Below are 72,089 nucleotides of genomic sequence, written 5' to 3'. Positions count from 1 at the left end.
CTGTTAAACATTTCCACGAGACCATTGGTTCGTGGGTGGTATGCGGATGAAAACGTATAGGTGACACCACATTCCTTCCGCATGGCCTGCATATACTTTGACATAAAGTTGCTGCCCCTATCAGGCACAACTTCCTTAGGGAAGCCAACCCTAGTAAATATGCCAAGTAAAGCTTTTGCAACTGACTTGGCAGTCACAGTCTTCAATGGGATGGCCTCAGGATACCCGGTGGCATGGTCAACCAGCACCAGGATAAACCTATTGCCTGAGGATGTTTGGGGGTCAAGGGGACCAACAATGTCAATCCCTACCCTCTCAAATGGTACCCCCACAACTGGGAGTGGTACCAATGGAGCTTGGATTGTTGTGCCACTTTTTCCCAATAACTGGCAAATGGCACAACTCCTGCAGTGACATTCTACTTGCACCCACATCTTGGGCCAGTATAAGTGCATGGATAACCTTTGCCTGGTTCACTTCATGCCAAGGTGACCAGCAAGGGGGACTTCATGCGCCAACTGCAAGAGGATGGGTCTCACAGCAAGGGGAACCACTGACCTCTTATGTCCTCCTTCTATAGACTCTATGGGTTCACTGTAGAGGAGCCCACCTTCCCAATAAATCCTCTGCTTCCCAGGAGGTTCACCCTCAAGCTGGGAGCAGGCCTATCTCCTTAGGCCTTCCAGAGATGGGCACTCGCATTGGCCCTTACTGAACTCAACCCTGTCAGGACCACCTTCCACTAGCAAGCTTTGTAGTTCAGGATGGTCATGGTGATTAAGGATTTCAGGCAACACCTCTTCCTCATCAGTTTCAGGTGTTTGACCAACTACCTCCACCTCAGTGGTAGGTGAGTTAGGCGGAATATTTTCTTTCCCTTTCTTGTCTTTCTTGACTCTTTTAGCCTTGGGTTTCCCCTTTGGCTTGGGCTTGGCATTGGACTTGGGCAGTGCAGCCCTGGTTTGTGACTTCCCTTGTGCAGGGTCTCTCTGCTGTGTCTCCCACAAGCCCTAAAGCTCTGAGATCATTCCCCAGCAAGATCTTTCATTGGACATCTCTCTGAATGCTCACTGGAATCCTGACCACTGTACCATTTATAGTAACATTTACATGCATAACTGGGAACCTGAGAGGTGGGCCATCAGTCAAATTAGTGGGTAACAGAGGAGTTCTGGCAACTTACGCTGGATCTACCAAGGTAGAATCCACTACAGTTCTGCTGTACCCACCATTCCTAAGGGCAGGAGTGTCAAATCCATTAATCAACACACTGTCTTTAAAATAGTGCTTGGTATTATCAGGGATCCTAGCATACGCCCCTGAGACTTTAGGCTCCCAGGAACCCAGGGAAACTAAAACTACCTCAGAATCTATCCCACTGGGGAAGGAGTCTGAGGAGAAGGATGCCCCTGTAATGTCCTCTTCCTCATAGAAGAAAAAGGCCAGATTAGCAAGGTGGACCCCCCAGGGGTTGACCTTACATCTGGGGTCCCCTTTCACATGGTCACTTGCTCCCCAAGCCACACAAGATCCACTGGGTCATGGGACATAGGGAGGTTTTCTGTAACCAGAGTTCTGTTTAGGAGGATAACCTCACTACCCTGTGTGTTCGCTTGTGACTTACCCTTACATTTCTTTTTTTGGCTCTTTTGGAAGGAGGTTTTATCAGACCCACCACCCTCCTTATCTTTGGACTTTTCCCCTTCTTCCTGCTTACCAGGATGAGTCTTGTCCTAATTGGACACTCTATGTGACACCCACAAATCTGCTGCTATGGCCAGTTTCTTAGGATCTAACTCCTTTGAATCTGCCAAATGCTGCTTAAGCTCAGGGGAACAAGATGCAAAAATATGTTCAAGCATGACAAGACATATCATACCCTCAAAGGTTGAGACCTTATAGGCGTCAACTCAGCCAGTCAAGTTCTTCAAAGAATCAGTCACATATGACACCCAAGTACTACCTTTTTTCTTTTCGTACTCTCTAAACCTCAAGAATTGGGTAGGAGTCTTCCTAAACTTTAAGATGAGAGTTTGCTTCAGTTTTGCAAAATATACTCTTTCAGCTTTAGAAATCTCCATAATAGCACTGCAGCCAGTCTGCTGAGCATCCATGCAATCATATCAGCATTGACAACCGCTTTAACCTCACATGCATACTCAAATGCATTCAGCCAGTCCATAATGTCATTCTTCTCCTCATACACACTGAGCAGATCTTTAGGAAACATTGAATGGGAGGAGCACCCAGACCAATGTCCAGATCCCTTGGACCCATTTGAAACTTGAAGCTTGGCCAGTTCCAACTGGTGTTCCCTGTCCTTTCGTTTTTCTGCCTGCTCTATCTTCAGCTTAGCCATGTGAAATCCACTCTCATCTGTGGTGATGGCAACTCTTGCTAATCTATGATCCTCTGGACCATTTCACCCTTTGTGCCTTGAGCAGATAAGCTTCTCTCAGCACACATCTTTCTCAGTGTTTCTGATCTAGAAGCATTTAAGGTTATAGAGGTACTTGTTTCCATTATATTAGATAGGTCTATGGCTTTTACAGATATTACTCTAAGGTCACTATGTGTCCTGGTTAGGTGTAATCTGAAATGCCTTCACTACTGTGAAACACTGGATACCTTCAGTCCTATCCCACTGCTGTACACCAATTTGTTAAGATGGATATCTGAACCCTGACTTGGTGGGCAGAGGTTCAGAAGGCCAGCCTAGTTTCTTGGAACAGGGTAACCTTCTGGACAAGCCAGACCAATCAAGGTAGCATTGGCGGCGGTCAAGACCAGGACTAATGAGGGGTGAGGGTGACTGAAAGACCTCAATGAGCACACAGAGTAAATGCCACTTGCAAATCACTCCCAATCAAGTGTATATATATAAAAAATACAAATACATGTATTCAAGGCCTTTGAAGTTCAACACACAGCAGTAATCACAGTAATACTGATAAACCAACACAATCCTATCGAAATACATATATACAAGACCAAGGGGCCTAAAGGGTTAAATCCACGAAATGGGTCCACAACCTAAAAAGGGGAGGAAGCAGGTAGTGCAAAGAGTCTTTAGGCAATTCTGCAGTAATAACATTCCTAACTGAAAGGCAGTCCAATCCCTAAGAAGAGGGGAGCCTATTGCTCAAATGTACTTGCAGTGCTGGCATACGCAGTAGTGCAGATGGGCGGAAACAGGGTCTCTTGTAGGGTCTGTAGCAGCTCAGGAAGGTAGGTGAGGTGATGCAGAATAAGTTCGCACTATTCGAGGAGGGTCTCCCCAGAAGGGCAGAGCAGGTTCCAAGAGTTGGGAATAATTTGGTAGCTCGGGCTATCTGAAGAAAGGAGAGGGACCCTCAGGGGCCACTCATGCGTAAATACAGATGGATGCGATACAAGATGGCAGATGAAAGATAACCGGCCAGAAGGGGAAGTGGAGAGAGACGAACAGGAAGGCAACCACAAGGACGCTGAAGTGCCTACGGAAAGCAAAGGATAGTAGGCAGCGAGAACTCAGCGCAAGTGTGATTAAAAGCTGCAGGACCGCAGCAGTTGGTCCGGCCCTGAGCACAGCATCAAAGAAGCCCGGGAAAGACACCAGCGTGAGGCTGCTAGCTGATATAGAAGACCAGGCAGTCCTGCGGCAGACTGCAGATGGCTGCAGAGGAGAGGGTGAGCCCGTGAAGGAGCGCGCACAGCCGGACCAAGTTGAGCAAGGGAAGGTAGACTGCGACGGTGAGCGGTGGTCGTTTGGCCCTCCCTGCTCCTCCTGCGGCGGGTGAGAGGAACGGCAGCTGTGGAGATTGAGACGTGATGCGCAGGAGGGGCAAGCCATCTGCGCTTGCACACCAAAACATTCCGTGGTTCGGCAGAGCAAGAGTCAGCGGGATAGCTGTTGTATGATCCCATGCAGCCTCCTGATGAGGAGGAGCCCCACCACTAGAACGAGAGAGGGACAGGCGGCGAGACGAATGGAGAGGAACACTGGCAGCGTACCGTGAAAATAAGCAGGCATGCCATTGTGAGTACAAACCCTCCCCAACTAACACCAGGGGGACAAAGGTGCTACAAAACGAGGCGTTCAGCCTCACAGGAGAGGTTATCTGTCCTTCGACATAATCCTCACCTGGACGAGGGCGAGTGGCAAGAGCCCCTGGGAGGGACACAGTGCTCTGTCAAACTCTGACATATAAAAGTGCGATGTGGGTGGCCACAACCCGCTGCCAATCTACACCGGCAGGGAAGCGTGGTGTGTCAAGAATTTGACATATCTGGCCTGCACCGGGGAAGCATTACTAAGAAGCACTGGGCCTCGGGCCTGTCCATAGGTCCAAGGTATGCATCAGAGAGCTGGACATTAGGCCAATCCACAAGCATGAATGCCGCGCGAAACATCCCACGGCAAGGGTGACAGGGCCGAACACAGCCTGCCTGTAGAGCGGCGAAGCACCGTAACCTGGAAACTGCGCCACTGGGGCACCGCGCAGCAAAGGTGGCCACGATAGCGCTAGGGGGGGTGTGGACACCTGAGTGGCCCAGAGAAGTGGAGGATCCCCGAGACAGAGAGAAGACATCATAGTCAAGTGAGGGTAAGCCGCAAGAGCCCCCAGGGAAGACGCAGAGCACTGTAGAACTCTTAGACATAAGATTCTTGAACAATTCTATCCTTGCTGGAGTCATCTACACATAAAGAACATCAACCTGCTGTGTTATAAGGGCCTGGAGAACACAGTTCAACTTTGGGGAGAATCCGGTGTGAGGAGGCCAAGTTCTCCTGCTTATGAACTCCTTCAGAGTCATCGCCCGGCGCGGGCCGCTGTAGGGAACCGAGAAGCAGCCACTACACTGCAAGGCCGGGAGGCCTGCTGAGTGACAGGTAGGGGGCGGAGCTATGCTTTGCCCAGGCCCGAAGCGGAGGCGCCCCCGATCCACCCAGCCTGGTGATCATCGGACCTTCTACATACTGGCTGAGAGGAGAGGGCGGTCAGTGCTACATACAGGACAGCGTGCCTGAATATTCCACCCTAGAATACCTCGGCCTGGGCGACAGAAACACACCTTGCCCATAACCAAGGAGAGGCATTATTTTTGGTGGAATTGATCCCAATACGTGCTGTACAGTTGGCCCTGCAATAGCCCGACATGCTCAGTGAAGGGGTACATGATAATATCCCACTTATCTCACAGACGTGGGAGGAAACAGTCCATTCTTCCTGCACTCTGGGGGAAACTCAAACTGTACGGTTACACACTGCAACACTGCCCATTATAACTGCTGGGAGCGATGGATCATACCCACAGCGCCACCCTGATGCCATGATTCCACCTCACTTCAAAGCGATCAGATATCTGACGGGATAAGTGGACTACCTGGAACTGTTTTGGTGAGCGATTGCTAACACCCCCAAGTTGATTACGCTCTGTGACCTAGCCTAATATCCGTCCAAGTGAAGGGGGACCCCATACTGCTCACATGTGACTGCATTGTCCCTAACACTGGATTCGAAACCCGAGACGCAACTTTGCCCGAATGCTGCCCCTGAAGAGGGGGACGAAACAAAAGCAGTGTAAGAAGTAGAAGCACAAGGAACATGACCCCTCTTGTTCTGACACCCAAGAGTGTAACTCCTCGGATCCCGAGTGGCACTGACTGCCCCCAGCAGAAACAATTCAGATGCCAGTGGCTAAAGCGAGATCCGGAAATTCGGAAATGAGAACACTGGCTAAAACCCAAGTAGGCCAACTGGAAAAGTGCTGGAGACAGGGACGACGAACGGACAGCGAATCACCTCCTCCCACCCTGGAACGACCTAACCACGCAGTGACATCACCACTTAACACCATGGCGTCAAACAAGGAGGAACTCCTAAATTGTTTCAAAGGGATGGAAGCCAGACTCACAAATACATTTCACAATCAGTTGGAACAGATGAAGGAGGAACTGAAATCCTCCCTCCTGGAGGTAAGCAGAGGAACGGTGGACCTGGGAGGCTGAATAGATATCGTCGAAAATGGTCTGTCAAATGTAGCAGAAGAAACTAACCAGAACAGCGTCCTTCTAGACCAGCTAGCTTACGCACAACCAACCTGGAACTACAGGCCGAAGACACTGAGAACCTCTCAAGAAGGTCTAACATCAGGGTCAAAGGCCTGGCCGAAACGATCCATGATAAAGACCACGAAGACACTATGCAACAATGTTTCAGCAGCATGCTCCCGGACATGCAGCCAGATCAAATTGGGTTTGTCCGAATACACAGAGTTGGCCCGAAACGGAACGACCCCGGGGCAAGGCCTAGAGATGTCCTGATAGCAGTAACATCCTACTGCCTGAAAGAAGACATCCTGAGAGCAGCAAGGCCCTACAATTATCTCACAATCAACAGCTCTCGCATTCAATTATAGCCACACCTAGCTTTGGTCACCCTCCGCAAGAGAAGAACGATGCAGCCAATTACAAAAGCACTCCAAGCAAAGAAGATACAGTAAAGGTGGACACATCCGTTTGACCTATCCTTTACATGGGAGGGCAAGCAGCAGAAAATTAACACCTGTGAGGAGGGCCGTTCAATCCTACAGCTGGAGGAAGGCCAAGGCAAGCCAGATCACCGACCACGACCCAACCCTCCAAGCACAGCGAGTAAACGGAAAAAAGGCGAAAGTCAAGGAAAGCAGAAACGTCCAAGGCTCTGCAACAGAGCCAGGAATAACTGACGCTGGAAGACCAGCAGGAGAAGCAACCAACAAGAGTTAATAACCTTAGAACAATGGTTGCGGACTACAATACACTGACTTGTACGGAATCTACATGGAGGAAGAAGAAAAACACATCTAGGATGCTGCATCAGGTCACGGTTAGACCCTGGCAGATCAAAGACTTGGGACAAGGTAAGGCCCAACACCCAGTGAGGAGAGACAGGAAGATTCCCTCAAATCTGGGCCACATGTATCCTCAGATAGAGGGTGGGCGGTGGGGAGGGGGCCTAAGGGGGACAGGTGGAGGATAGGGTAAGGGTGAAGGAACCAAGAGTCACAGCAACAGAACCGGCTAGAGGCCCAAGGGACAGAAGTGAAAGGCGAGGGAGACACCCGAAAGCCCAACTCTCAGCCCAGAATAGCGCAACTTCCTCTACACAGAAATGGCTGAGTCAAAGATAATATCTCTAAATGTACAGGGCCTGAACTCACCAATAAAACTTTGGGTGGTTCTGGACAGGCTGAAAGCAATGCGGACGGCCATAGGGCTCCTACAGGAGATGCACCTCCTCACTAAAGACAAGAAGAGAATGCCAATCGAGCCTTTCCACAGCAATCTTTCACCTCAAGTGGTGGGAAGAAAAGAGGGGTAGCCATACTAATTGGGAGGGCTCTAGACGTCACAAAATTACAACTCTGTAGAAACAAAGGGCGACAGTACTTGGGGCTCAAGGGGTTGATAAAGGGGACAAATGTACACAATCCTGGCCATCTATGCTCCTAATAGTCGCCAAGATGTGTTCATAACGTATCTACTGGGCAAATTGGGCAGCTGGTGTGAGGGCCAACTAATTATAGGTGGGGATTTTAACTGTGTCATGGACCCATTGTTGGATAGAACACCCCTCCCCCCCGCCAACAACTGACCAGAAAAATAGACAGGCACTGGGTTGCTTCTTCAGAGAACTAGGGGTTATTGAAACTTGGTGATTCTTCCAAGGGAATAACAGAGAGTACACCCACTATTCAGCCGTCCACCTTGGATACTCTAGAATAGACATGATCTTAGTATCCGCAACATTAGTCCTGCAAATAACGGAGGTAGAAATAGGAGTGGAATGTCACTGAGATCACGCGCCAGTGTTGGTGGGTATAGACTGGGGGGTGGAAGGGAGGTGGAAGGGAGGTTAAATGAAATCCTCCTGAAGGATTTAGCACTAAGAGCTCATATGGAGGCTACCATCAACAACTACTTTAAAGAAAATGACAATGGGGAAACAGGCTGGGGGGTAATATGGGATGCGGGAAAGGTGGTGATCAGAGGAGAATTTATGTCACAGGTAGCGGAATACTACAGGGAAAGAGCATTGGTGACAAACCAGCTGGAAAAGGAGGTGAAAGATGCCTAAGCCCAACACAAAGCCCATTGATTGAGACAATCCCTAAGAGCCCTTCGAAAAATCAGAGCCCAACTGGAGAACCATATGGCGGACCGGATTGCCCAGTAACTGATACAAACAAAGCAATCCTATTACATCCATGGGGGCAAGGCAAATCGTTTCCTGGCTGCGAAATTGCGAAAACGAAAATCTCAGAACTATATTGCACAACTAATCGATATCCACGGAAAACCCCACACGGCGGAGCTCGACAAAAAAGAAATAATGAAGCGTTTTCATGAGGAACTCCTAAGTAGCGAGAAACTTGACCCGGAACAGCAACTCTCCTACATCAGCACGCTTCCTCTGCCCCAGATCGCGGAACAAGACAGAACGAGTCTTGGGAGCCTGTTCTCGGCACAAGAGGTCAGTGATGCCATTTCAGCACTAACAGCAAATAGGACACCAGGCCCAGATGGCCTTGGCAACGGTTATTACAAGACGTTCCGCACACAATTACTCAGCCCGTTGACAAGGCTATATAATTCAATCAGAGAAGTGGGGAAGGTCACGCTCAATATGGGGAGGTCTATAACCATCCTGCCCTTGAAGCCAGGAAAATATCCCCAAATTGTGCAAGCTATCGTAATATAGCGTTGCTGAACACCGACGCAAAGATCTATGCGAAAATCTCAGCTAAGCGCCTGATGAACATCCTCCCGAACATAATACACAACGACCAAGCTGGGTTCATCACCAACCGGCACACACATGATAACGTATGGAGGGCAGTAGACGTCATAGACGCGGGGCGACGAACACAACAGACGTTTGCAGTGGTTGCCCTGGATGCCACCCGAGCATTTGATACCATGGACTGGTGCTATCTGAAACAGATCTTGGAGCGCTTCGGCTGTGGCCCAGAATTCACCAGGATGGTCCTTGCTAATTACCAACATCCATCAACAAGTTTCAGGATCAACAGACAAAGTACAGAATTCGTGAAGATTGGAAGGGGCATGCGACAAGGGTGTCCACTCTCCCCCCTGATCTTCGCAATGGCGATGTAACCATGCGCAATGCAATTCCAACAAGATGTTAGCATCAAGGGATTGACGATCGGTCAGCAGACCCACAAAATAGCTCTGTACACTGACAACTTCATGCTCTTCATGGGAGAACCTGAAAATACGATGCCCAGAGCAATGGCCCTTCAGCCAGGTCTCGGGATTCTCCATAAACTTCTCCAAATCGAAAGCTATGAACATCAGGGCAAGGAGGGAAGTGACAGAGACGTTGGAGAGGACACTCCTGATGAGCTGGGTGGGGGAAACAATGGAATACTTAGGGATCCACCTTACTAGAGAACCATGAGTCAAACATAACCCTGCTGTGGAAACAGTTACAGCAAGACATGCTCAGATGGGAATCTCAGGAGCTGTCATGGTTCGCCCGCATCACAGCTGTCAGAATGACTATCCTCCCTCATCTTCTGTACGTAATAGGTTCAATACCGGTGCCTATGCCGCCAGCCAAGATCCGAGAGTTGCAAAACGCGATATTTAAATTTATATAGCAAGGTAAGAAGCCCAGAATTCAGAAATGAGTCCTAATGCGCCCCCGCTCCTGGGCAGCCTGGGAGTTCCAGAAATGGACAGACATATCTTCGTAGCACAGCTAGCACCAATGTTGAGATGGGCAAAACCTGAGAATCACAAGGGATGGTGTAGAATTGTACAATCAGCCTCCTCAACTCCCCTAATAACCCTATTGAGCCTGAAAGAAGAAAACTGAGAGAGAGCGGGGGTGCACTTTTGGAAACAATGAAATGGTCACTGTAAAGCTGGGACAAAGCCCGGAAAAAGAAACGCATCCCTAGCGGATTGGGCCCATACACGCCATTGATGCACAACCCCGATTTCACACCGGGTCTCCGACGAAAGTTTTGGGCGGGATGGTCGGGTGGTGAGACCCTGTGCTTGAGAGACATGTACAAAGACGGTTCTCCATTTCTCTACACAGACTGCCAACAGAAATTCAACATAGGAAAACATGAGCGCTATAGATATGCACAAATAAGACACTGGATAACCCAGCCAATGGCGAAGAGGGCGGGCACAAGATCGCCGTCAGGCCTAGAACTGACCCTGCAGGAGGGCCACACAGCAAAGGGGGTCACCAGACTCTACAGACTGCTCTCCAACGAACAATCGACTGACAGACTCCCATACAAAGTGAACTGGGAAAGAGACATGCAAGAGTCGCTAACGGAGGAGGAATGGAACCAAATATGAACACGTGCACACGGCACCTCCAGATGCACTACGATTAAGGAATCGGCTTACAAACTATGCTTTAGATGGTATATGTCCCCGAACCGCATTCATAAAATCACAAAGTCATACTCACCAAACTGCTGGAGGAACTGCGGTGAGAGGGGAGACCTATTCCACCTGTGGTGTACTTGCCCTAAACCTGTGGCTTACTAGAAGGAAATATTAGGCCACATAAAAGACATTTCTGAAGTTGAATTGCTTATGTCCCCAAAAACAATTCTCTTAGGCGTTCCCATAGAAGGAAAATATGCAATGTCAAGAGTGACCCTGCTACCCTCATCACTCACCTGTTATCAGCGGCAAGAATGACCCTTGCACAAAACTGGAAAATCGAAGCGGGCCCGACTTCAGCATGGTGGTGGATCAAGGTTTGGGGATTAATGGCCCTGGAGAACATATGTGCACTAGGTACTGGAAAATATCTAAAAATTCTTATCAGTCTGGAACCCTTTCCATGAACTGGTACGGGATAGAGAAGCCCAATTCTTCAAACCTCGCCTTCTCCGGAACACACATGTCATCGGAGGCCAACCAGACGTAAAGAATCTGGGACTCAACCGTCATGGAAAGAACTTATATCTGTATCTGTATTGCAAAGTAGTGGTTAAAGCTGGGGGGGTTGGAGGGGGTGGGATGTTAAGGGGGAGGGGTGGTCGGATGATCAAGGGGGATGGGGGGTGGGCCGGAAGGGGAGAGGGAAAACTGTGAAAACCCTCGAAGGCAAAGGAAGTAATCGAACTGAGTGGTACGAACACAAGAAAGATACAGACCTTATTCAATAACTGATTGAAAGTGTTATGTCGTATTTACCTGTATGCCTTCGATCCAAAAATGAAGTTGGTTTAAAAAAAAACAGATGGATGCACTAGGGGCCACCGGTAAGGGTTGCAAGTACTCACTGACCCCTGGTGCACTCTGGACCAAACTTCGGTAGTCGAGTCCAATTCAACTGCAGGTTCAAATGCGTCCATTTCTGTGGCTCTGCGGCTTTCAGCGATGAACTTACATCGTGGATTCCCAAACGGGACAGTGGTGATTTCTCTGCTCCTGGTGGATGGATCAGGCCAGTTTCACTGTAGCAGGCTTCAGGGGCAAGAGGGGCACAGCAGCAGCACACCTGCAAAGTTCGTCAACACAGCTGGGCGACACGGTAACCGCATTCACTCCGGATCCGAATCTCTCCTTTTACTTCAGACCTGGGAATGCTAAGTGTAAGAAATCTGGTGTGAGAGTGCCGTGAACAAAGAGCTGGCGTTGTACCAAGTTTCAAGGGTCGCCTCCAAACGGCGGCGGTATCAGGGTGAAGGTCCTGCGCAAGCCGGTCAGTCCACTTCTTGGCCCAGGGACACTCCCAAGAAGGCTTACTTGCAGGGTTTGATGAAGGTGCCAAGAATAGTTGGTCCCACTATTCCAATGGGTCGAACCATCTTCGCAGACCTTCTAGTTCGATAAGATGAAGAGGGGTCCAGCGGGACGAAAGTGGGCTCAGGGTGCCAAACCTTCCAGCAGGTCATCAGCGATTCCTCAACTCAGCTTGTTAGTTTCAGAATACTTGGATCCTATCCTTCATTCAGTGAGAACTCAAGAGATCGACATCTTTGGTGCCTTCTCTTACCCAGAATCTCCTTCGTGCCAAAATGAAAAGGACGCAATGGGAGATCTGCTCACATACAGCCACACCATACGTGGACCAATCATGGACCATAGTGGTCCCAGGCATTCACAGCACACCAGACTCTCTGCCACCCTGGATGTGTATTGGACCCAGCCGGTCCAGCACACATCCTGGAAAGACACACACAAGGCATGCAGAAGGCAGCGAAAGCTTGGCCTTTTGTGTGAGAATGCATGCTCAAATAAGGACTGACCCGGGTCAGCTCGACCTGGGGAAGGTGAAGGGGCAAGATGGCCAAAGGACAGGACGAAGAACGTTGTGGCATGGCCATTTTGGAGCCACGCCATCAATTCGTGCCACATGAGGTAAACACAGTTTACCTTGCAGGAAAGGGTTAAAATTACATGAAAAGATAAGCTGCCACCAGCCCTGGCCAAGGCACATCTGCACTTCTCCTAAAAAATCCTTCAGGAGTGTCTAGGCCCTTTGGAAATGACAAGAATTCTGACCATGCATGGCTTATTCACATCCTCAGTTTGAGCCTACCCCTCTGTTGTGCCCGCGAAAGCTATTCTTTCCCCAATAGTAACCATCATTTTTGCAATACTCAAGATGCTCTTGACACTGCATCAAAGCATCATCTGACACGTGCAAAACACCACCAAGATCGGAACCAATATTTTCACCAGTGCCCCAAGCCAGGATAGCGCCCATGAGAACAAAGTGTCGAACCAATCTTCAGATTGCACATCTGTTTTGTGTTCCATTCCAGTCTTCAGCTTATGCAAGACCCCTATATTATGTGCCAGAGATCCGTTCTCCACATCATTTGGGGGTATGTACGTAGAAATTCACAACCCGATCTTCTTGCACACGTCCCTTGCATCGCAGTCAGAAGGTTCAACACATATCTGTGTTAGAGGGTCATCAACAGGATCGCTCTTGTTCACTATTGATGACATTAAGACCTTGTTCAGTATCATTCGCCAACTGGATCACCTCCTAACGGACAACCTGCAGCCACTTGGCATTCACAGCCACCTGAATTCCTGTAGTAATGAGGGACGCGAGAACACTTCTGTTTTAGTGTACAATCGATATTTGTCTGGAATTGCTTTAAGCAGCTTGGATGATTCTTCCGACAAGTAGTTCAACCTCTTCCTTCTCAGCTTCAGAGATCGCTTTTTCTTCACTTGGTGGGGTTGGATGGACAGTAGAAGAAATTTCAGGTCCTCTCATTCAGATGCTATTGTCAAGTGTACTTCCGGCACCCCAAGATAGCTGGGTGCAGGGTTGTCAATGCACAGGTGCCTCTCCAGAAGGGTGGTAGATGCAGAAATGCTTCTTGACCACATACCTAGTACATGTCCATCAATGCTGCTGTTCCTTTGTGAAATCTGGAATGAACCATGTATTATTGCTCTTATTCGTCCCCTGAATGTACTTTTACTGGTGTTTCACATGCTTCAATCCATGTTAGTTTTGATATTTGTGCAGGCCATATCTTTAAACAGTTCTTGTTAATTAATATTCCACATGACTTCTTCTCCAAACCCTGCCAACACCCCTCTCGCACAGCTCACCACTGCCATCTCCCATCGGTTCGATAGGAACAACACTCCATCCAATTTCAGCATAGGCCAGGGCTTTCATTGTGAGAAACTGCTATCCTTTGCATACTTCCATACTTCTCTTCGTCCTTGTCCATTAGTACAACTTGTACTCTGTGTCCCTGGAACAGACTTCGAACCCGACATAGCGCTAAGTGAACTAAAAACTGAGCCTCCAAGGGCGATATCTCTTGAGGTACTAACATTTTGGCTGCTCCCGACGCATTGGGGGATGAGGGAGCAGACATCACAACTCCCGTTATACCTCTTTTTTTCCTACTGACTTCATATAACTACATTATTAAACTCTGGGCGGTGCACATAGGTCATTGTATCAACCACAACTCCTTTGTACTGGTTGTACTCCTTTTCTTCCTCCAAACCCCCTTCTCCCTGGTGTTTTCAAATCCAATACTAACGCATCTTGTACCTTCATTTGCTTAATGTTTACAACTGTGGTTAAATATTCATCATTTGGTGTTGAAACCTCAAGAAATGTGTAACAAAATGTAACATATGTACATTCCTTTGAGCTACTGATGCTACATTCCACCCCCTTTATTCGGCCTACCTATATAACAGTACTTAATATATGTATATATAAACAAACCAAAGGCAAGTCCGCACATAAGTGGATACAGTATAGCATTGCAGTTATACACTGAACACATATTTTTAACATTGATCCACGCTTTAGGCATTTGAATAAACATGATAAATAAAAAGCACAAAAATGGTTTTCAACAAAAAATCGAGAAAAACTAAAAAGCAAATACTACTAATACACTTCAATGCTACTTAAAATGTTCAGAACCAAAACTTGTCAAACACCAATAGTAATTTAGAAACACTCTTTCGAAATGCTTGTAGGGGGGGCTCTGTTTGTGGTGCCTTACAAACATCAGACAAATGCACCCATTAGCACAGTTCTTTCACCTTAACAGCAAGAGTGGCATATACTACAATTTACGGACCATTATAACGAGATTCACTCCGCCTATGCCCAAACTCTTTTATGTACACTGTATCATTAGGGAACAGTTGCAATGACGGTGAGCTTGCAGAAGCCGGTGCACCACTGTTGTTGACGTCCTCCGACCGCTATGGAGCAATCTGTTGAGAAACAGATTTTTCCCTGTGGAACTATCTCCGCAATTCCCCACATCTACATTCCACCACGGTTCGTCACTGGGTCACTGAGGGCTTTGCCACTTTATGGGATGCATTCACCTTGGGGACTTTCACTGAATGGCCAGACCTACCTGAATACTTATGAGGACGGCCTTCCTGCTGGCTTCAATATGTAGGGTTCTGCCAGTCTCTCAAGAGCAGATGGCCTGTATTGCCCTCGATTCCCCCTGACGATTCCCTGCAAGCCGAGATCATGATGGGTAGTGCCTCCAGGGGGAGGGTCTCCGGACTGGACAGCCTCCTCCAGGGCAGAACGATCCACTTGTGTGAGGGGCTCAGGGAGACATGTAGTAGGGACCTAGGCTTCGAAATGACAGATCAACGTTGGGAGTCTATGTGTGCCCGCACCCAAGAAGTCTCCTTCAAATCTAGATTTAAATTAATCCCATTTAAAATACTCCACAGATACCACTATACCCCAGTCAGGCTACACCGCATGTCAGTGGACCATCCCTCCGAATGCTCCAGGTGTAGAGCGGCCAATGCAGATTACATACATATGCTATGGTCCTGCCCGAATCCTTCCCCATTCTGTAGGGAGGTATGCGCAACCACATCTCAAATACTCAAGTGCACAATCACACCATCCCCGTAGGCATGCCTCTTTCATGAGTTTCTCCGTATGGGTCGCGATCTCAGGGAACTGGCCGGATTGTGCATGTTGCTTGCGACCCGCTGTATTCTGCTGCTCTACTTGCGCCCTAGGGCTCACACTTTCAACCAATGGCTCCAGGCTGTCACTTGGGCTTCCGATACTTAGGAGCACTGGACATGCTTGCAGCTGGCTCTAAGCAGACCTAGAATCATCTGGACCCCCTTCCGTTCATACTTCCTTTCCTCTCCCAGTGAGGACGAGGATGATTTTGATGACCCCTCGTTCCCTGCACATAACCTCACTTAAACTGTTTGTCTGCTCCTTAAATGTCATCCGTTGTAGGGCTCATATGTTTTGTATGCATGGTCCTGCGAGACCACAATACAGGACTATGTACTTTGTTGTAAAATGCTGATTGCCCAAGTGTTGCTCGTTGTTCTTTGTTGTATTGTCAAGCAAACTAAATAAAGGTTTTTTTAAAAAAAGAATCAGCCTGCATCACTTCCTGAGAGCTTAAGCCTTGATTGCTCGGCCACGTTTACCAAATAGAGAATCTTGGCTGGGGTGCTCTGTGCTTCTACTCTGCCATATAGAGAGCAGGAGTACAGATACCCCCCATCCAGTCTTCACACTGGTGGCATCTGTGAGATGCTTATGGTTTTAAGAATCAGTGTGTAATCGTGCCACTTACAAAACATCCACACTTTGTGAATTTGAGGTTTAGGTGTGTACTAGATAACTACATTACATGCAATGGACTCTATTGGCAATGGCAAATTGACTAGGATGAGCTTGCAGGCTCTCCAGAGTGCTCCTGAAGCCAAGGAGCTAGACTTTGACTTTGGTTTGGGACTGAGCTGATAGCTGCCCTGGTGGACTACCAGACTGATTGTGAAACTCTTGATGAAGGGGGATGCAACCATTGAGGACCCTGCCCCTGGGGTTGTTATTGAATCTGTTTCTGGGAGTGCCACCATTCTTGCTACCTCTATTCCGAAACCCAGCAATGTTTCTTCAGGGAGTGCCTTGGAACTTAAATTGTTAAGGATGAAATTGGCCTTTGAATATAAAAAGATGGAAACAGAGGCTGAACCTAAGAAAGAGGAGTTGGCACAACAAGTGATACTCAAGAATAGGGATCTTGAACTCAAAGACAAGGAAACTGAATGTCAGAGAATCCAGCTAGAGACTTCAGCCAAACCAGTTGAGAGTGGCAGGTCCCCTGCCACCAAGTTTATGAAAGATTTGGTTGGTGTGTATGTGGAGGGTTCTGATATTCTCCAGTGGATTGAAGTGTTTGAAATGGCTTGTGGAATCCATGATGTTGATAAAAGAGAATTGGCTAAGTGTTTGTTAAGCAGAGTGCCCCAGACTGGTTATGACTGTATTCTGAAATTGAGTGTGGAAGAAAGGGGTCAGAGTGCATGAAATCTGCTTTGATTGCCATGTTTGACAAGACACCTACCCAGTACCTTAAAAGGCTCAGGGAATATAAGAAAAGAGAGAATGTGTCTTGGATTGACTGGGGGAGTGCTGCACATATGAACATGATGGGGTGGGAGGGTTACAAGGTGAAAACCTTTGTTGAATTGTCACACCTTTATTTTTTTTTAGCATTTTCTGAAGCCTGTTCACCAGAGCTGCATCATTATGTTGCTGACCAGAACATTTTAGACCCCTTTGCTGGCCAGGCTGGCTGACAAGTGGTTCTCTCACTGGGTGTCCCCTAAAGCACCCAGTCGGAAGGACACGGACAAAGAAAAGGAGGCCTCTCAGAAGTCTGAGGAGTCCCAAAGGCAGTCACAGTTGACTAAACCAAAACCTTCCTCTCCTAAGACCCAAAAATCTAGTGGGGATAAGTCCTATGTGGGTGGGAGTAAGAAAGAGAAGTGGTCCTCCTGCTGATTGGCCAAGAGACAATCAGAAACAAGCCACACACACTCGTCCCAAACGCCCTTTGCCCTGCTTGCTACACCACTTCGGAAGTAGTGAAACACCATAACCCAGCCTGGGACAATGGATGACTGTGGAGCAGCCCATCACTAGCTGGACCAGGGGACACAACCGACTGCGCAGTCTGGAATCTCCTATCTGCCCTTCAGTCATACCAAGAATTCCAACTCCTCCACCTACTACAGTTACTCCCAGAGAGATACGGCAGGTCACCCTGTGGCGTGGGATATCACACAAGACTTCTGACAACCGCTAAGAACTATACTATAACCACACCGGCCATGGCATAGGTAAGCCAGCCGACCCAGATGTAGCATCAATCAAGCTCTGCAGACACTCTGCATCTAACGATATGACTAGAAAACAATGAACACGAGAGGCAAGAGGTCTAGCAGCCAATGAACGGAGGTCCCAGGCATAAATGTATCCACTGGGTGCAGCACTTGATTCACCAAAGATCTACCGAGCACGGTCAACACCTCAGACGCACTAACTAATCACCCAGGAGACACTGTGGTCTTGAAATCCAGCTGCTGCGCATGAAACACATTACTGGCACACTGTAGGCTGCCTAGAGGAGCCCACACAAAAAAGAAAAGTGGGACCATGGCTAAATTCACAACAGCAGCTCCTTAAAGGCTCACAGGTGGAGGAAAAGGCGCAACTGGCCCGGAAGAACCACAAGCATCGACGGCAACGGCGCCCATGGACTTGCTAGGGGTCTTCAACTCTATGCAACAAGGCTTTGCAGCCATTAATGACAAACACGATGGAATCATTACTAGCATTACATCAATCCGCAATCAACTAGAAAAAGCCACGAAGCTGATAACGGAGGCGGAGACAAGAATCAGCACAACCAAAGACACCCGCGAGACTCTACAGACCACTGTCACCAACATGGCTAAAGATCTGGGCACGGTCAAACTTAAAGTGAGGACTTAGAAGCCAGGTTGCGCCGCAATAACCTACGAAGTGTGGCCATCCGCGAAGACACACTGAAGGGCCCGATGGGACACACAGTGGAAGAGCTACTAAAGGAGCTGCTGGGAGACCCAGGCTGGTCAGCAATGTACGTGGTTGAGCGCGCACACAGATCACTTGCCCCACGCCCGAAGCAGGGCGCATACCGCCGACCAATCATTGCACCGCTTATGAATGAAAGGAGATGGAGTCAAAAGCTACCCTTGTCATTAACGCTCTGGTAGTTTTATTTTTATGAGCAGTGGAGCTTAGATAACATGTATCAGTTAGCTCTTACAAAGAGCACAAGGGAATTGGATTGTTTACAAGCAAAAAACAATACAATATATTTATACACATATTTTTTTTAAAAAAACAAGGACATATGCCATCCTGGGCACAAGGAATATGCATTGCATACAATTCTCAATTGATTATGCATATATTATGCAAACATTTTCAATGTTTGCGTATTGCCTCACTACCAGCAATACATGAAATAACAGTCACTTCAGATTTACTAACCCACCTATATGCATAATCAATTGAGAATTGTATGCAATGCATATTCCTTGGGCCTAACATAGCATATGTCCCTGTTTTAAAAAAAAATGTATGTGTATAAATAAATTGCATTGTTTTTTGCTTGTAAACAATCCAACTCCCTTGTGTTCTTTGTAAGAGCTAACTGATACATGTTATTTTAGCTCCCTTGTGTTCTTTGTAAGAGCTAACTGATACATGTTATCTTAGCTCCACTGCTCATAAAAGAAAACTACCAGAGCGTTAATGACAAGGGTAGCTTTTGACTCCATCTCTTTTCGACAATTTTGCTTCAACCCTCTGGAGTCAGGCCCCCTTCAAAAAAGAGGGTCCTTGCCCTTATCTCACACACGGCTTATGAACTACAGGGACAGGGACCTGGCATTGAGGGCTGCTAGAGATAAACAGGAACTAAAGAAAGGATCCAGCGTAATACGTATATTCCCTGACTACACCATGGCAGTACTACAGAAGCGGAGGACATTTACGGGAGTGAAAAAGATGCTGAGAGAACGGGAGGTACCCTACGCCCTGCTCTACTTGGCCAGATGCAATTTAACAACAAGGCATAATGCTTTACATTCCCAGAAGAGGCAATCACTTTTGTTGAAACCAATATACTGTTGCCTGACAAACAAGCACCCAGATGCAGGGAAGGAAATGAGTGAGGCCTAACACACTTGGCCACGGATAAAACTACATTGAGTGTTGTCCCCCGACACAGTTTCCCACTCGATGTAGGAACAGACGAACACTGGACAACGTCACCTGCATCGAAAAAATTGTAAAGGACAACTAGAATGAAATACACCGGCGGAATTCATTATGTGTACCGGTAACGTAACAATTGGCTGGAAGCGAGGGTAGACACGATATAGACTTGTCGCCTGGACTCTGGCCACCACTGAGGCGACCACCCCCCGATGTGAGTGCATCATTTAGCGAAAGGGGTTAGGGTGGGGGGAAGTGGGGGAAATGTTGGAATAACTATAGTTGTTCAGGGAACTATGGGGGGATTTTGATAAAGGAATTTCGCGTATAACAGAGAAATGTGGAGGCCAGATAAATGGTGGCTGACGGAAAAGCAGCCGAGATAAAACTACTGAGCTGGAATGTCGGAGGGTTGGGCATGCCTGTGAAGATGAGGAAAATAATGGCATACGCGAATAGGCAAGGGGCGCAAATCCTATACCTACAAGAAACGCACCTACTAGAGCAGCACGCAAAATAATGTGCGCCGGGATGGGGAGAAAACTGCTATTATACATCTTACTCCACCAGAACTCACAGAGTCATGATATTAATGCAAAAAACGTTACCATTTACCCATTATAGCTCAGAGAGCGACCCGAACGGCAGATATGTGGTGGTACACGGCAGGCTGGGGGGTGTGGAAATACTTCTGCTAAACATATACAGCCCCAACGTAGATGACCCAGAATATTATCAGATCTTTCAGAACTCTATCTAGGGCCTCACGTATAATACAAATGCATATTGCGGATCTGGGACTGATGGACGCCTGGCGCATGCTACATCGACACATAGAGCATACACATACTACTCCACAGTGCACGATATACACTTAAGAATAGACTACTGGCTGGCCTCTCAGAAGGTGCTAGGATGGGCCACCAATGCCACAATACTACCCAGGACCCTGTCAGACCACTCACCAATAACACTGACCCTGGGAATCCCGTAAAGTACCCCACAGAAAGCCCCTTGGCGTTTTAAAGCGTCCACCCTGGCTGACCCAGTATTTCACACCAGCATGACCAAACATGTGAGTGAATTCTTTGAGAATAATGATGGGTCGATGTCCAAACAGGTAACATTGTGGCAGTCATTTAAGGTTTATATCAGGGGTTAGCTATGGCCACAGAATTTGGTGTACTCCAGGACATACTTAGTGAGCTTAAGACAGAGGAGAACACAATAACCAACCTGCAGATGCAATACACAATCACGGCCACCCCACGGATAGCAGCGGATATTAAAACACACTTAGACAAATTCCGGGAGGCAGCGGACCAGGAAATACGCTACTTTGACAGGCCAGTGGCTGCAAGGAGGTATGGAGAGCAAGAAAGGCCCAGGAAATAATTAGCACATATGGTTCGGGTTGAGAGAGGGAACACAAATATCCCGTGTATATCCATAGAGGATGGGACGATAGTTACTAAACAAGATGAGATCAGTGAAGTATTTTTTAAGTTCTACGCCAAGCTGTACTCCCCACAAAGTAACGCCTCGAATGATGAAATTGATAAATACCTTAAAAAGATACCTACCACTCTATTGTCTGAAGAAGCCCGCAATGCCCTTGACACTCCCATTGACGTAGATGAGATAAAAGCAGCCATGAAGGCCATACCTGGAGGGAAAGCACCAGGCTCGGATAGGTTGGGAGCAGAATTTTACAAGGAGCTTGTTGAGATACTCGCCCCGTCTCCATTCAATTTGGTCTGAAGCATTACAGACTGGTGAGCTAGCACACATCACCCGCAAAGTGGTCATAACACTGCTCCACAAGCCCGGAAACCACCTGAAGAATGTGGCTCGGATCGCCCTCTATTGCTCATAAATACAGACTCGAAAATATTCGCGAAAATACTTGTCACCCGATTGAATCCCTTAATGCCCCACTTAGTACATGAGGACCAGGCCGGGTTTGTACTGGGCAGATCCACAGCATCTAACATTAGGCAGTGTTACAATATAATGTCTAATATCCAGAAGGAAGCCAAAGGGGTGGCAGTTGCTCTAGATATTCAAAAGGCGTTTGATACTGTGTACTGGCCCTTTCTATTTAGAGTTCTGCACAATTACGCATTTGGCCCAAACTTCATCAAATGGGTTCAAATACTCTACAGTCATCCATATGCTACGGTGTGCATTAACGGGATATTATCACAGGTCCTGGAACTGGCAGGAGGTACGAGACAGGGCTGCCCCCTGTCCCCATTGCTGTTTGCTTCAGTTATAGAACCGTTAGCAGACCTACTGAGAGCACGGCACAGTTGTGCTGGGATTAAGATAGTGGGCATAACAGAGCTGATAACCCTTTATGCAGGCAATATCATGTTATACGTCCGGGACCCCGAGAGATGCCTCCAGAGAGTACTAGGTGCAGTTCACACGTTCAGTGATCAGTGATCGCGCCTTGAAACACTTGTGTATAGGCGCGTTACAAATACCATATCATATCATATCATATCATTTCTCTGGACTACGGCTTAACACAGCCAAGTCTGAGATATTCCCACTGACAGCGACAACCGTGAAGCCCGCAGAGTTGTTTGGACTCCAGTGGGCACCTAACAGAGTTAAATACCTAGGGGTGGAAATTGTGAACACAGCACAACAGGCACGTAAACCTCAATTATGGGGAACTAATAGAAGCTCTTTGCGCTAAACTGACTCGCTGGAATCTCTAATGGGCCGACTGGCACTGGTCAAAATGATAATACTCCCTAAACTGTTCTACCTTTTTAGCACTGTACCAGTGTGGCCAAGAAGAGCCAATCTCACAAAGATACAAGGGGCGTGCTCATCATTCGTATGGAAGGGACAGGTACGAGCCAGATGGAAACGCCTAACCATGCCTTTCGAGAAAGGGGGACTGATGGCCCCCGACTTTGATTTGTATTTCCTGTCAGCTCAGGCTTACTATGCTATATACTGGATGGAGGGAGCCCCCGCTTCACCACATGCAGCACTCAAGACAAAGGGGGGGATCCGGCCTGACTGAGTATCTACGTGCACAAACAGCACCAGATGGCTTGATCATTCGCATTGAGCCTCGGATCTTCCTTGACCAACTTCAATTCCGTAGAGATTGGAGTTTCATAGCCAATACATATACCAGGGATTAGTTGATCTTGATCATTAACACAGCCAAAACAGTGTGAATTAAGCTTATGGCAGATATTGAACTAAAGATTGATCAACTTAAGTCCACCGCAATCTTTGACACTGTCATCAAGGAGTTCAAAGAAATTAACCTGAATAAAAAAATACAAAAACTTAAAAAAAGATATTACATCATTTACGCATGAACAGACATATCCGTACATTGTGGACAGCTACTATGAAGAGGCCGCCCCCAAGGAACCACAACAACCATCCAATCAAGGAAGAAGGTGGAGGCAATCAAGACAAAACCAAAGGCGCAACACACCAGCAGCATGGAGCTTCTCCAGCGGCAGCTCTGATGAGGATACAAGACCAGGTACATCAGGGGCATACGAACGGAACAACTTGTGCAACCGGGACCGATCAGGTGATAGACGGGTCCAATTTGAAGACCAATTTAACCAAAGAGGACAAAATGCAACAAGGAAGCCTTTTTTATACAGAGGTGGCAGAGGGAGAGGCCGAGGGAGGGGACAAAATCAAGACTCCCCCAGGATCACGAGAAGCAGGGGGAAAGGACTTCTCTAGCAACAAAATTACTAGTGATTAACTTGTCTACACACCCATTGACGACACCCGAGATAGAGGTACTACAAAAGGGGCTTAGTTTTGTGCCTACTGCACATTACGATGCCTTCCAGACAAGGATTGACCTCGCTAAACTTATGAGGAAAATTTGTTTACGTCAGTTTTTTGGTGAACATGATCCCGGACAAGAGGAGACGAGGCAAAAGGACACAAAAGGATTACATCTTAAATCCACCTTCTATCCTCAAAATATCACTGCAGAATCCATCACCTTTGAAAAGGCTATTGCAAAAAAATTGGAACTCATTGAGAAGGATGCAAAACTCACATTTCAGAACATCTCCAAAGCGGAACGTACCGCACTTCAAAATCTAAGTAACAATAACGAGATTACGATAAAGCAAGCAGACAAGGGAGGATCCAAATTCGTGATGAAAACTCATGACTACGACCTAATGGTGACCTCTCTGCTCAGCAACAGAACACACTACCAGATCCTTCTGGGCGACCCAACAGGAACCCTAAGGACACTGATCACGGGAATAGTTGAAGAAGCAGCCAGTGAAGGCCATATTAGTGCCAAGGAAGCAGCATTCATCTGCCCCAAATTTCCGGAGATACCCGCATTCTATGCTCTCCCCAAAGTGCATAAGGGAATACTACCTCCTTCCAGATGACCCATTGTGGCCATAATCCAATCCATTCTCGAGCCACTCTCAGAGTTTGTAGACTTCTTTCTAAAAACAGAAATCCCAAAGATGCGGTCTTATCTCAAGGGCACTACCAGCATTTTGAATATGGTCATTAGACATAGAGTCTCTATACACTAACATCCCTCAGACGGAGACCCTTCAAATTGTGGAGAAAGTTATGCTGGATTTAAATCCCCCACTGGACATGCCGTTACAGTTCATTTTACAGCTAGCAGAGATGGCCCTCACTAGAAACATTTTTCTATACAAGGACACCTTTTTTCAACAATGCTCTGGGACAGCCATGGGGGCCACATTTGCCCCTTCGTTGGTGAATCTCTACGTATCCGAATTTGAGGAAAGACATATCTATCCGGTGTCCAATCCCTTTCTGGCGCAGGTCACCTAGGTGGACCCGCTATATAGATGAAATTTTTGTCATCTTCACTGGTGACTCAACTGCCTTTGGGAATTTATGACCTGGCACAACTCCAGGAACAGGTATTTGAAATTTACCCACAACATCACCAAAGAAGTCATGCAGTTCCTGGATGTTGAGATAAGAGCAGACGCTGGTAGACTGAGCACCACAGTGTTCCGAAAACCGACAGACCTCAATTTGCTCCTAGAATATTCTAGTTTTCATCCCAAGAGCCTCCACGATAATCTGCCATTTGGTCAATTCTTACATTATCATAGAAATTGCTCGACTCTACAAGAATACGACACACAGTCACAAATTCTTAAAGAACGCCTCACAGAGAGGGGATAGCCTAAGAAATGTAATAGACAAGCAAGAAAACGGGCTAGAAATATCCCCCGCGATGTAACCCTACAACAAAAGGCACGACCAGAAGGACCCCAGACAATCACTGCAGTATTTGGCTACTCTAGCAAAACTAACATCATTAAAAAAGAAATTCTCAAACTTTGGCCGATTCTCACTACAGGCCCTGTGAATCTGCCCACTCCCAGGTTCGCTATAAAGAAGAGAAAAAATCTTCGTGACACTCTGGTACATTCTTATCAAACAACAGACATTGATATGCAACAAACCACATTGTGGGATACCACACCGCCAATGGAACATTCACCCTATGACCAATGTAATGTGTGCAATCGCACCACATGAACACAAACACTAGAACTGTGCTTAACTACCCTGTGGAGACAGAATTGCCTCCCCAATTGTAACACCTCCAGTGTAATTTATCTAATTAAATGCCCCTGCAGCCTCATGTATGTAGGGATGACAAGCAGGCCCACCAGAAAGCGAATACAGTAACACATGTCCTGCATCGGGACAAAACGTGAAAATGCACCTCTGGTAGCACATTTCCTACACAAGGGACATAATGCACAAGAGCTCCAATGGAACATCATAGAAAGAATGAAATGCCCCAGAAGAGGGGGTGATATTGAGAGCATACTACTCAAATGGGAACAGAACTGGATATTCCGTCTCAGGACAGATAAGAAGGGTCTAAATGAGTCCAACCCCTGGCAGGCTCTGGCAGAAATAATCTAAGCAGGCACTTGGCCCTCTGCTGCACACCTTCACACCTTATATTAAGGCCCAGAGTTGCCTCTCCAGTGCATCACGCCTCCCCTTCTATTCTTGTATAGTCTACAACGACATATAGGGCATGAGACCTCCCCTGTTTGTTATCAGTAGACAGAGATTCCAGAAGATAACACATACTTTACCCCTTTTGGCTGAGGTTCAACCAAGCACACCCACTAATAACAGAATATCAAACAAAGGTCCAGAGCCCCTGTGACAAATAATGCCACATTTTATATACAAGCTCTCATCGTTTTTTACTAATAACAGGTAGAGAATTAGTTTAATATCCCCATTCCACTGCTCCCACTGCGCTGGAACTCGGGGCCGACACCAGTACCTTCAAAAACGACATCTAAGCAAGGGGCAGTGTGCATAATGCATAATGTACTATGTGCCCGCCTGGCCTGGCCTTCTCTCATATGTTTCCATTCAGACTACATTGTGATCGCCGTCTTTGCAGGGTGTTGCCCGCCGTTCCATTGCGCTTCAATTCGAGGCCGACATAAGTTGTTTAGTCAATGACATCTAACTTTGGGGCAGTATGTATGATGAGCCTGACTTGCCTGGCCTTCATTCACAATCTGCACATATATGGCTTAGTGACCGCCGTCATTTCCGGAGGTTACGCGGTGCCGCGTACATGTGTCGCATGACCAGTTCATGTGACTTCTCCTTCCCAGCCTACTTAAAGCACAGTCACTGCTCTGGCATCAAATGACCAGGCCACCCCGATAGTCCTTGCCGAGTGGCTTATTTCGAGCATCGCTAAAGAAACAAGTAAGTAAAAAGCCTCCATTTGGCCTCATCGCTTACGAATCATGGTCCACTCTCTAGACACTTATGCACAACGATTGATATAACTTAATTATGATACTCTCTGAACATGGACTAACCTTTAGGTGCTACCTCTTTCCCTATTTGTATGAAACTTATTGTGTAACCTTTGTAACCACTTTGCTTCAAATTATGCACCCAGAAGCCTTCAGGGCAAGGTGCGCAATACAAATAAACAAATACGTCAATGATGTAGACAGCGCGGTAAAAAACGTTCTGCACATAACATCGCCAGTTCACGCAATGATAACAGGGGATCCTCTTTGGGCACTCAGGCACAGCCCTACAGGCACGGCATACCCGAGCGTCCAATATAAGGCGCTGGATTAATGTGCACAACATTTTCTCGCATTATGCCAGTACACCCAGTATGATGTAGACAATGTGTCAATTACAGCATCTAGTGATTTCTCCCTTTTCTCCACAGCAGTAAATAACTGTTGTATCCTGTACGTACAACAAACAGAAGCATTTTCCTTCCCACTATCACTCGGACCCTGGGGCCTGGCCTGGAACAATGGAAGGTCAGTGCCCCTGAACTTTTATAGTGTCTGCTGGACAATGCACTACAATAAGTGGCTGTCCAGCCAGGCACTTTTTCGAATAACTTCATACTAATATTTGAATACACGTATTGTGTGTACTATGTCTCATTGAAAAAAACGTATTCAAAAGAAATGCATGAAATAAATTTCAATTTCTTCAACAATTAGCTTGGAGCTGCAGCAGAGTAGTGACCCTGGACTATTTTTTCGGGTTCACTCTCGAGCTTTCCAGTCCTTGGCAACCAAAGTGGGGTAAAGTATATCTCACCGTTTTGTTCTGGACACTGAACTATTGTGTACACTAGAAATCCTTGAAGACTGTCCTGGAGAAAGTGGTCAAATCCACAGTGGTTGTTACATCGTTGAGGTCTAACCAAACCTACCATCACTTGAACAACCTTTTTATCCTTCCCATGCTTTGTCCTATACCAAATCACTAAGGACATCTGGCGTGGATGTGTTTTTCTTGTCTTCAATTTCTTGTCTCTCCCAAACAGGTTTTGCCACTCTCTTTGGCATCTCTTCCCTGGTTGGGTGTTTAGACCTTTGTTTTTGTCTTTTAACCTAAGTTACCCTACGATAACTCAACTAGTGTATGGGATATTACACTACTATGTACCCAAAATAGACTGCTGAAATTATGCCATAGGTGTTTCTTTTTTAAAACACTTTTTTTCGTGTATATATATATATACATGGATATGAGTGGCGATGGATAAGCAGGGTTGAAACAATCTACAAGATTGTAAATGTTTATTCAAAAATAATTTCTCTTTACCTTCTTTTCCTGTCCCTATTAGATAAGCGGCACATCAGCGCACTCTAGTATAAGATCGGGACTAGGCAAATACAGCAAGAAAATCAATCTATCCTTCTGTCTTCTGAACACAACCCTGCCCTCCATGAGCCACTCATTGTCTGTGAAACCACTCCTGTGCTGCAGAAAATGAATACACAGTTGCGTTCTGCCCTCCTTTTGTGTTACAACTGTTACCAGTTAGGGCATTACACTGTATACTGTCGATTCAGTGCCCCTTAGCCTGTGAGTGCCTCATTCACAGACTAGCAGAAAAGAAAGCTGGTAGCTATAACCAAACATACCCTCCTTGGGTCACGTGCAAAGCGTGGGCGAGACTCAACTAAACAACACCGTGATGTATGATCCGTGTATGTCTGTGTGGGATGTACCCTTTTTACCACCAACGAAAGAAACAGCCCTGGCAGTGCATTGGCGGGACAGGGGCGTTTACCACTTCAGGGACTTATTTCAAGATCATAATTTCGTGAGCTGGGAATATATCAAGGTGATTGTGGGGGATACCCCACTACAGAAACTCCATTCAGCAATAGCAGAGGTGTAGGAGGGCTTCCCCGAGGAACCCCCTACTCATCCATCCCTGGGGTATATACTCACACATAACGGAACAAGGAAGTCGGCCTCAACACTCATTAAAATCACTTTAGCCACCAGGGAAATTAGGGCACCTGATGTTAAAAAGGCATGGGAGGAGGACCTGGGGGAGTCCCTCACAGACACGCACTGAGCACAAGTATGCAAGCTATCAAAGCAAATATCCTGTAATGCAAGATACCGCCTTATGCACTACAAAATAATAAACAGAGTGCATCTCACCCCAGCCCGTCTCAAAAGCATATATAACACAGCAACAGGGAAATGCCCGAGATGTGATAGTGAGGAGGCAGGAATATTGCACATGTTATGGGCATGCCGGAAGTTGGGCGGGTATTGGCTTGAGGTGTGCACAGCTCTGGAAGAAATGATAGATCAATTAGTAGACTGGAGCTCTGGGATATGTTTGTTAGGATTTGTGAATAAAATGAATCCAATTAAGTGTAAATTGTTAAACATTGGCCTACTCCTAGCTAAGCGGGCGATACTTCTGCACTGTAGTAGAGACCCACCTGGGAAGGATGAATGGTTGGAAGCTATGACCTGGGCTAACGACAATGAAGAGGTGCACTCCTGCCTGCTACCAATGACAAGCAGACCAAGAGATAGTTTCAGCCGATACTTATTTATGAAGGATACACGCGAGAACGACAATGTAGAAGCGTCATAAAGTATGGAAGCTAAATGAGAAATACACACCTCTTTGTACAACTGTACCATTAAGTACTGTGACTGTATGCAACATAATGTGTAATATCTGTGCAAGTTAAATAAAAAAATCTTTGACAAAAAAGATACCCCCCAAAAAAAAGGAGGCTCCAAGTGGCTCCAGTACTGTAGCTCGCATTCCTGGTAGTTGTTGGGACTGTGGGGCGCTAGACCACAAGAAGGGTGACCCCAAGTGTAAAGGTAAGGCACTTGGAGTCCAGGCTGTCAACCTGACCTACCCTTACTTCATGCCTGAGGTGGAGGCCACTGTCCTCCCCTCCTCTACAGAAATCATATTTGGTGCTTCTGCAGAGATTTCCCTAGTGTCCCTTGGGGTCTGGGACCGGTACGCAGAAGTACTGGCTACAATCCCACAGAACACCTGTAGATTTTGGAGAAGTGTCCTCCTGAATAACCTTCTACTGGTTTGAGTGATTCTGGGGCAAGTATGACAGTGGTGGACAGGACCCTGCTCATGCCAGAGGACTATGTAGGCGCATCCCTGAGAACTGCCAGGTTAGCTGGTGGGCCTCCCAAATTATCTCCTGTTGCCCTAGTCACCATCACGATTGCGGACAAGACAGCAAAGCTTCCTGTCCTGGTTCAGGACAATCTACCTGCTAACATTTTGTTAGGGAATGATCTAGTGGAGTTGGGATTGATCTCTGATGGGCTAGACCTGACTGCTGCTGCAGTCACTAGGTCACAAGTCGCACCGGGTCTGACTGAGAGTCAGGTACCCAATCCGAAGGGGAAACCCAAGGCAAGACAGAAGAGCAAGAAGGCCACCTCTATGAAGGGGGCTCCTTCTCTTCCTGCTACTTCAGCAGCACCCACTGGGATTCAGGCTCCGGACAGGCTGGGTCCAGTGGTAACCCGAGACTCAACTCCTGAGGGAGAAGATCCAGAAGACCCTGGGGCGTGGCCAAGCAGCCATGGAGTAGGCTGCACTATCCGTGAGCTCGGTGATCCGACGAGGTGATCCGAAGGAAAAACGCACGCTTTAGCAGAACATTTTAACCTCAGAGCACATGGATAGGTGTGGGAACGGATCAGGCACAGTCTGAGTGCATCGGAGGACTGCTGAAAATACTGTAGCAGAAGACGCGCTACTTTGTATCGGGAGCCGGCGCAGCGAAATGGTAAACAACAAGATGGCGGCGGCAGTGAACAAAGGAATGCTCGGCGAGCAAGTGCCACGGCCCGCAATGATAGGGATGGGCAGCCCAACGGCGGCGTGAGGACTGCAACTTGCGGTGCCCTGAAGTGAGCAAAGTCGCGTGCGGCCCAGTGACGGATGCCCAGCACTCGAGTCCCGGCGAAAGTGGAAGACCTCGCCCGGGACGAGCAGAGGAGCTTTCTCCCCCCTGCAGTGAGGCCCGGGAGGCATGGGAGAGAACGGGCACGCGACATGGTAGCGGCGGAGAATGACCGGTCCCGCACTGCGAGCCTGACATCTGAGTGAGCGTGTGAATGCCTGGAGTGCACGGCATAACGGGCTGCCGGAAAGCAATGGATATTTTGTGATTTTTAAAGTTGGTAGTAGGCAGGCGGACGAACAATTCACAGTAGCAGCTTCCCTGCACGACTAAACTGCTCAGTGAAACACGGGCCGGTAGGCTGCACCACTGGGACACTGCTGGTGTGGAGCGCCACGGGAAACTTGGGGGTTTAAATGAGCATACGCGGAGCACGGAAGAACATACCACGGTGAACTGAGGTAATGCAGTAGGCTCCGGAGGGGTCTAGGGCCTGCAGTGTGAGGATATAGGCACTTGTGCGGCCTGGCATCCTGGCACCAGGTGCGAAGCTACTGTTGTAGGGGATGCTGTGAGTGTTCGCTGGCCCCAGAAGATAAGCCATTGCAACAGTGACAGTGGTGTCCAGAGAAAAGATACGGGAGCATTGAACCAAAGCTGGGCATAATAGCTGTGAATGGTGTGCGGTCTCTTGGACGCAGTGGCACGTCGGATACGTGGGAGGACACAGCCCACTCAGAATTTGGAGCTCAGCATACAGAGGCTGCCTATACCGGGGGAGGCGCACCGGGGGCGAGCTTACATAGGAAAGCAAGATTACGCACTGGAGGCCAGTCAACCCGGGTGCATAACGAAAGCTGCAAGATGTCGGGGCGAGGGGCTGGGGGTAAAACCAAGATTAAGCAATCCACGATGGAAGCATTCGCCAAAACACAGCAATCTCCGGCGGTCATAGCGGCTAAAGAAGCAGAGGCACCAGGGGAGAGCGCTGCAGCTACTGACAAACATCCGATATTAGCGGCTATAACGGAGCTGCAAGACTCATGGGGGACAGCGATGTCGGACCTGCGCACTTCCCTGGAGGCCAAAATAGACGCAGTGGGCATAGAGGTTACCCTGCTGAGGCAAGACGTCAGGGGGCTGGCGGAGAGAACAAGCAGCTTGGAGAGTGCCGTGAAAATCAACACGGACACTAGCACTAGCAACGTACAAGAGATCCACGTGCTCAAACAACAGGTAGCCAATCTGGAGACTCGGGCGGAGGAGGCTGAAGGGAGAGCGAGGAGGAACAACATTTGTGTGGTGGGCCTGCCGGAAGGAGAGGAAGGACGGGACCCGACGGACTACATCGAGAATCTGCTCTTACAAGAAATAGGGGCTGCAGAACTCTCGCAGGGGTTTGCGGTGGAACGTGCGCACAGAGCCCTCATGAGGAAGCCACAACCGGGGGCTCCCCCCCGGCCTATAATAGCGAAAATACTGAATTATAAGGATCGTGAGAAGATTTTGGAATACTTCCGCAAAGGAGGAACCATTGAGAGGGCGTCGTGCGCCATCACGGCATATCCAGACTACACAATGCTGGTCCAAAGGCAGCGATTCAGCTATGTGGCGATCAAAAGAAGGCTGCGTGCGGCGGGGATCAAATATATGCTGCTATATCCTGCGAAACTGAAAGTGATACATAAGAGCAAGATGTTTTTTTTCCACACGCCCGAAGAAGCGACGACCTGGCTAGACCTGCAGGGTTGTCCGGAGCAGGAGGCGGATCAAGCGCAAGAGTAACACGATAAGTGGCTGGGGACATTACATGTAGCGTGACAGGATGTGCAATGGGTATCCAGTAGAACTGTGGGGGATGGCTATGGCTAAGGGGTAGTACTGGGTACGGGTGGCACTGGAAGCAGATCCCATGGACTTGGGCGCACGCAAGGACTTGAATATAGTAAAGTGCATATATAAGTGGTAATTGTACAGTTAAGTGTGTAGAGTTTATAGCAATCAGGAGCGACAGGATGCGGGCACCCTATCCCCCATATTAGTATTAGTACTAGTAGGCTAGCCAGTAGGGCGGCCTCACCCCGCGGAGCATCGAGTACAGGCGTCTGCCAGAAAAGTGCTAGATGCGGGGGAGCCTGAGATCCAGTGATGGAGCTGGGCAACAGTTGAGGAAAGGGATATGGGGGTTAGGTGGGAGAATGGGGGGAGGGTGGTGTGGGGAGTTGGGTGTGGTTGGGTGGGATAATGGGAAGGGAGGGGTGTTTGGGGTGTGTGTAGTTAAGGGAAGTTTGAATTGGGATACGAGCCTAAATATACGAGACCGGGTACGAGTAGTGGATTGCGCGGGTGGGATGGGGGCGGAAAGCATAACAAGCCATGGGGGACCTTAAAATAATTACGTGGAATGTTAGGGGTCTAAACAGTTATTTGAAGAGAAATAAGGTCATGTTATACTTGCGGAGACAAAAGATAGATATTGCGCTGTTGCAAGAGACCCATTTGACGAAAGAGAGACTGGGAATGATTAAGAGGAAATGGAAAGGAGTGGTGGTGGGTTCAACATACTCAGCTTATGCTAGAGGGGTTCTTATCTGGGTGGCCCCGCATGTCCCCTTTCATGTGTTACAGGAAACTGCTGAGGCGGACGGGAGAATGGTCATACTCAGGGGCATGGTAGAGACCAGAGAGATAAGTGTAATTAATACATACGCTCCCAATCAGAATACGGCAATGTATTTCAGAACCCTGAGTGTTCACCTTGGTATGTGCATGGGAAGTGCGGTACTCTGGGGGGGGGACTTTAACTGTGTATTAGATCCAAGGGTGGATAGATCAGATCAGAAATGGGAAAAACCTGCCCCGGCGGCACGGGTGTTACAAGCGTTGCTCAATGATTTTGACTTGACTGATGTATGGAGAATGAAGCACCCCCAAGAACGACAGTATTCTCACTATTCGGCCCCGCAACAGCTGTCCACTAGACTAGATCATGTCTTTGCTACGTCAGGCTTAATAACGGAGATGGCGCGGGTGGAATATAAAGCGAGAGTCTTGTCGGACCACTCGCCCTTGGTTGTTAGCTGGCAATATCGCCCTCCAAGGGCAAGGATCCCGACGTGGCGGCTCCGAGCGGAGGCGCTCAAAGATCCTGTGTTTAAAGAAAAGGTGAGGGAGGAGATCATAAATTACTTTGAAGAGAACACGGGCAGTGTAGATTCGGCGTGCACGTTATGGGAGGCCTTTAAAGTGGTGTTGAGAGGCGTGGCCATGGTGAAGTCCCGAAGCCTGCAGGGAGGTGTCCTGGCTGATTTACAAGAGGTTGAGAGGGATTTGGAGAAAGCGCAAAAGGAGGGTGGTGATACTGGTTCGAATGCGGAGCGAGTCCTTCAACTTCAGCAGACGTGTGGAGAGTATTGGGATAGGTTGTGTAAACTGAACTATAAGAAATACAAAGAGCGGCAGCACGCGGGTGGGGATAAAACAGGACGGCTCCTGGCATGGCTATATAAGAGCGAAACCCCCAGACCCACCATCAGGGCAATAACGAGGGAGGACGGGAGTGTAGCGGATACCCAGGAGGGAGTCAATCAGGAATTCGCCACGTATTACGGGAAACTGTATGGGGATGTTGAGGAGGATATTCAAGAGAGAATAAAGGAAACGCTTGAAGACATAGGTCTGCCCAGGATAAGTGCTGAAGAGAGGGAAGAGCTGGATGCTCCAATCACTTTGGAGGAGCTAGAAGCGGTGGTGAGACAATTGCCAACTAGTAAAACCCCAGGGGCGGATGGGTTTCCGAGTGAGTTTTATAAAGCATACATGGCGGAGGTGCTCCCTCCGATGCTGAATATGCTAAATGAAGCGTTTGAGGTGGGACAGCTGTCAGAGTCGCTAAGGGAAGCAGTCATAATACCGCTCCCTAAACCGAATAAGCCTGGGAACAGCTGTGGCTCCTATAGACCGCTATCAATGCTGAATCAAGACAGCAAGATACTAACGGCTGTTTTGGCGGGTAGACTGCGAAGAGTCATAGACAAACTCATACACCCGGATCAGACGGGTTATGTTCCCAACAGGAACATAACTCACAATCACAGGCGATTACATCGAGTCGTTGAATGGGCGGGGGATAAGGAGGGTGACATGGCGGTAGTGTCCCTGGATGCGGTAAAGGCCTTTGATTCCGTCAAGTGGCCATGGCTATTGTCGGCTTTGACGGAATATGGGATGGGGCCCGGATATGTAAGATGGGCAAAGATGTTATATAGTGAGCCGCTCGCCAGAGTTAAGACAGGATGAGTTATTTCAGAGAGATGGAGGCTGGGCACAGGCACCAGACAGGGATGCCCATGGTCCCCTATGTTATACATATTGGCATTGGGGCCTTTGGCCATATACCTTAGACAGCAGTATGACACCATAGGCATCGAGGAGGGTGGGGAGCGACACTTGATCTCTCTATATGCAGACGATATGTTGTTGTATCTGAAGTATCCAGAGGAGAATCTCCAGCATATCCTGGAGGTTATGGATCGGTATGCGGGGTTGTCTGGGATAGCTGTGAATCCTCAGAAGTCTGTAATTTTCCCGTTGGGTAACTATAGGGGACTCCCCGTAGACCAGCTGCCGGTGTTGCAAGTTCCTTGGACTGTTGCTACCTTTCGGTACCTTGGGATAGATGTGTATCATACGACTGAACAAGAACATAGACACAACACGGAGATAGCTGTGGGGAAAATTGAGAAAAGTATGCAATTTTGGGGGAAGCTACCGCTAGCCATGATGGGGCGTAGTGCAATGCTTAAGATGGTGGTTTTGCCTAGGCTCCTGCATTTTTTTGGAAACATTCCACACCTCATACCTGGGAAGTTTTTTGCCAAGCTTAATAGTATATGCAGGGACTTTTTATGGCAAGGAACCAGGTGCAGGATGGCATTGTGGAAATTGCAAAACGTTTATGAAAAAGGGGGGATACGGCTCCCCAACTATGAGGCCTATTATATAGCGAGCCAACTGCAGTACGTGGCTAAATGGCTATCGGATGAAAGTACCCCCGAATCCAGATTGTTTAGTGCAGACTGTGCCCCATTTTACTTAAAGGAAATGATCTGGTTATCCGAAACAGACATGAAGGGGCGCCCCAAAATGATGTTGCTTGGGTGGAGGATCTGGCGCCGCGCGTGCAGGATGATGGAAATCCCGGCTCCGTGCTCCCCGCAGATACCGCTGGTGGCGCTGGCGAAAAGAGATGAGCAACTGCGGAGGAGGATTAGAACCCACTGGGAATCAGCGGGGTTGGCAACGGTGGGAGATGTTTGGCGGGAGGGAGCCATCATAAGTTGGGAACAGTTGGGCGAGGAAACAGGTCTAAACGTAGGTCAATATATTACATATCATAGATTAGTGTGGGAAATTAAGAGGGCTTGGCCCGAAACTATACTCGAAGCAGAGCCGGATGGTACCGTGGACACTATATATGATATAACAGAGGGAGGGCACGAGATTTCAAGATTGTACGAAATGTTGATGCTTAAGATTGGTAAAGAACCAGTACAACTTCGATTAGATTGGGAAACTGAAGTGGGGGCCCCGATGGAAGATAGGATGTGGGAGCGGGCTTTGTGGTATCATCAGACGGTGTCGAGAAATGCTAGGTTGAAACAAATACAATTATATATCACGCATAGGGCGTACATGATGCCCCTGAGGATATCAAGGTTTAAAAATGCAGGCAGACAAGCATGTCCCAAGTGCAATGAAGAGCAGGCAGACATGATACACATGTTTTGGTCCTGCCCTGTGGTTCGGCGCTTCTGGGGCGAGATAGCGGCGAAAATGGCGGATAAAGGAGTTACACTGGTGGTAGAGTCAGCATGGGCCTGCTTATTGGGGGGGTTCCCTAGATCGCAAAAACTGAAGCACGTTAACAAACTGAAGGACTTGGCATACGTGCTGGCTAAGAGGAGGATTGCCATGGGGTGTAAGGCTTGTCATAAACCGCAGGTGGAGATATGGTGGAAGGAATTGCAAAAGTGGGCGGAAGCAGAGACTGTGGTATGGCAGGAGTCCAGTATGATGGGAAGGGGAGAAGAGGTGGGAACCCTGTTGGCTTGGAAATCATTGATATCGGAATTGTTTGGAACGAAGCCAAATTTGGCGGATTCCAATGGAGAATGTACCACACAGCGCAGCGCAAACACAGAGTAAACAGACTTGATGGGCTTGTAGGGGGGGTGGGTTTGGGGATTGGAGATCAAATTGCATACTGTACACATTCAAACTGTATTAAGGTATATTCTATTGTATATTTGGTCTGTATTGTTTGTTGGTTGAAATAATAAAAATGTTTTTAAAAAAAAAGATCCAGAAGACCCTCCTGCAGGAGAGGTGCTCAACCCAGAGGATCACACCGACTTTCAATGCCTGCTTGCTGAAGGGGGGCCCACTAGGGGAGACTTCTGCAAGGGATAGAGAGAGTTCCACTCTCTCGAGGGTCTGAGGAAACAGGCCCTGTCCCAGGCACAAGGTGAAGTGCCTAGGTCTTTCAAGATTTATTGGGAGGGTGAGCTCCTTTGTAGTGAGCCCACTAAGCCTCAACCTGGTGCCCTCAAGAGTTTGGTGGTACTCCAGGTTTACATGCCCTTCCTACTGCAGTTGGCGCATGAGGTGCTCTTAGCTGGTCATCTTGGGACCAAGAAGACTAAGCAGAGGCTCTCTGCACATTTCTACTGGCCCCAGATGGGAGTAGAAGTGGAGCCCCACTGCAGAACCTGTCCAACTTTTCAGTTGTCTGGCAAGACTGGAGGCAGTGTCATTTCCCCACTGCAGCCATTGCCAGTGGTTGGCATCCCATTTGAGAGGGTTGGCATCGACATTGTCGGTCCCCTTGACCCTCCCACTTCAGGTGGACATTGGTTCATCCTGGTCCTGGTTGATCATATCACCAGGACCCTGAGGCTATACCCCTTCGGACTGTTACAGCCAAGTGGTTGCTAGGGCTCTCCTGGGCATTTTTACCAGAGTTGGATTCCCTAGAGAGGTTGCCTCTGACAGAGGATCCAACTTCATGTTGAGTTACATGAAAGCAATGTGGAAAGAGTGCAGAGTAACCTACAAGTTCTCCACCTCCTAGCATCCCCAGACCAATGGTCTGGTTGAGAGATTTAATATAACTCTCAAGGGCATGCTGGGTGTTTTGGAAGAGCCCCTAAGGAGGAAATGGGATCTCCTCCTGCTATGCCTGATGTTCGCTTACAGAGAAGTACCTCAAGAGGGTGTTGGTTTCAGTCCCTTTGAGCTGCTCTTTGGACATCCCGTGAGGGGGGCCCTTGCCTTAATCAGAGAAGGTTTGGAAGCCACCCCTCCAGGTCCTGCCAAGCAAGTGGGGGACTATGTGTTAGCCTCAGACAGAGGATTACACAGATGATTGGCAAGGCGACAACTGTACTGGCATGACCTTAAAGCATCACAAGTGGATTGGACTCCAGGACAGGAGATCCTTGTGATGGAGCCTACCAAGTCTCGAGCTTTGGCTGATAAGTGGACTGGACCCTTCAGGATAATCTCCAAGATGGGCGAAGTCAATTATCTGGTTGACATGGGAGTCCCTGGGGTACCCCCTCAGGTATTCCACTGCAATTGGCTCAAGCCTCTCCATAGGCGAGCAGAAGTCTCATGTCTCTTGCTAGCATCAGAGCAAGAAGAGGATGCAAGTGAATCCCTTCCTGATTTGCTGCATAGGAACCCTCAGGATGGCTCAGTGGAGGGAGTGCATCTCTCTCCAGATTTGACACCAGAGCAGCAGAGGGCCTGCAGGGCTTTGCTCTGGAAGTATGCCCCTCTGTTCTCACTGACGCCAGGCCTCAGCCCATGGTGTAGGCACGAAATTGACACTGGTGACAGTGTGCCTGTCAAAAGCAGGTGCTGCCAAATGTCAGACACGGTTAAGAACCACATCCAGGCTGAGGTCGCCAAGATGTTGGATTTGGGTGTTATTGAACCCTCAACCAGTCCCTGTTCCAGTCCAGTGGTCCTTGCCCCCAAAGGCAAGTTCCCAGGCAGGTAGCAAGGATTGGTGCCCAGGGCTGATGAGCTTGTGGACACCATAGGTGCTGTCAAATTCGTGAGCACCTTTGACTTTACCTCAGGCTATTGGCAAATAGCTCTGACGGACCATGCCAAGGAAAATACTGCATTCTCAACACCTGAGGGGCTATACCAGTTTAGATTCATGCCTTTTGGGTTGAAAAATGCACCTGCCACCTTCCTAAAATCAGTCAACCATGCTGGAGGCCTTTTGTGTGGCCTACCTAGATGACATTGCTGTCTACAGTTCCACCTGGGAAGAGCATTTGACTCATTTGGATAAGGTGTTCCAGGCCTTAAAAAGGGCTAACCTCACTATCAAGGCCACCAAGTGCCAGATAGCCCAGGGGAAAGTCACCTATCTTGGTCACGAGGTAGGAGGGGGTTGAATCCAACCTCTCCCCAGTAAGGTACAGGATGTACATGACTGGGAGTCTCCCACTACTCAAACCCAGGTGAGAGCCTTTTTGGGCCTCACTGGGTATTACCGCAACTTCATGGCAGACTATGGAACCATAGCTGCCCCTCTGACAGCTCTGACTTCGCCCAAACAACCGAGGAAGGTTAATTGTACAGAAGACTGTCAGAGGGCCTTCACTGGCTTGAAGGAAAGTCTGTGTAGGGCTCCTGTGTTGTGTGCGCCTGATTACAGCAAACACTTTATCCTTCAGACTGATGCCTGCAACACCGGAATTGGATCTGTCTTGTCCCAGTTAGATGACAAAGTGAGAGAACATCCTTTCATATTCATCAGTAGGCAACTCAAGGCAGAGAACTTAAGCATAGTTTGAAGCTTTAGGCATTTTAGGCCCTACCTTACAGGGTCTACCTTCAAGGGCCAAACAGACCACAAGCCCTTAAAATGGCTTATGGCTTATGCAGATGAAGGGTGAAAACCTAAAACTGCTCAGGTGGTCCATTAGCTTGCAAGGGCTAGACCTCACCATTGAGCATAGGCCAGGGAGGAGTCATGATTATGTGGATGGCCTTTCCAGAAGGTATGTTGACCGTCTGGATGAGGGTGTCAATCTCGTAGGAGATTAGAACTCCCTAACCTCAGTCTGGGTGAGGGGGGCGACTGTGATGCTGGAAATGCATTGGAGGGACAGTGCCTCCATGTCCTTGTCCTGTACTCCTTTTATCATGTGTGTTCTGTGTTATTTTCTGCACAGGAGTCCATGTGGGACTCCCGGCAGGGCAGCTATTCCTATTTTTGGTTTGGTGAACAGACCCCTGGGATACCCTTATGGAACCCGTGGGTGGGGGTACAACCCTGTAACCCTAGTGTATGTGTTTCAGCCCCTGTGTGTGGCCCACAGAGCAGGGTATGGGCTGGTGGCAGCTCCATGCTGAATTTGACAGGTGGAAGTCTCAATCGGAAGACTTTAAAGATACTAAAGCATTGCTGCTAATTCACAAAGGTCTTAGAGAGGCATCAGCTTCACCTCACTGATGATCCCCAACAAGGGTGAAACACGTGTATGGGGTTGCTGGTGGTACTCTCGTTCAGGTTGGAATTGCCATTGCATTTCGGTGCTGGACTGCCCCTGGGCAGGACAAAGACTGATATGCAAATGGGTATTTCCCATCTGTGAAAGGCACAGTGGGTAAAAGCAGTGGCTGCGAACTCTCAAGTGGTTAATAACCACTGAACAGGTTATCAGGCCTTGTTCTGTCGAGAGAGGGGCGCCCGCTACCTTTGCAAACTAAATTTCAAGGAACCTGGGATTGGTAACCCTAGGTCTCCTGGGGGCAACCAGACGTGGTCTCCCTCTCACTGTGCTTAGAGAGGCATCAGCTTCACCTCACTGATGATCCCCAACAAGGGTGAAACACGTGTATGGGGTTGCTGGTGGTACTCTCGTTCAGGTTGGAATTGCCATTGCATTTCGGTGCTGGACTGCCCCTGGGCAGGACAAAGACTGATATGCAAATGGGTATTTCCCATCTGTGAAAGGCACAGTGGGTAAAAGCAGTGGCTGCGAACTCTCAAGTGGTTAATAACCACTGAACAGGTTATCAGGCCTTGTTCTGTCGAGAGAGGGGCGCCCGCTACCTTTGCAAACTATGCTTCATGTCTAACGCTGCTATATCATGGTGTGTCTAAAAACGTCAGCAACATGACTTCTTGGCGTCTAGTCAAGCTGTCCATGCAAGTGTATTTGATCATGGCCTGTGGCTCTTCATCCACTCATGGATAGATTTGAATGTCCCTTGGTCGGTATGGCTGGCTGAGGGGATACCTCTCGACGTACTTGTCAATCATGAATCCATTAGGAATTCGGCTGAAATAGAATGGGTTATTGCAGTGTTTTCTGGCCTTCTTCCTTGTTATGAATTTAGTAGAGGTGGGGAGTGGTGGCAGGCTTCCCCATCCCTCTTCAGGTCCCCCGTCTGGTTGACCTGTCAACCACATCCTTATACAACAGTCCTTTTGCTCTTGGCTGCCATAACTTCATTATTCCTCTGAGGTGCCCATAGTAGTTTGTGTATTCATCAAATGACCAGTTCATATAACAACATACTCCTTCGGGGTTGCACAAAACCCACTTTCCTTCATAGTACTTTGCATCGAATGGGTTGTCCAGCTTCATTGCTCCAAGTGGGAATAGTTCAAATCGTGCAATTCTTTCTCTTATTTTGTTTCTTTCTGCCACAATCTCGTCTTTTGCTCCTCCTAAATTTACATCCATCAGGACCTGCATTCCGATGGCTTCCTCCGACGTTTTCTTGCACTTTGCCATGCATATTTTGATCCCACACAGTGATGTTTCTGCCTTGCTGCCAGCATTAGTGCTCCCATTATCACTTTTAGACCATCTGACAATCATGATGGCATCCATGACCATATGTACGCTATTCAGCTTTGGTCCTTTCAAGGCCCCTTTGCTTCTTCTTCCATTTTGGCATGCATCTGCACCAACTGCGCCACTGCATCTGTTAGTGTTCTGTTATCGTCATCATTGTCAGGAATGTGCAACAGGAACTCCCAATATTTGCGCAAACTCCTCCTTCCATAGCTGTGAGTAGATCCAGAATGTATCTATTCTGGAGCGCCACCAACCTTATTGCTCGGAGCTCTTCCTTTATTGCGTTGAACCGATTCACTGTGGAATTAATAGTCACCTTCAGCTCCCAGCGGGTGATCTGTAACCACTTTGCATTCGTGTACATCTGTGCAGATGGTATTATTGATGCAAAGGACATTTGTGTTCTGCTGGACAGCCTGTGTTGTGCTGGAATTTGACCAAGTGCTGTCTCGGATGCTTCTGAGAAGTCATTTTCTCCTCTCTTTACTCTGCTCAATCCAGCTGGCTTCTCTGCCTTGGCTGTTGGTACCACTTCGATCGATCTCTTCCTTCTTTTGTTATTGACCATCTTCGGGCAGTCATCAAACTTCACATCCTTCTTTGGCATGACCAACGAAGGCATATTGGTGCGTTGTCCTTCTTCGGGCAGTCATCAAGCTTCACATCCTTCTTTGGCATGACCAACAAAGGCATATTGGTGTGTACCAACGAACATACTCCTCCCCAGGCTGGTGGCAGCTTCTCGTCTGCCTTTGATCCGGAAGCCAAGTAATGATCTATCAGTACTACAGTTCCTGCCTTCATAGCTGGGTGCTCTTCAATGCTCCTGCATCCAACATTCTCACCTTTCAACTTCACCATTATTCTGGTAGCACAGTGCTGGTGTCGTCAGAGGTATTATGAACATCGGTCCAGCTTCATTCTGCACCCATGTCAGTAACTTGGCGCTTGCATTCCATTCCTTGAGGCACTTATCATTTTTTTTTCTTGTACCTTGTTGACTGGTGAATGTGCTAGCGTCAGTGCTTTGCTCCCTTCCACTTCATCCTTCCATCCATCTTCTGTGTACACTTGGCCATACACTAGTATCTGTGGTCTTTCCCAGCAACCTGGCTCTCCTCCTGTCTCCTTCACTCTTGTCCCTGGACATGGTAGTTCCTCCGGGGTGATAGTCTTTGTCTCTCCTTTGTCAGGCCCATCAGTTATGTACTGTATAGCTTCATCTAGCTGCCAATAATTGTTCATCATGTCTAATGTCTTTATGTAGTTATCTTCATACGGGAACGTTGCTTTAGACATTCATCTCAACATTGCAGTCTTCCCCTGAAACCTTCCTCGAGTTGTCACCATCGAAAGGTACATTAAGCATTGTGCTCTTGCTGCTGGTATTTCAGTTGCTATGAACGTCCTGGAGGCACTCATGGCATAGGGGATTAAGGAGCAGAGATAACAGCTCTCCCCGCCGGTTTCCTTACCTACTTTGGTCATGTGCATGTACCACATGTTATTAGACACTCGAGCAGTGTCAGTGAGATACATGTCAACCCCTCTCATGTCTGTGTGAACACTGCGCTTACCTCTTCTTACCTTATCAGCAGTGTTCTCCTGTCCACCTGACGTCGTCGGTCCACCTGCTTAGGTTGGGGGAATGTTAGTAGAGGTTACAGAGGTAGTACTTGCAAGGCAGGTAATTTTCCAAAATACAGATATAATAACACTGCTAGGAATAAGTAAGACCTACAGAATGATCACATTGTTTAATATTTCATTCATTTTCACCTATGCTGCTTGATCGTTGCAGCTTGAACGTATAGTTGCCCACATGAAATGCGCGAAGAAATGCATTTAGTATTGTAAATAGTGCTTAAGCCCTGCAGACCAGGTAATCACTTATTGCGAATGCAAACACTTCTTCCCACATTTTCCTTACTGATGGGTCTCTCATTGTGGAGAGGACAGGGGGATTGCCATGCTCAAGCTGTGGGTATGTTTGGGACAAATACTCTATAAAGGCAAGATAGTACACCCTGGGGGATCAGGCTCAGAATCTGCTTGGTCTCCTCACAGTATGGACAAATTGGTTTGAGAAAGTATCTGGGTGATGGGCAGAGGGCAACATGGACAATCATCAACATTTACATCGGCTTTCACGTTGGTTATATGCGGAAAAGAAAAATAACAAACAGAGAGTGTGCCATAATCTATGTCCACAAGGAGTCTGGTCTCTACTTCTGCTGCTCGCGAGCGCATGATCATTGGATGCCCTCCTCCTGGTCATGTAAGTTCAGAGCGCACCTGTAGCTCTCCTAGGTGCTGAAAGTTCTCCCTGTCGGTCAAGGTGACCTTGTTGCCAGGCGAGGCCGCTGCTTTGTAGTGCTTGACGTCAGCCAAGTGGTTCCAGACCTGCCTCTCCTCTAGTTTGACGACACGGTCGGCCACCTTCTCAATTACATGAGGACCCATAAACTGGGGCGCATTCCAGCGTCGGACGAAATTTCTCAGGAGGACTATGTCCCCCACACTCAAGGGGTTTTAAAATCCAGATGCTTGTGGTGTGCTGTCGGAGTTGCTTTCTTCATTGTCTTCTGGACCTCCCCTGTGTCGTTGTATCTGGCGAGAGATAAAAGAAGCGCCAGACACCAAAGAAGTAATATAGTCATGCATCTCTTGCCCTAACACATCTGCGCTATTCTCACAATCTTTCAGTGTTCTAGTGGGAGGAGCTAGGGGGATATGCATGCACCGCCCCGTCACCCCCTCATGGGCCGTTGAATGGTGGTTGGACCCAGGCTTATTGTGCAATGCAAATAAGGTGAGAGGTAAACAGTGAAGCCAATTCTTCTTTGTACTTTGCTGTGTTTTAGCTATGCACTCCTTCAGGAGGCCATTCAGGGATTCACACACTTGATTTGCTTGAAGGTGGTACGCACAGGCGAACTTGTGTGAATTCCCAACAATGCTGTGATGTGCTGGAACATTTCAATGGCGAAGTGATGGCCATTGTCAGACCACAGGACCTCACACGCCCCATCTTGGGAACACTTCCCTGACCAGGAACTTAGCTGCTCTAAGGGTGTCAGCATGCGAACAGGGGCCTGCCTTAATTCACCTGGAGAATGGGCATACAACCACTATCAAGTAGCGGTATCCTTGGCAAACCGGGATCATGTGTACATAATCCACATGTAAATGCTCGAATGGGCCTACTGGCCTAGGTATGGCTCCTCTCACAACTCTCAGGGTATGCCCTGCTGTAAACTGCTGGCAAATCAAAAAATTGCTCACAAATTCAGCCACGTGTTCTGCCAAATTAGGACAGAACCATGTTTCTCCAATGCGTGTAGCAATGACCTCCTTCCCTATGTGTGTTGGATAATGCAATTGTGCCTGTACTGCACTCCCCCCTTTCCACCTCCCCTTTGCACTTTTCCCCTCCCCTCTACCCTTGCACTTGCACAATCTGAATGACACCTGGCCTAGTAGGATCGTTGTCTGTCTCCCCTTGTTCCCCCCGCCTCGTCGCGCCTTGAAACACTTCTGTATAGGCGCGTTACAAATGCCATATCATATCATATTATATCAATGTGGTGTTCAATAATGCTTGTGGCATCACCACCTTCCCTGTGTTATCCTGCTGCCATAGGGCATCTATCGGGGACATTGTGCATCCTCTCCTTGCCCACAATTCCTTTTCTTTCTTGGGTGCAGCTCCCTGCAACACCATGATCTGTGCTTCTGGTAGTATGTTGTATACTTCCGTAAGTACCATATTCCTGGTGCACTCTCGTGCATTTGAAGCTCCTCCTAGTTCCAATGGCTCCCCAAAATATGCTGCACATTTTGTCTCAAAGTTTGCTGTTTCGTTCCCCCTTGAGATGGGATCCTCCCCTTTCATGTGTGCTTGGCACTTCACTATTGATAGCTGTCTTGGATAAGCAATTACTACAATCAATCTGCCCAATAAAATTGCATGCTGTACTGGAGTCCTGTCCGCCCTTCTGAACCCTCTCATGAGCCATCGTGACAGTCCAGGGTGTACTGTGGTCATCACATAGGCGTAGTCGGAGTAGATTGTCACTTCCTTCTCTATGCTGTGTTCCAGTGCTAGTATTAGGGCCACTAGTTCTGCTGCTTCTGCTTGTGCTGAGTAATGGGATGGTAGTCACGCACTGGTTACTACTTCACTTGTCCCATCTTCCTTCAGTCTTGCTACTGCAGTTCCTGTATGCCTGATCCCCATCTGTCCAATCAATTATTGAAGACCCCTCAATGTAGAGCATGTCTCACCCCTCAAGCACATCCTCCTCTACTTTGTGAGTGTCACTAAAAATCTCTATGTTTGCTCTACAGTTGTGTGCATAGTCTCCTACCTGTAGGACATCTGCTAGAAATACTGCTGGGTTAACAATTCTGCATCTCGTTATCTTCAATCCTACATTGGTTAGTATCACCTCGCACCCTGATGCTTTATGTGGTCAATGTGCTCTTTGGCTTCTGCAGTATTGCTCCATGTAAAGAGTGGTGGTGCACCTTATTGTTTCTGCTGCTGACTTCTCCAGTGCAAATGCAGCAGCGGCCAAAGCTTGTTCGCACTGATAGTGTCCTCTCATTACTGGGTCGAGTTTCCCACTGTAGTAAGCTATTGGCTTGTGTCCCTGCCTTCATCACCACACCGTCAGTTTGAGAAAGCAGGAAGGACTACTTTTTGTAGTCTGGGATCCTGAGCACGGGTGCTGTGCTTATCACTTCCTTCAGTTCCTCAAATTCCCCAGTAATCTCAGTGGTCCATGTCAGTGTCTTGTTTCCTTTCTGTGCTTTCTTCAGAGCACTCAGTAGATGCCTTGTATATGTGCTGTAGTCAAAGACCCATGCTCTACAGTAGTTGCATAACCCTAAGAACTGTTGCATTTCCCTCACTGTTGTGAGATAAGGTGTTTTGCATATTGTCTCTGCTCTCTCTGGGGTGATCTGTCAGCCATTTTGGGATATTGTCTGTCCAATGTATAGCACCTCCTTCTCTCCTTCTGGCAGTACTGTAACTTGTCTTTGTCCACCTTGTATTCCCTGTCAGCTAACACAGTCAGCATGTGCACTGAGTCCTTCCTACACTGGTCTTCTGTCATGCTACAAATCAAAATGTCATCTACGTACTGTAAAACTGTGCTCTCCATCTGTATGTGGCTCAAGTTCATCTGTATCACTCTGTTAAAGATAGATGGTGACAAGCAGTACCCTTATGGGAGACGAGTATGTTTCCACTTCTGGTTTCTATACATAAAGCTGGTCAAATCTTGTGAGGCTGGGTGTAGTGGTACTGAGAGGAATGCCTTCTTCAAATCAATGAACGTGAAGCAGACAGCTTCCGCTGGAATGTGGCACAAAATTGTTGCTGGATTTGCAAATAAAGGATATTCTGCTTCTACAATATGGTTAGGTCTTAAATCCTGTATGAAACACCATGACCCCCCACTTTGCCTTCCTCACAGGATACACCACAGTGTTGCATGGGGACTCTGATGGTACAAGGATGCCTCTCTCAATCAGGGCTGTTATTGTCTCATAAATGCCCTCATCTGCTTCTTTAGTTAGGGGATACTGTTTCACTCTTGGTAAAATTGCTCCTGGCTTCAGCCTGACCTTCATTCCCCCTATGCCCTTTATGTGACCCACGTCAAAGGGACTTGTGGTCCTTAGGGTGCTGGGTACCTTCACCATGTCTTCCTCCCTGAATGGTGGTGGCGCCTCCAACGTCATTGCCATCCTCTGTGGCACTTCCCTGTTTTGTATTTGTAACCAGTAGGTCACACTCATCTCAAACACCATCTCTTTGTCTATTACTGTGGTCAACCTCCACCCCTCTGGCACTGTGATCACTGCTCTCCATGCTTGTCCTGTGTCATCCATCCTGTGCACTGCAATCCAATCCTCTCTCGCACCCACTGTCTCAATTTCTATTGGCACTATGGTTCCCTCTTCCTCGTCCATTGGTAGCTCAGGCCTGAATAGGTATTTGTTTGGAACTCACCACATCTTCCCTAAAATTCCAGGAAGCCATGCAATGGCAATGTCCGTTCCATACTGGAACATTTCTGCATCCACTGGCACCCCCCTCTATACCTTGCATCCATAATAGGCTTGGACAATCTGTCTTACATTGAGCAAGTGTATTCCTGGTGTGGAGCACACTCTTCCCTTGTCTATGAATGAGATGGTGATGTTCAGTCTGCTCATAATGTCTCATCCAAGTATGTTTACAGGTGTCTGTCGAGAGTAAAGTAAAGGCAGTGATAGATCATGATCTCCTATAGAAAGTGAGATGATGTTGGTCATTATGACTCTGGCGCTAAGTGTTTAACGGCGCCGTAAAAGGCCACAGCGCCGTTAAACACTTAGCGGCTGATTACGAGGTCCCTTCGCGGCACCCGCCCTTAACGGCTGGTACAGACCAGCCGTTAAAGTAGGGTGCCGCAAAGGGACCTTGGTGCTAAGTACGGTACCGCAATTAGCAGTACCGTACTGAGCGCCTTCCCCTTTCCCATTGAGCCCTATGGGGCAAAAATGGGAATGGGGAAGGGCCATGACGGCATGGGGAATTACCGCCCCGCCAACCTCGGAATGGGGTGGTAATTCCCCATTCCGCCATGGCGGAGTTGGTAAGTTACCGGCATGGACCATGGTGCTATTAGCACCATGGTCCAACGCCTGGGTCGTAATGAGGCCCGTTGTCTGTGAAAAGAACCCCTTCCTGAGCCCCATAGAATCCTTGAGTGTTCAAGGTATTGCCTGACAATGTAAATGCTCCTTCCCTAATGCAGGACCTAGTCACCCCTGTGTCAATAAGAAAGGAAAACATTTTGTTACCTCTGGCCACCCATATGTGAGGTTCCGCCGCAGGGTTGGGTGTGATCGACAGGATGGGACACATAAAGTATGTCTGTGTGCTGTCCTATTGAGGCTATAGGGACATCCCATTCCCTGTAAAGGGATTGTTCCCTACCATGGTAACTCCTCCCTATTGTCTGAGGGGTACTGTCGCCATTGAGTCCACATGTGCTGCTGCATCATTGCTCTGAATGTGTGCTAACTGCTGTATGTTCCCACAAATCTGTGGTGCTTATAAATATTGCAGTACTGGTGCTGGCATCTGTGGTGCCTGCATTTGTGTTTGTGGTGCTTGTACTTGTGCTGGTGGCATCTGTTGATGTGTGCCCTGCATCTTTCCTTGCTGTTGTTGGTACTGTGCGTAGTAATCATCCTGGTCCCCTTGATAGGGCTGCTGGCCTTGCGCTCCCCAATTCTGCTGCATCCCCCTGTACCTATACACTCTCAAAATGTTTCCTAACTGGTCACATGTCCAACACTGTGGTGGTTCCTTCCCTTGCCATTGAAAACCCCCAAAGAATCCCATGGGCCCTGATGCATCTGTTGCCCATTTCCCTGAAACCCTCCTGGAAAGCCCCCTTGGTTGTGATGCATCTGTGGTCTGAATCCACACCCTCTCTGTTGCCCCCTCCTTCCTCGGAACCCTTGCTGTGGACCACTCCGCCCCATGAAACCGTCCCCCCCATGGGTGGTGCAAACTGCTGTGGTTGTTGCTGCTGCTGCGGCTGTGGGGTGGGTCTGGTTAATACCACCCTCTCCATTGTGTACTTGAATAGTTTATTCTGTACTAGTTTTGCTTCATCTATCTTCCTGTCCTCTGCCTTTTTCTTAATCTTATCCTACCATAGTCTACAATGGGGCACTATCGTGAGTTGTATTTCTGGCCACCCCCTTGCTTTGATTCTTACCAATTTCCTTAAACTTTTCTGGATGGGCTCTGGCAGCCCCTGTACTAGTATGTGATAGAATATTGCTACTGTTTTGTCCCATGGCTCTCAGGTTTCAAGGTGCCAACGCTCTTGAATCTCCTGGATGTACTGCAAGGGATCTTCATTTCCCCTAATTTTCCAAGACGTAATCGCCCCGGTGTCTGATGTGTCTGTGTATTGTGTCCTCAGTGCTTGCCATACTGCTGCCCAGGTGATCCATCATGTGCTGTGTTTTGTGTCATCACTCCTGGGAACCCTGCCCTTTTCCATACATCATCAGCTGCATCCCCCAAGATTGACACTAATAGTCCTGTTACGTCTCCCAAAGCTAACCTATGTGCCGCTGTCATTTTCTCCATCTCATAAATCCACCTTCGAGCCCCTGCACTCAACGATGGTAGCCTGCACTTCACATTCTCCTTGTCTGTGTGCTTCCATGGTATATACTGAGGTCGTTCTCCTCGCTCTTGTAAGGGCATTTGTGTAAACCCTGCCTCCTCCTCATGCCTTCTTCTAGTCAGTCTGACTTGTCAGTCCCCTCTCTCGCTCTCAATGCCTGCGCATACATCTATCGGTTCTAGTATGGGTACCCTGGTACTGTCGTCATATCTCCTTGTTAACCGGCCCTTGAGCAAGCCATTGCTGTCTCCCCTTTCCTTTGTCCTGGGAGGTCGGTAAGCCTATCAATGTATGTAGTGGCGGCATGTAGGGTGCACAAGTCATTCGCCCGCCATGCCTGCTCCCCTGAGCTGCCCACTCATTCTCCCTGTGTGTGTGTCCTAAACTCCCATGACACCCGCTTGTCTTCTCACACCCCCTTGGATTGGGATCGATATTGCTCCCCCCTCTCATCCCTGTCTTCAGTATCAGACCCTGTGTCCATGTTACTACAAAAATCATCTGCAAAACTCAGCCTCCTTGATGTCAAGTCTGTGTTAGGTTTCATGCTGAGGTCAATGTCCCTCAAGTCCTACCTGTTTCCTCCCCCCCCAGACCACTAGGCCGACTCTGTCTCTCTCTGCTGTGCTCCTACCCCGTGAGTTTGTGCTATCTGGTTCTGTTCATCTGTCCTCCTCAAGTATACCGTTCCCCTTGACCTCTGCCCATTGTGTCCTTACTGCCTTTATTGCCCTCTCGTCTGCCTCTTGGTATGCACGTTCCCGTGCCAATCTATAAACCTGCAACTTGCTCTGTTCCATCTCCACCAACTTGCGTTTTCCCGCTCTGCTACTTCCCTTCGCCTCTCGATCTCTTCCACTTCCTGTGTCTTTCTAACACGCTGCTCTTGCTCTGCTCTCTTCCTTTCCTTGAGGTCTCTTTCGATCCTCTCCTCTCATTCCCTTTTCATGTGCTCCTCCTCCTACTTCCTTCCTTCCCTATCCTCCCTCTCCAGCTTCTCTTCTCTCCTCCTCTCCTTGTCTTCTCTCTCTAGTTTCTCCTCTCATTCCTTCTCTCTCCTATCCTCTTTGTCCATTATCTCTGCCCAGTCTGATGTTTCGCTGCTTCACTTCAGACTCTCCATTGCCTTAGTCAACCATTCTGCCTCGCCATCTGTTTTCCCTTCCAGCTTCAAGAGTGTCTGTCCTCCTATCCACTCGTTCGTAGCTATGCTCCTGAGCCCCTCCTTTCCGCCCTTCTGTGCCTCGCTGCTTGTCTCTTGCTCGATAGCTTGCTGCTCTGCGACTACTGGCCTCTCCTCCTTGGTGTATGGTGGTGACTTATATGTCGGATTTTAGTACCCCTCTGCGCCCCTTAATTCTCGCATTGGGTACATCACTTGCTCATCGTTTGTGTCAGTGGATGCTACACTTGGAGGGACATGGGAAGGAGCGGAGGGTTGAGCCCCTGGCTCCTTCACCGCCTGCTGGCTCAGCATCCACTGATGCCTTGCTGCATCCTCCTCACCCTCCTGAAACATGCGCCACAGCTCAAATATGGCTATGCATTTTGTTAACTTCTAACCCTGTATGTGTGTCAGTAGTGATTGCTTCACGTCTTTGGTGAAACTTCCACAAGGTGGCCATTGTTTAGTTAACTTTCCATCGGTGCCTTTGGACCATTCTATACTGTATTTTTAAATCAATTCCCTGTAAGGCGGGAGTGTCTTACACATGTGCTGAAGGGGCGTGTGTCCCCCGCATTTCCCCTGATACATCTTTTCATGCCTTTACCTGACCTCAAGTCGAGGGTTTCGATAGTCCGCTGTTCTGGGAAAAAGGTACAATATAATGGCAATACATTTCAATGTCTGCAAGCTTCTCTTGCTCCACAACTTATCAGGCATGCTCCACACACTGCCCCTCCTTCACAATCACCGTCTCCTCAGGCACACCCACAATTGTGCGCATGTGCCTTCTGCGAACTGCCACTTGTTCACTTCATCTGCCAATCCCAATTTTCCAATACTAGCTCCTCACCGTCTTATGCTCTCCATGTCCTATGTGCAAACCTACGGGTGACATCACCAATCTATTGACCAAGGTAGTGCAGAAAAATTAAATACTGCGTGCACACTGTAATAGCCCGTTACTCCCAAAACTTCACAAAAACCCCACAGCTCTCTTCCCGCCTCCAGGCAGAGTATACCAATATTCTCTTGTGATCAAACTGTACCGGCTGTGTCGCCTAGCGTGCAAAACGTCTCACTCCAGGAGACTTAATCAGTCGTCTCACCTTCCCCAATCTAAGCCAGCTCCCTTGCTAACCCTTACAGGGATACTGTCATCTATGACCCGAGCTAAAACACCTAACCCACAGGAAAACCACTTATTTACATATCTTCTGTCATCCGTGCCCTCGATTCAATAGTCTAGGTTATTCACAAGAACCGTTTACCTCTAAAACCGAATGTGCCTTAAACATAGAAGAAGGACTTCTGCCTCCGCTCCTGTCCCTACTAACTTTGACAATACTAGACAATACTTTGACAATACTCGGCGATACTAAACAATACTCCACAATACTCAATACCCTCCCTCACACTCACAGTTGCTGTTAGACTGGGTCAATACTTACACTCTGTGGTCTGTTGGCACTGCTCGGCTGCCGACTCCCCCAGAAGGTGCTCACTTCCCCATCCTGGTCTGCCTAGACTCCTCGCTGTCTTCGGTCAGGATGATTTGCAACTGGCTCCTGACGGGCTTTCCACTGGCACGCATTTTCCCATCTTCTCGAAATATGTGAGGGTCCTGCGGCCTCTCAGGTTTGGCGGCGGAGAAGACAACCTGGTGCCGGGCTGGCACAGCCAACCATCCACTCTGCTACCTACTTGTTGGGGACGAACCCCCAGGTATGCCAGAGGGACACTGGAAATTCGTGGACTTGGAGGGCCCAACACACTCTGCCAGGATATACGGAGGACTCAGTCAACGGAAAGCTAAAACTGCGGTTTATTACAGACAAAACCAACAGGAATCAGCGCAGGAACAGAGAATATTCATGCATATCTTGCTCCCCCTCAGCTCGCAGGCTGGTTTTACTCCCCAATGGTGTCAGCACCTCGTCATAACTTGGGCCCATCTCCAGAAAACCTATTGGGACTAATTATTGGGTATTGAGTATTCAATCACCTATATAGGACATTATATACATTGTTGTAGTGTTGTGGACTTACCATTGTGTCTTGCCTGTTGCTACCCAACCCAAGGGTACTAACTTGTGATTGGCTAGAGCTGACATCATCAGGCCTGGGACCCGACATGGTTCTCAGATCCCTGTGTACCTTTTCAAGGCGATGACAACGAATTATGTGTCTGTATTGTAACTTGTGTGTACCATCTTTGCCTTATGAGAGTGCTCCCCTGACCGGCACAACACTTGTTGCATAATGTTGCATTCATGTTGCGGTCTGTGTCTGGCAGCCTGGGACCGGATCTCCTTTCCCACCGTTGATCGCGGTCTATTGTCTGCTTCAGAGACCACGGATTTGAGCTGTGCAGCTCTGGATTATGAGGATTTATTTTTATTTTCTGCAGCTGGTCCCTTTGACGTCTGGAGATTGGAATGTCACCCGTATCTCTTGACTTCGGCTGCAGGTCCTGTCTCACACGTCTTGCTCACTGTCCAGCCTGAATCGGCTCAGCTCGTCTCTTGCACAGAGGCCTGAGGCCTGCTGTGATTTTCCTAAACCTTATAATGCAGTTTCTACAGTGTCCATGCTGTACTTCATTTCTATAGTCACACTTGGCTCTGTCAGGTCCTTTAGGTGCTCCTGCAGTTCCATGGGGTTACTCGCGTTTAAGCATCTGCAAGCTTTGCTAAGGATCTCTTGTGCCTTGCAGTTTCTGCGTTGCTGCCTTGGCTAATGGCAAAAAGAATACAAGTAATGACAATATGTATATGTATCTGTCCTCTAACTATAGAACTGTACGCTCATGTTCTTCATATATTCGAGTGTGTGTTTGTGTCTCAAAGTGCCCTACTGTAGAAGGCTACCAGGGTAGCTCAGCAGGTTCAGTGACTGTTGCTAAGATGTTAAATATTTAAAACTGGCTGCAAATCGTATACATTTTTGCAAGTCCTTATAAAGAAACAAGTGCTATAAAATGTGTTCTGCCAAGTGATGGGTTGTGCATGTAGCTTGCTTATATTCAGGGTGAGGGTGGGGGAATTTCCGCCCCCACAGTGAAAATCAAAAGTTGGCACCCATGAACCCACAGTGTAATTTCCTAATAACTGCTGTCAGCATAACAGAAACATTTATTTGTGATTAAGCAGTTTGACAAGCATATAACCGCTTTAGAAATATATTTTGTGAAAAAACACAAAGGAAGGGACACAAAAATCACATGGTATGTATGTGGCTGTCTGGTAAAATAAATTAACACATTGTAAAGAAAACTAGTGAAGTAAGTTTAAGAAGCATGTTTACGTTTGGAAATGTCTTTTGTTTTTTTCTAGACAAGTGTAAGTGGCACATTTGGAAAACAACAGTGTGCCCACCATGTAGGTAGCCTGCTTTTTAATAGTGATGGCCCCCACCCCAGTGATATTCATGACCCATTGATTCCAGTGGTGTCCCTTTCAAGCCAGAATAATGAAAACGGGCCAAGCAAACAAAGACTGCAAACGTGTGAACTCCGGCTGAGCGAAGAAGCAGCTTTAAGGCTCCTGGAAACAGTTCTATGCCAGAGGGGGAGGCAGACCATCAATCAGGGTGGACAAAGCAGCCAATGGGGGGAGGTGGCAAATGCGCCCTTTCATGGATGCCTATGGCAGCAATGTTCTCAGGCTAGAAAGACTTTCCTAATGAAGTGTGGCCCACTTTGTTTTCCATTGCTTTAAGTGGGCCGCACTTCATTATGAAAGTTCTATGTACAGTGGGCTGCAAAGCAGAATATCGTGGGCCACATATGGCCTGCAGGGCGTATGTTGTGTACCCCAGATCTAGAGCATAGTCACGTGTCTTATCAATTCCATCCTCTGGACCTTCATATGTGACAAAGTCATGCAACTCATCATCATCGGTATTAGGTTTAGTCAAGAAAGTAGCTGGGTTCACTGTCTTACAGCAAACAATGTGAATGGACGGGCTTGATAATATCAATTCCTATGCAGATGCCCTCTGTGTGGTTAGGGTAGATTTGGACCTTTTCAATATTACAAAAACGACAAGCTCTATGTATTATGTCAATGAACACCCCATGACAATGGTCGCAGACTATTCAATAGCAAATGCAGCAGCAGCCAACGCTTGTTCACACGGTACCTGCCCTTGCATAACAGAATTTTGCATACCACTGTTATAGGCCAGAGGTTTGTGCCCCACTGTGCTATGATGGGTCAACGCAGCAGTCATCATCTGACCATCTGAATGTGAAAAAAAATAAAATTCTTCTTGCATGTAGTCAGGAGTAGCCAATACTGGGGCAGTGGAAATTACATCCTTAAGCTCCTGAAACTCAGTAATCATTTAATCTGTCCAAATAATAGTTGTTTTGTTCACTGAGCTTCTTTGAGTGCTGGAGCAATGGTTTAGTGTATAACGTGTAATCAAAGATCCATACTTTTCAGTAACTAGATAATCCAAGAAATGTCTGCCTGTATTTTGCTGTCACTGGCTGGGGTGTGGCACGTATTGCTGCCGTATGTTCTTTTGTCACTCTTTTCCCATTCACTGAAATCAGCTGTCCTAAATACAACACCGCTTGTTGGCAATATTGTAATTATGTGCAATCCACCCTGTACCCTTTATCAGCTAACAAATGCAACAATGCTATAGAATCTTCCCTGCATTGATGTTCGTACTGCTAATGACACCCAGATCTTTCTTTCTTTCTCTTCTTTTGCCTCTGCTCTCCATTCCACTGTCTCTAACTGTCTTCTAACTGCTCAGAACTGGATGTCCTCTCATTTGCTACATCTTTATCCCTCAACAATGGAGGTTTTGTTCTTTTCCCCCTTCAGCTATCTCTTCTACCCCATCACGTCCCTCTTTAACCTTTCCCCCATCCTCTCTTTCCTTTTCACCTTTAGCACGCATCCCAGGCATTATCTTTGATCCTTCTCTTTCCTTTTCCCTTTATATCTCCTATATTGTCCGCTCTTGTCACTTTGCTCTGTTTAACATTCACCACGCTCACCCTTATATTTCTTCAGAATGCAAGGGAGCTGGGAAAAAAGCATTTTTCAAGTCCACCACAGTAAAGGGAGGGGCCTTAATAGGTATATTGCATAATATTGTAGCGGGGTTCGGAACCACTGGGGAACTCTGCCTGTACAATGGCATTGAGAGGGTGCACATCTTGAATCGTCCCCCAACTAGCACCTTTTGATTTTTTCACTGGATAAATAGCCTTGTTATAGGGTGAATTTGAGGGTTCTATAATACCTTGGTGCAAAAGGGTCATAATGGTGTCATAAATCACCTCCTCTGCTGCCTTCGATAAAGGATACTGTTTTACTCACACTAAACTTCTTCTTTTTTCCCTTGTCTTTTCCCGTATTGACTACTTTAAATCTTTATTGCTTGGTCTCCCTGCTTGCCACCTTTTTCCTCTCCGTTCCATCTAAAATTCTTCTGTTCGTCTCCTTTTTTCTTTGACCCCTCCATCCCCTATTACATCCTCCCTGCTTTCAATATCCCTACTTCCTTTTGAATCTCGTCTTTTGTCTCACTTTCTCTCAATTGTTTTCACATGCACTCACGGTCTGGCCCCACCCTACCTCTCTACCCTACTCTTGGTCTTTGTCCCTTCACAACCATAACGTTCTTAGAATCTATTTCTCTTAACTGTTCCTAGGCCCCCCTGTGCCTTATCTCATTCCCGCTCTTTTTCTCTTCTGGCTCCTAAGCATTGGAACGCTCTTCCGTTTTTTCTTCGCTCCTTTTGCTCTCTTTGTCTCTTAAAATCAAATCTTAAACTCTACCTTCTTTAGTTTCTTGCTTCTTAGAGAAAAAAAACCCAGATGTAATTCCTACTCAGTTGTATCATTTTGATTGTACCGTTTTCTGAGTTCTTTTATTGTTCAGCACCTTTGGCGAAGGGCGCTTTATAAATGTAATAAAATACAAATATAAAAAAAACTCAGTACCCTTGAGGAAGTCTAGTATGTTGTAATCGGCTCCCGGCAAAAATAAATGCAGTGAGATACTGCTGTGGGATATATTTACCCATTCAGCTATACTCCCTTCCATAACCAAGCTGCACTTCCGCAGAAACAGCAAAATGGCTGTGCTGGCTTCTGTGAGCACCAATGCCTCGCACCAAAACTGCACATATGGGGCAGGATGGAACAAGGGGGCACACCTAGAAAGCCTGCCAGTGTGTTCTTACATGTACAAAAGAAGGGGAGTGAAAAAGCAGTGCTGCTTTGCTGCAAGCCCAAAGTTCCCATTGGAAAAGGGAAATATTTACATTTAAAAATGATGCCGCTCTGATGCTCTTTTTCCTCTGTTCCTCATCACAATACTTGCATTAATGAGACCTTGTCATGGTTATTCATAGTCACATTGTGCTCTAGCAGAAAAGAGCAGTATCCCTGAAGGACAGGCTGTGTCAGACAAATCTGGGAAAAATCAACAAACGCTTTACTTCAGCTGTAGAGAAAAATGCTTGACTTTTGCTACAAAATGTCAAAAATCACTACTTTAAAAGAAGTCCTAGCTCTCTGCTCATAGGTCAATGTCAGAAGACCTTTGCCTTGTACAGACTGTTTTGTAAATGAAGCTGGCTACAGCTAAAGAACAATATTGGGAAGTAAATGGAAGAGAAATCCCAGCAGCGTTCACCATGTGTCAAAATGGGCTTTTGCAAACCAGAAAGAAAGGCCTGTTTTAAAAGTAAGATGTTGAATAAAAACGTGTCCGTGCCTAGCAATATAAAGGGGTTTGTTGCTGGGAAACATGTGTGGGATGTTTTTTTCAACAGGCTTGATTTGATTCAGGACAAAATCAAAGAAAATAAAGGAATTAAACTGCATTGGTTGGATTTTGCAAGCTCCAGAACAGGTTTTTCCTGCTGGCTCAGCTAAGACCTTCCCCCAAAAAGGAACCCCATAAACTTCTAGGACACTTGGCTGATAATTACTAGGTTTGAAAACTTTGACTGAACAAGACAAAGAAACTTCAAACACTCATCAGACTTTCGTCTGGGCTGAGGCCTCTTACAATAGAAATTCTGGGACACGAATATGTGAAAAAGGAAATCACACCTCCCTGTGACTTCTACAAGAAGCTACAAAGAAAAACTCCATGACAACCCTGGGCTAAGGGGGGGTAGCCTGGAAAGGCATGACCATATTTGGAGGACAATGCTGACCCTTTGGTTTAAACAGCTATTTTATTAAGAAACTTTTCAGACTTTTATCTTTGTAACCGGACTTTGCAGCAATGTAAAAAGTTAACAGTTTTAATGTAATTTTGTGGGTTTTAATTTAAGACATTGTAGCCTTCACTGCCACCTTGGGAACAGAAATGGCAGAAAATTGGGTATTCCACGGAAAGTGTACATGATGCCAATGTGAAATTCAATACTGACATGTCTGATGACAATCCATACACACGTGTAAAGTTATAGAATTTTAGAATGAATATTTCATACTAACAATGACAAAAAAATCATCAGAAGGGTGAAACAATGTCTCACAAACTGGAGAGTTGGACTGGCATGTTCTGCATAAAATATGTTACCTGCTTATGTAATTTCTTAAAAGGTCCCAACTGTTCAAAGGTGCCATTTATCGCAAAACTGGATTTTAGCTAAAGTAACTGTGGGAGGTTCTGAACATTGTAAAACTCACATGATAAATCTGGCATCATGCCCTTGAAACCCAACCAGCTGAGAGGAAGGCGGTATCTATCACCCTGACCAATCCGGTTGTTTAGAGGCCTGCTTAGCTAAGCCTGCCCTACCACATAATTTGATGATGTCACCATGCTCTATAAAAAGGGTGGCTGACAGAACTCTGGATACACTCTTTCCTGAATTTCCTGTGCCTGCGATCCTGATCTTCTACATTCATCTTGCCAGATTCTAGATCCCACTGCAAAGCCAAAGCATAGCTGATTCCAGATTCCACTGCAAGGCCAAAGCATAGCCAATCCTATCCCAGCAAGGCCAAAGCATTGCTGACCCTCCCAGCAAGGCCTCTATCCTGAAAATCCACTAACAAAATAAATCCCAATAACCAAAGAAAGGGAAAGCTGTGGTGTTCTTTTGGGAAGCATCCTGAAACCAGACTGGCTTTTTGCCCACTAAATGCATGCCCGCATCAACCCTGCCATCCAGCTGTCCTTGTATCCGGTGACCAGACAGCCCCAGCTGTTGTTTTGCTAGGTGAGTCCGCCGCTACCTGGTGACCCGAGCCCTGGAGTCCAGAACCCGGTTGACTGTTCCTAATCCCAAATTTAATGCCTCTTATTTTGTGAGGGAAGGTCGGATTTTGATTCTGTTTGCTGCCTCTTATCCCTTATGCTTTGGATATGTTCTACTAAAAGGTTAACCAAGTGCATTGCTTTCATTTCCACTGCCATTATCACCCCATTGGTGATTGCTGCCTAATATAAACATTTGTGTGATTTTTGTGCATTTTCAAAATAAATAATTATTGTATTTTCACCAACCGGCCTGGTTCATGGTCCATTGTGACCCGGGTATTTATAAAAGGGGGTGTGAGACGGATTGGGAACCGGCTCAATTTGAATTGGTTGAAATGAAAGAAAAAGCATTCCTATTGAGCACCACATCCCAGGCTAAGACCAAGTGTCCTGGTCTAGTGTCTGATGCCCGATTGGAATCCTTAACAAAGTGGGGATTGAGTTTGTTTATTCAACCATGACAGCTTAGCATAACCTTCAAGGTAGGAATAGTTTGTGTGGCTGGAACACTGTGTTACGCTGTAGAAGTGCCTCCCCAAAACAACAATCCTAAGTACCATGCCTGTGTATAAAATTAAAGATAAATCAACCCTAAAAATATACAAAAAGCAATACAATCCAGTTTACACTTACATAAATAAATTAATAAAGAAAGAACACTTTCCAAAATGGCCACTGTAGAGATCAGTATAGCTAGGGAGCACCTTCTGCGCACATTATTTGTCAGGAGGGATTAGCCAGAACAAGAAGAAAAAGTCTGGCTCGAAGGAATGACGCAACAGGTCACCGCCATAGACATGGATATATGGCAGGACAGTGGCCTATTACACCAAGCTCTGAGCGAGTTATACATGACTCTGAAAATTAAAGAGGAGCAGATTAAAATTGTCAGAATTGCGGCCTATATGTATCTGCATATGGGAGTGATGCGGGAAAAGCATGAGGATAATACAACTCTTGCGCAAAATCAATCCAAACTTTTAGCTGAGATACAGACTGAACTAAAATTAGCGGAACAAAAATTACAAAAGAGCCAAGATTTTGAGGCAGAATCTGGAAATTACATTCAAAAGCTAAACGAGGACTTGGTGCTCCAACAGCAGAATAATGTAGACTAAGAGACCCAATTAGATGCTTTGAAAGAGGAGTGTAGGGAAACAGAAATTAAATCAACAAATAAACTATAATAGAGCCTGCACAGAGCAGATAGTTACTCTACAAGATCAGATAAAAAATTGGAAGAGGAAAATAATACATTAATTATGAGAGACCTCCACTCCCAAGCAGAATTTGAGGATGAGCGCCAGAAATTAGGCGCCATAACCCAACAAAGGGATGACCTGCGGAACAAAGGTGCGCTCTGTATCAGGAGAAAGAGGCCCTCCACCAGGAAATGTGTAATTTAAAAACCAATCTGGAGAGTAGGGAATCAGACCTTCAGGGACTGGCTGGCCTAAAAGAAGAATATGATAGATTAATGAGACATAGGAGACAAAGGGAACTCGAGTTAGAACAGGCCATAGAGGCACTAAATGTGCAGAAAAGGGAGGCTCACCACCTACAACAAAAATTGGCTGAGGGTGCCCAAACTATACAGGCAGCACAAAGAGATAATGAGGCCCTCTGTGAGGAGAATGATGGACTCCACAAACAAGTGGCAGCTCAAGAGCGGGTCATAGAGGCCAGTAAAACCCTAATAGCCTAGCAAAAGGCTCAGATCTTTGCCTATTATCAAGAGATAGGAGCTGAGAAGGAAAAACTAGCAAGGTTGGAGAAAGAATATTCTAGATCTAATACAAACTGGAGGGACCCCAAACAGATAGAGAGGGACAGGGCAACCCCTGATCATGGTATGATGACCTCTGTACTAAAGGACCCAAACCCATTTAATACATTGAACACTGCTGACTTCCTGTCTACTTGTTCATATGGACCAGAAACAATGAGGCCGGCGGAAATATATAGGTTTAGTATGATGGATCTGACAGGTCATAGCCCCCCAGAAATCGATGGACGGGCGTCCCAGTATAGATACCAAAACATTACGGCTGATGTCTCTGACAAGGAAGTCTCCTATGAGGGGAAAGTCAGGGAATTAGATCCACAGAAATACTACCTTGCAAGGGACCAGTCGGTTCAATTTGTATAAAATTCGAATGAAATGAGGCCCAAAAAGAGTATTTTCAAGACCTCCACCCAATCAGGGCAGTGGGGGAGAGGTCCTCCGCCAACCCTGGAAGCAGGGAGGAGTCAGGCGACTACTCTCCTGTGCGCGACAGGGGAATAGAAACTAGGCCCCACCATTCTGCAAGCCCCTCCCAAGCTCAAAGAATCAGGGAGCGTCTAGAAGATCAGGAAGAGTCCTCCAACAGTAGCGCCTCTGAGCCTGAGGGCGAGTGGACTCGGGTGACTAAGCCAAAGAAGGCCGCTAAACTAAAGAGAGTTATGGCAAAAGACCCCATTAGGCAGATTAAGGCCATTAGGAGTTTCATTACTCCATACCACAAAAATGCAAAATATTCTGTCTGGGAACATTTGGAACTCAATGAGCAAATGGACACTTTTCACCTTAAAGACAACCAGAACTGCATAGAGTATGCTAAGTGGACGTTCTCTCCAGAGTACTCCAGCTTCTTTGCTGGACTGGAGGACCAGAACCATTCAAGATGGTCGACGTACAGGGCGGCCATCTTGAAACACTTTTCCGCGCACAGAAACCCCCAGAAGGCTCCGAAAGCAGCCTACAATTTGCAGTACGGGGAAGATCAGGCCCCACGAGAATTTGTGCAGGAGCTAAAACATGCCTTTGCACAAACCACTAGGAGGGTGCGCACAGATAGCAGAGAGTTTATAACTACTTTCTTTCATGCGCTCCCAAAGTATATTATGACCCAGCTGGTGAGGGATTTCCATGAAAAAAGATCTCTGGACTGGGTAATAGAGCAGGCGACCCACATTTATGAAGTCCAAAAACCTGCAGAAAATAGAATCAGACCAAAAACCCCAAACCAGCCAACAACCCTGCTGCTGCTAAGGTAGCAGAGGTGAAGGTTGCCCCCATTTTAGACCTAGAAATGGGGGAGCCTAAAATTGCACCAATCCCAAACCAGCAAAACCAGAGGCCAAGAAGGCCTCCAGGCCAATCACAAGCAGGTGGCAATCACGGAGGTAATCCCACTAATGGGACCCCTAATTCTCCTGAGTCTATCAGTCCCAGGTACAAGGGCAAACGGCCCATCTTGGGGTATGTATGGACTCCTCCTGCCCAAGGGGGGGTCGGGCCAGGTAAGTACTCCCCCCCAGGAAACTTCCCTCCTAACTTCCCTCAGGAGGGCAGTAACCCCCCAAATCCTGAGTTAAGTTTCTTTCCCCTGTACCCTCAAAACTCCAACCTGCAGGGCAACCTTCCTTTCTTTCCCCGGTTTCAGGAGCTCAGACAACCCAATCCGGGAGAGGGGAGGCCAAGGGGCAGGGCTACCAAAATCCACCATCTCCAGGGTACTACGGGAGAAGGGATAGCTACCCTTCCCGTGAACAACTGAGGTATGAGCAGAGACCCCCGTACCAGCCGGAACGGGTGTCCCAACTGGAGCGCCTGGTCCAGAACCTTACCCAGGATCTGAGTCGCATGTTGAGGGCTCAACAGAACCCTCAGATGAACATGGCGACTCAGAACCCCACTAACCAAGAGTCTGGCACCCCAGAACAATGAAAGGGAGATAACCAAGACAATTCACCGGTTCCAGAGGAGGAGGCACGGGGTGATTGGGGGTGTAAAGCCCTTGAGGAAGCTTCCTTCCTCACCCGTGAAAAGCCCCTGGACACCCTGGAACCTGAACACCATAGGGTGGGTAGGAGAAATAAAGACCTCAAAAAGGCCCATTTTGAGCAGGAAGTTAGTGTCCTCCAATTTGAAGGGGAAGAATCCGTAGAGGATTCTGGGAAAACAATCTTCTCCTTCAGGGACGGGGGAATTCCTCCCAAAGAAAAATGGGTCCCAAGAGATCTAAATGAAGACTGGATGGGTGTGGGGACTGATTCAGAGTCACCCTCCCTGAACCACAGAATGGTCACCCTGAGAAATAAAATTGTAATGGAGGGATCCTCCCCACACATTGCTTGTAGTGACGGCCACCCGGTAAGCGGAGGCAGCAAAGAGCTAAGAGAAACAGGGGATTCCAAAATCTCCACTATTCCAGGATGTCAAATTTTTATTATAGATCCCCAGACTCTGACACAGAAATTAGTTCAAAATGCCACAGTGTCAGAGTGCAAAAAAAAGAAATTGACCACCCAGCTTGCCCTAAATGCACATTACCTTTTCCCACCAGAGGAGAAAGAGGGGAGATTTTATGCCCCCATTCAAATGCAAGGGCAATGTCCAATTTCAGCACTGGTGGACACTGGATCCCAAGCCACTCTTTTGTCAAAAAGGGCCTTTGATCCGCTAAATTCAGGTAGTGGGGAGGGATACCAGATCCATCTCAGCCCTCTTCCTGGACAACTCCAGAACTTCGAAGGGAATGAAATTCCTGTTGAGGGGAGAGCGGACTTGGAAATAAAAATTGGGTGACACAAAGTGAAACACCCGGTCGTAGTTGTGACTCCAGAGGGCACACCCTGTCTACTAGGGAATGACATCCTGCATAGGTTGTCCCCCCCTCATAGACTGTGTGAACAAGGTCCTCTGGACTCAGACTAACAGGCCAATAAAAATTAAAACAGAGTGTCAACCATGTTAGTTTAAATGGCACATGCCACATGGTTGAACAAAAACCTGATCATATCGAGTTTCATTTCCAGAACAATCGAATACCTGACGTGACAGTAATTGCTGTAGGACAACAAACTGGTGATGGGAACTCCTCTCCATTCCTGAAAATCAACCTTCCTCCCAGTTTTAAGTAGCATTCGACACTTGAAGGAAATACCTTGAAGTTTTATACTGATTCACAATCTGAAAATCCCAATTCTATAGTCAAAAGTGATGAGAAACCAGCTCAAAGTTTGGCTGATATTCTGAAAATTAGAGAACAGTTGTTCATCCCTATTCAGTTAAATGAGGGGAAGGAGTCTGTTCTCGCCCAAGTGTGCATGAACAACGGTAAGAGCTTCATCAGCGAAGCCACGTTCAGGCAGCTCCCAAAAGATCCAGCCATTCCCACATTTAAATTGATCCATAAGTGGGAAATGGGCCTGGAAATTCCCAATTCCAAACATCTCCTGCCTAGCAGGTGTATGCTCAAAATTTCTATAGGTTACAAAAGCATAGAACATAATTGTTGGGTTGTGTGAGATGTCCCTGCTGCATTGTATTTAGGCAGTGACATTCTCAATTGGTTTGCCATTAATTTGGACCTGATAAATTACAAAGCCTGGTCCCGACTAGGGGGAAATCCCATGGACTTTGATGATTCAGATAAAGCATTTCAGTCAGCCCAATTGCTGCCGTATGCAGTTGAAGTTCAAATTGGAGAGGAAGTCACCATCCCAGGACGGACCCGACTATTCCCACTTGAATTAAAAATTAAAAGAGGACAGAAACTGCAAAATTCTAACGCATATGTATACCTCAATGCCCATATCCAACAGCATGAGTTGATGTTAAACCCAACACCATTAGTCAATGTAGAACACAACACCATTCCAATATTGATGGATAACAGCGACCCTAGGAGTATCACTCTCGTTGCAGGCACCATTATTGGAATGGCGGTTGATGACCAACATTTTTTCATGGATCTAGGAAATGAACTGATAGGACCAATCCCCAATGACTGCCTTGACAACGACAGTGACAATGACTTACCACCAGACGAGATCTTCACCCGGCAAGGGGGAATTTCCTGGTGTACTCTTCCTGCCCTTACGGGGAGGAAGAGGTGACCTGTGACATCAGGCAGGATGAGGTGATAGTCCAGGTCCACAATGACTGTCTCTCCTACCTGAAACCCTCTGTCTAGGGCAATACTTTAACCAGAGACCTCTCCAACCAGCTGGAGGAGGCCACTGAGGTAGCAAAACCAGAAGTCTTTACAGGCTTCAGGCAAATGGTTGAAGAGCGGGTCAACCTAGCTGATGCCTGTGAGACTCTGGAGCAAAAGCAAAAGTTGAAACAGGTGTTCTTAGATTTTCAAGATCTCTTTGCTGTGGACTTGTACGACTGTGGTCGCACCAAGATCCATACTACAACAATTCCCACGGACCCTGGAATGACTCCTGTGTTTGTGAAGCAATATCGCTTGCCTCTCGCATTCATGGAGTCCCTGCCAGAAATCATCAAAAACCTTGAGTCCTGTGGGCTAATTCGTCCAGTCCCCAGCACCTTTAATAATCCGGTGCTGGGGATTTTAAAACCAAATGGCCAATGGAGACTCTGCGCATACCTTAGGGAGCTAAATAAATGGGTCCACATGTCCCGATGCCCTCTTCCCTACATTGACCAGGGGCCAGATCCAGCGGTCAAAGGTATACACGGCCATTGACCTGACAAATGGGCACTGGACCGTGCCCGTCAGTAGGGAGGACCAATACAAGCTGGCCTTTACCTTCGGGTGCAGCAGTACACCTGGACCTGGACTCCCTTCGGATACATGAACTCTGGCAACAAATTCAACATCTTCTTACATAAGGCCATGCCCGACTTGGGTGAAAGGGGTAATGTGGATGATGTTCTGATAAAAAGCTCAACTGTGGAGGAACACATCGCGGAAATCCGTTATGTTCTGACCCAGTTGAGGGTTGCCGGAGCAAAACTGTCCTTCCAAAAGGCGCAGTGGTGCAGGACCCGTGTCAACTTCTTGGGGCATGAGATAACTCCTGAGGGTCTCTGTCCCCAGGAGAAGAAAGTGGAAGCACTCCTAAAACTAAAAGACCCCACAACTCTGCGTGAGCTAAGAAGCCTCCTTGGACTGACTAATTACAGTAGGAAGTTCATTGAGTATTACGCAGAGATCACAAGACCCCTGATCCATCTGTTGAAGTGGGGGTCAAGTGGGAGTGGGGTCCAGAACAAGCTGAGGCAGTAAAACAACTCAAAAGGAGCCTCTCACTAGCGCCTTGTCTAGCTTACCCTGTCAGAAACAAGGAGTTCTTCTTGGAGACAGCGTTCTCGAATACGTGCTTGACAGCAGTATTATATCATAAGCATGACAAGGTCAATAAGGTCATCTCCTATGCAAGCAAGACCTTATCCTCTGTGGAGGAAAAATTCAATGATTGTGAGAAGGCACTCCTTGCAACGGTGTGGGCATTGAAGAATTACCGCCCGTTCATCCAGGGGTAACACATCATATTGGAGACTCCACACCAGCCTTTGCAATACCTCCAAAGTGACAGAATCTGGCCCGGAAATGTGTGTAATTCCAGGATTACTTCCTGGATTCTGTCAATGCAAGGCTTTCCTGTGGAGGTCAGATATGGCCAAACAAGAAGAGTCCCCTCGCGCAAGGTCTGGCTGACTTGCATGATTGTGCCAGAGAAAACTGTCTCAAGGATGAAAGTCTTAAAACCCAGGACAACGTGGAGGCATACCTGAATTCCCCACACAAAGTCTATGAAGAAGACAAGTGCGAGGGAATGCCCACAGTTTATGTGGACGGGTGCTCCTACCATGTTGACAACAATGGGGAAAGGAACTGGTAGCCGGCATTGGGAATGCCTGGGGGAATGATGCCCCGGAACCCTCAGCTGGGTACAAAATCAGTCCCGTAGTAGTCAGGTGACAGAGTTGATGGCAGTTCATCAGGCCATCCTCACTGCCGTCCAACACCAACTCCACAAACTGGTCATAATCACTGATTCAGATTATGTCCGGAATGGGTTTGTGGAGCACCTGGTTAATTGGAAAACCAGAGTCATGCTATGTGCTAATAACAAACCTCTCAAACATGGCAAGCTAATGTAAAATATTGATGATCTGGTCACCTCTAGTGGGAATACCATCTATTGGAAGAAGATCAAGGGTCATTCCAGGATAGAGGGCCAGACAAAACTGAAAATGACCTAGCTGATCAGCTGGCCAACCGCCATCCAGGGGGATCTCCTTAAGACCGAGTCCCTGTTGGGGGAAATCTAGGTCACTGCTATCACTAGGTCTCAGACAAATTCTCACAATGAACTCTCAACTGCCCATTGGAGCAAGGAGACCCCAGATACTGATTTAATCATGTCACAAAAAGGGGATCCGATTATTGGAACATTTTATCAACACATTCAGGACCCTGAGAACTTTCCTCTGACAGATACCGATTACATTGGAAAAGAGGACCTCAGAGTGTTGATGAAGTTTCCAAAAATGTTCTGAATCCAAGACGGGTTGTTGATAAGGAGATCCATATCTGGCTGTGACCAGTGGGTGGTCCCTACCTCATTCCGAAGCCTGATGCTTAGTCACGCCCATGACATGGCCACAGCCGGTCATCAGGGTTTTCACACTACTTTAGAAATCGTGCGGGAGGTTGCATTCTGGCCACATATGGGGCAGGACCTCAACCAATACTTGAATGGGTGTCTTGTGTGTGCACAATTTCAGCCAACTTCACTCACACATGGAGCTCCCCTCCAGAAGAGGGGGGTGACACTGCCTTGGTCAGATTTACAAGTAGATTTCATCAGGCCCGTGATTCGCTCCTCTAGGGGGAACAAGTAGCTGTTAACAGTAACATTCTTGTGTACAAAATGGGTAGAATGTCTCCCGGCCCCAAATTGCAAGGCAGAAACAGCAGCTGCCCTGATGATCAACCACATCTTCTCGCGTTTTGGCCTACCCCAAAGGATTGAGTCAGACGAGGTAGTCACTTCACCAGCGAAGTGATGACAAAGGTGTGGGAGATACTGGGGTAAAAAGGAAACTTCACATTGCATACTGCCAGTCCTCTAGTGGGGGAGTTGAGAGGTACAATAAAACCATTGTGAGCATTCTAAAAATGGTTTGTGGCAGATTCTGGGACAAGTTGGGACATCCGATTACCGCTTGTCTTGACTGCCATCAGATCTACACCTTCTTCTGCGACCAAGATGTCTCCAGTTGAGCTGATGACTGGGCGAAGGAAGGTGCTACCTCAGCATCTGCAGCTCTATAGAACACAAGAGCAGCCACTCATAAACACCTCCACAACTCATGAGTATGTTGAGAATCTAAGAAAACAACTTCCACCTGCTTTTGCATATGCTCAGCGGAATCTGGAAAAATCTGCAAAGGGGATGATGACTCAATATGACTTAAAAACAACCAAGAAAGAGTACCAAGTAGGAGACAGGCTCTACTTGTTACAATATCCAAAGGAACCAGACCCAGGAGCGGAAATTTCTCCCCAGTTGGCGCTGACCTTTTGAAATTGTAGATAAAAGTTCACCTGTCGCCTACAGAATCTGCATCTCCAAAGGAGAACTGAGAGAAGAGAAATGGGTCCATATTAATCAGTTAAAAAGTTGTCACCCTAGGTACACTTTGCGACAAATTGAGGAGACAAAAGAAAATCAAATAGAGGAGACATCTGGAGAATAAGAACAAGAAAAAGAAGAACCAGAAGGGAACAGATAGGTTTATAGGTATAATTATTTAACAGGAAGTATTTTTCTTCATTGTCAGGACGAAAGGGATTCCCAAAACCTCTAGCCAAATCCATAGTCATTTGTGTCTTGTGAGTGAGCAATTGTCGTGTTGTCTGAATACTGTCATTATTGCAATAAATGTTCTCTGCGCATAGGTCAATGTCAGGAGAACTTTGCCTTGTACAGAATGTTGTGTAAAAGAAGCTGGCTACAGCTAAAGAACAATATTGGGAAGTAAATGGAAGAGAAATCCCACCAGCATTCACCATGTGTCAAAATGGGCTTTTGCAAACCAGAAAAAAAGCCTGTTTTAAAAGTATAATGTTGAATAAAAATGTGACCATGCCTAGCAATATAAAGGGGTTTATTGCTGGGAAACATGTGTGGGATGTTTTATTAAACAGGCTTGTTTTGATTCAGGACAAAATAAAATAAAGGAATTAAATTGCATTGGCTGGATTTTGCAAGCTCCAGAACAGGTTTTTCCTGCTGGCTAAGCTATGACCTTCCCCCAAAAACGAACCCCATTAACTTCTAGGACACTTGGCTGATAATTACTTGAACTATGACTAACCAAGACAAAGAAAGTTTGCACACTCATCAGACTTTCGTCTGGGCTGAGGCCTCTTACAATAGAAATTCTGGGACACGAATATGTGAAAAAGGAAATCACACCACCCTGTGACTTCTATAAGAAGCTTCAAAGAAAAACTCCATGACAACCCTGGGCTAAGGGGGTATCTAATAAAGGCATGTCCATATTTGGAGGACAATGCTGACCATTTGGTTTAGACAGCTATTTTATTAAGAAACTTTTCAGACTTTTATCTTTGCAACCAGTCTTTGCAGGAATGTAAAAAGTAATTGTGTGGGTTTTATGTTAAGACATTGTAGCCTTCACTGCCACCTTGGGAACAGAAATGGGAGAGGATTGGGTATTCCACGGAAAGTGTACATGATGCCAATGTGAAATTCAATACTGACATGCCTGATGATAATCCATACACATGTGTAAAGTTATAGAATTTTAGGACAAACATTTCATATTAACAATGACTAAAAATGATCAGAAGGGTGAAAAAATGTCTCACAAACTGGAGAGTTGGACTGGCATGTTCTGCATAAAATGTGTACCCTGCTTATGTAATTTGTTAAAAGGCCCCAACTGTACAAAGGTGCCATTTATGGCAAAACTGGATTTTAGCTAAAGTAACTGTGGGAGGTTCTGGACATTGTAAAACTCACATCATAAATGTGACATTATGCCCTTGAACCCCAACCAGCTGAGAGAAAGGTGTTGCTGCCTCTTATCCTTGACTATCTGCTGCTTCTTTCTATCTACTCAGAAGTCGATTATTTGTGGCTTGAGGGAACATTGTAGGGGAAGCCTTATCTTGGGTGCTATCTATCCCAATTCAAAAAGTGCTCCTATTCACTTGTGCTTTCGATATGTTCTACTAGAAGGTTAACCAAGTGCATTGCTTCCATTTCCATCGTCATTATCACCCCATTGCTGATTGCTGCCCAATATTAAAATGTGTGTGATTTTGTGAATTTTCAAAATAAATAATTATTGTATTTTCACCAATTGGTCTGGTTCATGGTCCATTGTGACCCGGGGTATTTGTAAAAGGGGGTGTGAGACGTGTCGTGTAACCGCTGAAATTGAATTAGTTGAAATGAAAGAAAAAGCATTCCTACTGAGCACCACATCCCAGGCTAAATCCAAGTGTCCTGGTCCAGTGTGTGATGCCCGATTGGAATCCTTAACACTGTGAATCAGGATGCGAGAGAACTGATAAAAAGGCATTTTCCAAGTCCACTACAGTAAAGTGAGTGGCCTTAACAGGTATATTGCACAATATTGTAGCAGGGTTCGGAACCACTGGAAACTCTGCCCGTACAATGTCATTGAGAGGAAATAAATCTTGAATCATCCTCATACTAGCACCTTTCGATTGTTTCACTGGATAAATAACTGTGTTACAGGCTGAATTTGAGGGTATTATAATACCTTGGTGCAAAAGGGCCATATTAGTGTCATAAATCTCCTCCGCGGCTGCCTTCGATAAACAATACTATTTAACTTGGGGCAGCACAGCACCAGGTTTCAAGGTTATGCGTATCTGTGTGACACTTTTCAAGCCTACATCATGTGGATTGTTTGTTCACAATTTATCAGAAACATGTGCCAAATCTGCATAAATTAATGTGGGAGCAGTCCCCACTAGCATCATGGGACAAACTACATGTGCGTACTCTATCATTATTTTGCAGGGAACACATACTTTCAGTATTATTTCTCCCTCATATTCTCGGTTCACGAACAACTCCTCATCTGAGACATTTTTCATTGGTATCGTGGGATCGACGCACAGAACCGTGTGCCATTCCACTTTGTTGGAATGAACTGCTATTAAAAATATCCTGTCTTCTGCCACTAGAAATCCTTCTATATCCAACTCAATAATGGTACCTGCAATTATCTCCTGAGGCTGGGCGGGCCTGAATAGAAGCTCAGAGGGGGCTCGCCAGTACTTGTTTGCTACTTGTGGTGATACCATATAAGAACAAATCGGGGGCCACTGTTATTCATCTTGCCACAGACTCAACGCCTAATGCATGTAGGGCAAACAAAACCCTCACAGCATACATTCCAGGCGTGGAACACACCACATCGCTTTATTTAAACGAGATGGTCATGTTGAGCTTACTCAAGATATCCCTTCCCAACAAATTGATCGGAGTCGTGGTAGAGCACAGCAAGGAGGCCCACACATCCCTACCCCCTATTTTGATGGGTAATTACCTTGTGAAAGGAACCGATTGAACTGCCCCAGATAAGCGCTGCATTTCCATAACCTCAACTGGCAAATGGAATCCTCCCTCACCAATGCATTATTTAGTTGCACCTGTATCAACCATAAAGATAACTGATTTGTTTGCTTTCTCCACACCTACCAAGGGTTCCTCTTCTGGGTCGGAAGTGACCGTTAGAACTGGACATGCAAAGGCTCAAAGTGGGCGCCCTAATCCGGATATGTGTTTGTCCATGGAAAAACAAATGGGTTCCCTCCAACCACAGTGGCTCCCTGATGTTGTGTCACCATGCCATTCAGAACAGTTTTGTTATTCGGAATATGGGGGTGCCTGTTGCTGCACCTGATGTACTGCATATGAATGGACAGTTGATGGGGGTACAGGTGGGACCATAGACATTGGTGCACCATAGGAGCTGTAGGTGGCATCTGTCCATATGACTGAGGGTATGACACTGGACCTCCCTGCGAAGAAGGGTACATCTGTTGTGAATACGCATACACCTGTCTACTCCTGCACTCTCTTGAAAAATGACCCATACGTCCACATGTCCAACACTGACCTGCTCTTCCTTCTCATCATGGTCCCATTCCTCCAAAACCTCCTCGCTCTCCCCTGGCATCCAAGAATCCCCTTCTCCCCCTTTGAAATCCCACTGGAAACTCTCCTTCATATTGAGGTTGATACCCACCTGTCCAGCCTTGTTCTCCTCCACACTCGGGTGCTGCATGCACATCCACCTGGATCACCCTAAAGTCTGTTGGCCCTTCCGTCTGCACTGCTGTCGCCACCCCTTCTAATGCCCCTTCTAATGCAACTTTTGCTAACTTCTTTTGAACCAGTTTTGCTTC

This window comes from Ambystoma mexicanum, chromosome 7q (assembly GCF_040938575.1).
Source record: "Ambystoma mexicanum isolate Mex_15411 chromosome 7q, UKY_AmexF1_1, whole genome shotgun sequence".
Taxonomy (NCBI): Eukaryota; Metazoa; Chordata; class Amphibia; order Caudata; family Ambystomatidae; genus Ambystoma; species Ambystoma mexicanum.
Note: the sequence above shows the minus strand (reverse complement) of the source record.